Source organism: Zea mays, chromosome 5, assembly GCF_902167145.1.
Source record: "Zea mays cultivar B73 chromosome 5, Zm-B73-REFERENCE-NAM-5.0, whole genome shotgun sequence".
Classification (NCBI taxonomy): Eukaryota; Viridiplantae; Streptophyta; class Magnoliopsida; order Poales; family Poaceae; genus Zea; species Zea mays.
Window position 1 is genome coordinate 149,630,998 of NC_050100.1, and position 71,172 is coordinate 149,702,169.

General features: G+C 46.5%; 2 protein-coding genes and 1 non-coding gene across 3 annotated transcripts; 2 read left to right on the forward strand and 1 right to left on the reverse strand.

Annotated features, from left to right (window-relative positions):
• Nucleotides 1-27,446: 27,446 nt before the first annotated feature.
• Nucleotides 27,447-32,249, forward strand: LOC100285968 (BRASSINOSTEROID INSENSITIVE 1-associated receptor kinase 1). Its single transcript, NM_001158857.2, has 11 exons — nt 27,447-27,690; nt 27,808-27,940; nt 28,053-28,124; nt 29,349-29,492; nt 29,570-29,641; nt 29,737-29,796; nt 30,273-30,346; nt 30,425-30,574; nt 30,649-30,984; nt 31,167-31,558; nt 31,648-32,249. Exons 1-11 carry the CDS (start codon nt 27,564-27,566, stop codon nt 31,963-31,965), a joined length of 1,878 nt encoding a protein of 625 aa, NP_001152329.2. The 5' UTR covers nt 27,447-27,563; the 3' UTR covers nt 31,966-32,249.
• Nucleotides 32,250-32,821: 572 nt separating this feature from the next.
• On the forward strand, nt 32,822-33,017 carry LOC111589451 (U2 spliceosomal RNA). Its single transcript, XR_004849862.1, has one exon. It is a non-coding gene; the product is annotated as a U2 spliceosomal RNA (small nuclear RNA).
• A 358-nt stretch (nt 33,018-33,375) lies between these two features.
• On the reverse strand, nt 33,376-37,956 carry LOC100274119 (aspartate aminotransferase). The gene is made up of 10 exons (NM_001148497.1): nt 37,647-37,956; nt 37,416-37,501; nt 36,994-37,200; nt 36,710-36,815; nt 36,257-36,361; nt 35,993-36,165; nt 35,541-35,700; nt 35,334-35,429; nt 33,804-33,898; nt 33,376-33,713 (listed from the first exon to the last, which is right to left on the reverse strand). Exons 1-10 carry the CDS (start codon nt 37,836-37,838, stop codon nt 33,641-33,643), a joined length of 1,293 nt encoding a protein of 430 aa, NP_001141969.1. The 5' UTR covers nt 37,839-37,956; the 3' UTR covers nt 33,376-33,640.
• Nucleotides 37,957-71,172: the final 33,216 nt, after the last annotated feature.

Consider the following 71,172-nt stretch of genomic DNA (forward strand, 5'->3'; position numbering starts at 1 on the left):
TGGGATATGGTGTCCTCTGAAAGCTGCCTTGAACTCTCTCCAATCCACTTCGTGGTCAGCTGGTTGCGTAGCAAGATAGTGGTCCCACCATGTCCGCACGGGTCCGCAAAGCTGCTGGGTGGCGAACCTGACCTTTGTCACCTCGGAACAAACTCCATTGAGTAGTGGGAATTTAGATTCCACTACCCTCAGCCATACATCAGCATCAAGTGGGTCCTCTGCCCTGGTGAACAAGGGCGGCTGAGTACTGAGGAACTCCTGGTAAGTGGCTACTGCGGGGTGACGCTGATGATCTCCACCACCATAGTGCTGAGGTGGTGGCTGACGCTGAGCTAGCTGCCTCAAGATCTCATTCTGCTGAGCCATTAGCTCCTGCAGAGTGGGAGGCGGTGGCGGCGGTGGAGGAATGCGCTCATTCTGGCCACGACGTGCTCTCCCGGCCATCTGAAAAACCACATATATCCTCAATAACACATCTTCAAGTTTAAGGTTTAATCGCGGTGAAAGAGCCAAAGGCGAATTGATAAATCCCAACATAAACATAAAGGATTTCAAAAGGCATAAACTTTCCTTCCAAGTTTAAAACTAAAAGCATCCATCAACCATGCTCCCAAAAGAGTTTATCACGATTACATTAATGGCCCAAAAAGACTCAACTCTATCTAGCCTAGTACCCCAAGGGTGCAAAAGCTAAGCTAGCTGCGAGGAGTCCTAACGTTACCAACTTCTATTCCTACCCCTCATACCTAGTGAGCGAATGAGGCAACACTCGACTCGGGGGAAGGTGGCCTCCCTGAGCCAGCAGTGTCCACACTGGAAGCAGGCTCCTCCCCTCCCTCAATGTCGACGTCCTCGTTAGCCTCCACATCATGGATCTCCTGGTGATGCATATCCAGGTGCTCATTAGCCTCGACGAGCTACTGCTGGGTGTTGATGAGCTGATCCTCGAGAACCTCAATGGTATTCTCCCTTGTCCCTACTAATTCCTCCAGCTCGTGGATCTCATCTGACAACTGCTCCACTTGTAAGTCCTTTTCCACCATCTCCTGGGATAAGTCAACCACAAGCTCATCCCTGTTATCCAGGGTGATCTTAGTTGCTTCCAGCAACGCCATCAGATGGGACATCGCCTCACCCCGCATCACTTGCAGACGATACAGGGCATTCATGCACCGTGCTGTCAAGTGAGCAGTCTGACCTGGGTAGATAGCCCAGATATCCTTGGCATGCTCCACTCGATCCTTCCACATCAGGTCGTCCTCCTTCTCAGCGGGGAACAAGCCAATGGGGTGGGTGGAAAGCTCCAAGGGGTGAAATCCGCAGAAAGTAGTCAACCCCTGCAGAGCGATCGCCTCGATCATGTCCTCAGCCCGGTATCCAAAGGACTCAGAGTCCAGTGAACGCCAGCCTGGCTGCAGGGGATGAGGCTCTAAGGTCATCCTCACCCTACAGCGGGGCACCCGATGCTTCTCAAACTGCTGCACCGCGTACTGAGGAGGCGTCGTGTATCCGGCCCCCTGAAGTACCTCCCACAAAACGTGGGGAAAGCCCTCTCGTGCAAGCCCGTTAGTGTGGGACAGTGCATTTCCGTCGTCTGAGGATCCGTGGGAAGTCATCTGTGTACGGTTAAGCGTAAGTAAAAGAAGAAGAACAAGAAAAATAAAACTCAGCTTCTTTCCAATTATAAAAATGGTATTAGGATACTTAGTTGGTCATCATTTTGTTTTTAAGTCTTTACTCAATTATCCATTTGCTTAATTAAGAATGCATGCATGCTCGTCCTAAACGACCTCACATCAATGTAAAGGGGATAGGGAAGAACTCCCATCCTTTAAGGTGGCCTGTAGGGCCTAATCACTTAGCCACCTAACTACCCTTCTATCATCCTAAGGCTTCACGTCCTAGGTCTATCCTGCTCGTCCTACTATCTATCCAACATTGTTTCTATCAAGTTTTACTTTGGAAAGGATGGTATTTATATTTTATTGATTCCACTGTGGTGGTACAATCTCCGATACCAGCTGTGGTCGGAACTGCCCGGATTATTCCGACTTAAGCGCCTAAGTCCCGCCTTAGAGGCTAGACCACACTTAAATGGGAATAACCCGTCAATCCCTCGGATCTAGTCCGACAAGGCCACTGACAGGATCAAGTACCACAATCCCACTCGAAGGTGAGTCACAGAGCAAATACAATAAAGCATAAAACCATACATTAAGGAGTATTAAATTATTACATCACCATCGGGGTTTTGCAAAAGTAGTCATCATTGTTCGAAGTGTAGCGGAATAAAGCTAACGATAGATAAGTGGAGGGATGGGGAAGCCTGTCCCATCACTCCTCATGCTCCTCCTCAGCCGAGGCGGGGTCCCACTCGACAGTCCAACCCGGTGGCAAGGCGGACGGCCAAGTCACTCCAGCAACCATGTCCTCCAGGGAACCTGTAAATTATGCCACAAGCAAGGCTGAGTATACTAATACTCAGCTAGACTTACCCGGTGTGAGGAGTCTACTCCTCTACCTCTAGACATGCAGCTGTTTGGCTGTGGGGTTTGGTTGCCAAAAGCACTAGCTGAGTTTTCTAAATCAAGTTTTAACTTTGTCAAATGTAAGTGTGACTCTCTTAAGGCTAAAAGTGTACTATCTACTCATACATGGTATCAAACATTTTTTTAGCAATCAACATCTTGTATCACCTCACCACATTTCCACTTGTTACTCAATGTAGCAGCATGGGTCAAGCAGTCTCATTGGCTGCGAGAAGCAGACGATTCGAATCGAGTTTTTAAACCTTGCAAGGTAAACCTAAACACACGACGTGGCGAGGCACTCTGTCCCCACACACATCAACCGTCCCCATCGATTCCCCGTCAGAAGAGAGGGGCTCACCGCCTTGGCGTACAATGCCTCACTGACCCCGACTGCCGTCGTGCAGTGACCGCACTTGTACCCACCATAACCGGAATGGGAGACCTCGTCTCAGGTCGCGTGAGGAGGGCAAACTGCTGCCAGGTTCACTCAGGTACTAGGCTTACCGATTTACCATATTTCTCGGTATATGTTTAGTATGTTCAAACGCTTGACTCACAGTACCACACCTTAATCCTTATTCCAATTTTTCTCCCGTAGACAACAAATCCCCATGGATTGTTGTCCACAATCAATCATCATTATGATAAGAAAGTGGATACAACCAATTCCTGACCTCGCGCGAGGGCTAGAAAAATCACTCGACTTCTACCGAGATCCCTAATTAGTAAAGCAGCTACTCGACCTAGCATACTAGTATCCATCATAAAAGGATTCCTGAGATCATGCAACTAGGGTTTCAAACAACTCCTACACTTAAGTGCACATTCAATCCTACAATCATTAAGTGTAGTAAAATAGCATAATAAACAGGTTATGCATAAAACCGGGGCTTGCCTTCCAAAGCGGGGGCAGGCAGATCCTCTGGTGCAGGCTCTGGTGCTGGATCCGGAGCTACCTCCTGAGCAGCTCCTTGCTCCGGCACGAGGATGTACTCTCCATCAGCGAGGTTACAGTCTATCGAAATGCAATGAATATGTATGTCATGATTATGCAGGATTTAATAACATTATGCTAAGGAAGAAGAACTAAGTTAATCCGTAACTTAGGGTTTTCTTGGTCATACGTGGCTTTTAGCAGTTTATGCTTATCACTCTAGGTTTAGGTTTTGTTAAGGATAAGCATAGTGGATTTGTAATTCCCCTTATATACTCTAGGGGACAATTTACAAAGGGTTTTAGGGTCACACCAATTTCCATCATATCCTTTTCCCCTTCTTTATTTTCTATTTATGCATTTTAGTGTGGGTTTGAACTACAACAGTGATTTCAAAATTTTCAAAAATCTGGTAAAAATTACAGTGGCTTGTCATTGATCAACCTAGTCTGTTCTAGGTGTTTGAGGTTCAAAATAAAAAGGTTATGCTTTGGACAAAAATAACAAAAGTTGTATAAATGGGCCACTTTACACTACAACTCTTGACTAGGTGTAGGTTCTGCCCTAAGGGTTATTTTTGTTGGCATCTAACAGTAATACTAAGTTTCTGTGCCAAAAATCACAGAAAGTTTATTGGTGGTTATTTAGTTGTGATTTTCTAAAGTTTTATGTCAAAAAGGTGCTTATAACTAACTTGTTATTTGAAAAATATCAAACAACAGATTTTGTATTTTTCCTATGTTTATAATGACAGAACATTTGTTATCCTAAGGTTTGAGATGTTTTCACCTTAGGGTTATTTTTGTAGGGGTTTTCTAAGTTTTCCTTGTTTTCCTAAAATAAAAAGGTATCCTATTTATTTCATACTAAACCAGGGTATCCTAGATTTTTCTAGTGAACTACACTGAATAAGTGTCCTAACAAAAATAGGAGTGCCCTCTGGTTCGTTCTTTAAATCACCTTTTCTATTTTTCTTAACCTTAAGCATATTGTAAAATAAATGGCAAAAACTAACTTAATGGGCTTGACATAGAAGTTTAGCATTTTTAAACAGGTCAGTAGGTGGATATAAACTTCTCCAAATTTTTCTAACCCTAGTCAAATAGTGCAACTATTTTTATCCCTATTATTTAGCTTTTGGTCAAAACAACAATTAAATCAGAACCCTAAAGTTTTCTGTAGTATATAGGGGTTTTATATTTTTCCTAAGTAGTTTACATTATTTAGAGTCTGACAAAATTGGTTTGACTAAATTTGGATGAATAAAACAGAAGTTATGATTTAGTAAAGTTCTGTTCAAATTTAAAATCAGATTTAATAAAGGTTTTCTGGAAAAGCAGTTTACACCGAGGACCCTGGGTTATTTCCAAACTAACTCTCTCAGTTATGCCCCTGCGTTACTATTCATTTGAGTCTCTGACATCTCACAAAACCCCCCAGACTTCTTTTCTTCTCCCCCGCGGTCCTTCCCTAGGTTTAAACAGTGCCCTCAAGAAAGAAAAGGGTGGCGCGGCTTAACGACGGCGAGATAGGTCCGGCGAGGGGCGGGGTTGGCTCGCGGAGGCTCTGGCGGTCACAGTGATGTACGACTCGACGGCGGGGATGGCCGTAATCGCTCGGTCCACGTGCGCAGGCGGGTGTCCTCGTCGGCGGCGGGTGTGCCGGCCAAAACAAGGCGATCTGGTTCAATCCAATGGCACGGTGAGCTTCACGGGGTGACGTAGAGACTGTGTGCACAAGGAATCGGAGAATGGTTCAATGGATTACCCGGTCCACGCACTCCGGCGGGGTTGTGAACTCCGGCAACCGTGGACTGGCCTCTCCGGCGAAGCAGAGTTTGATTCCGCGCTCGGGGAGCTTCACCGAGGTGTGCTCACTCGTCTCCGAGGGTTGGACGGGGTTGGGAAAGGCTGGGCTGGCCGGTCTACGGCGGCAGGGGCTCTGGTGGCCGCGGACACGCCGTGCACGGGCAAACGACGGTGAGTTGAGCTCCGGTGAGGTTTGAGCGTGCGCGGAAGAGTGTGGTCGACGCCCAAGCGGGCTTTATAGGCGCGGGCGCGGGCCATGGTGTCGGCTGGCCTTTGGCGCGACGCGGGGCGCGCGCGGGCGTGCTCTGGCGTGCACAGAGCGCGTCGAACACGTGGAGCTTTTCTTCTGCCCGTGTTCCACAGCTCACCCAAGTCGCAAACGTGCGAATCTTGGCAAAAATCCGGCGTGAGTCTTTTCCTGGCACCTAGGGCTGTCTCTCATCCATGAGTTGCCATGGCAGATATGGCCTAGGTAGGGAGATCTTCGGTCACCAAATCAGGTATGCCACTCTGCCCACCTCACGACAAAAACCATGCTAAGGCATGTCAAACGTCAAGGTCTCGGGCTCAACTTTTTCCAGTGGGTGCCCTAGGTGGTATGCCACATTTTTGGTATAGAACATAGGTGGTTTTGGTGCCATCTCCAAGGTGAACACGGCTGATCTTTAGTGTAGGTGTAGTTTTTGACTTAGAGAGAGATAGAGAGCTCTAGCTCTCTATCCACTTAAGGAATGGATTTGGGGTTTCTCCAGGGGTCTTTTTGCAACATTTCCTTCCCACAATTGCTGGTTATAAAGCTACTCAAGGTTTGGTTAAAGATTAACTCATGGTTTGCACATTTGCTTATTCTTTCCCCCTCTCAACCATGGTTTTGGAAGATAGGGTTCAAGAGAGGTCTAGGGTGTTTCCCCCCTTTCTTGCCCAAGGTAGTAAGTGCACAAGGTTTGAGTGATACTTTTTAGGTCATTAGCAAATCTTGGTTAACACATGGTCTCCAAGGTTCTTATGTTCTCCTTAAGTTTTTACCACATGTGATCATAGTCCTTAGTACCAAGGTGTGCTCTAGCCATGGTAACACGTGAGGTGTTACATTATTGCCTTTTACTCTTAATTGAAGATTTTGGTGAGGCAATGGGGTTTAAGGGCCAAAAATGATCCCGTTTTGGTGCTTGATGCCAAAGGGGGAGAAATTAAGGCCAAAGTAAGAAATGGATCAGCTACCACTTGAGAATTTTGAAAATAGTAGAGTAGAGCTTTTGTTTTGTCAAAATACTCTTATAGTCTCTTATTGTCAAAAGTTTGTCTCTTGTGGGGAGAATGTTTGATTATGGGAAAAAGGGGGAGTTTTTGAATCTTTGATCAATTTCTCTTGGAATACCTCTCTCTATGCCTCAACAAGTGACTTTGACTTAGAGATAGGAAATTGAGTTTGATTTGCAAAAACAAACCAAGTGGTGACAAATAATGATCCAAATATGTCAAATTTGAAGCAAATACAAATTTTTGTTCTCATTTGCATTGGTGTTGCACTTCTTTAGTTGCTTTTTGTTGTGTTGGCATAAATCACCAAAAAGGGGGAGATTGATAGGGAAATGTGCCCTTGGGCCAATTCTATAAGATTTTGGTGATTTAGGGCTTCACACAAACATGCTTTGAGTTATATTTGTGCCAAAGATTCAAGAAGTACAAATCAAGATTAAAGGTATGTTTCTAGTCTTAGTCCATTGTTTTGAAGACTAATGTGTTGTGTCTAAGTGCTAGAAACAGGAGAAATCACTTTGGAGATTAGTTGGCTATGTTTAGCCAAAAGGTTGTTCGGTCTGGGTGCACCGGACTGTCCGGTGATGCAACGGACAGTGTCCGGTGGTGCACCGGACAGTGTCTGGTGTGCCAGGACCAGTCTCGGTGAACTGCCTGCTCTCGGGTCTCGACGGCGGCGTACGGCTATAAATCACCGGACTGTCGGGTGGTGCACCGGACTGTCCGGTGAGTCGTCTGCGGCGAAGTCGCTGCTCTCGGGAACCAAGTCAACAGCGTACGGCTATAATTCACCGGACTGTCCGGTGAGGCACCGAACTGTCCGGTGAGCCAACGGCGGGCGCGCCAACGGTCGGCCGCGCAATCCGCGCGTGACACGTGGCAGAGCCAACGGTCGGATGGGGGCACCGGACTGTCTGGTGTGCACCGAACAGTGTCCGGTGCGCCAACGGCTCCAAATCTTCAATGGTCGGCTGCACCAAATAAGGAAAGCAATCTGCACCGGACAGTGTCCGGTGGTGCACCGGACTGTCCGGTGCGCCACCCGACAGAAGGCAAGATTTGCCTTCCTGGATTGCTTCCAACGGCTCCTAGCTGCCTTGGGGCTATAAAATGGACCCCTAGGCGCATGGAGGAGTACACCAAGGATTCTTTGAGCATCCCTAAGCACCAAGACTTTATTTCCGCGCTTTTGATTCTTTGTGATAGCAACTAGAGCTCCATTTGAGTAGAGAACTCTTTGAGTTGTGTTGCGAGCTCAAGTTGTGACTTGTGTGCGTGTTGTTGCTCTGATTTTGTGTCTTGTGTGTGTTGCTCATCCCATCCTTACTTCCGTGCTTATTTGTGATAATCAAATTATAAGGGCGAGAGGCTCCAAGTTGTGGAGATTCCTCGCAAACGGGATATAGTGAAGGGAAGAGAAACACCGTGGTATTCAAGTGGGTCTTTGGACCGTTTGAAAGGGGTTGAGTGCAACCCTCGTCCGTTGGGACGCCACAACGTGGAGTAGGCAAGTGTTGGACTTGGCCGAACCACGGGATAAACCACTGTGCCTCTCTGTGTTGATTTCCTTGTGGTTATCATGTTTAGCAAGAACTCTTCTCTAGACACTTGGCTTTATTGTCCTAACACTTAATCAAGTTTGTGGCTTTGAGTTTTTAAGTTTTTACAGGATCACCTATTCACCCCCCCCTCTAGGTGCTCTCATTCGGCCTGGGCTGTGACAGCTTCGGCAACTTTCTTAATAGGAGCAGGGGTCAAGGTTTTTGTGGTCTCCATGATAGCATCTAGCACGCTGGCCATCCTCCTCATCTTGGGAGTTGCGGCAGGAGCCTTTGGCACCTTCGGCAATTCTGCCTCTGACGGTGTTGTCACTGTTTTTTCCAATTCTGGCTCTCTGGCCACATCATCTTTGGCTTCAGCTGGCCCGACTGTAGGCACCTTCGGTACCACAATCGATCCTTCAGCGCTCTGGGCGGTGGGAGCAGCTTGTTTTGCTTCGGCAGTAGAAGAGGTCCCTTCACCAAATTTAGGCACTACGGCCATTTCAATATATCGAGGCCGGTGGGTAAAAACCTTTATTTTCTTGCCCTTTGGCACAGCTGTGGTGGCTGAAGCAGCAATTTTCCTCTTTTTCCTTTTCTCAACGGGTAGCAGTAGTCAGGATATATAAAGCCAATTGCATCAAAAACCCTGTTCAATCTTTTCTTGCCCTGACCCCCGAAGGCTGCGGACAAGGCATCATCTTCAGCCCTGTAGTATGTCCCAAGCAGCTCGTCGCTAGTAGCTTCAATGCATTTCAACCAGTCATCATTTGGTCATCGAACTTCTCTCTGTATCTGAAGGTATATTTCAATCGAACTAGGCCACCTTCACTGGATTCAGCAGTAGTCTCTTTTGGCATTTCCCAGCTATCCACAAGTGGCCACACCCTATAGGCAATGTGCTCTTGGATTATATCTCTTGTGCTAATGAAAGCACAAACATTGCTAAAGGCCTTCTGGCATGCTTCGACGTCACTTTCAATAACCACCTTCGTCCTTCGGAGGCCAAAGCGAGACCAGATGGGGCGCTAGATTGTGGCGGAACCGCCCGAATTATTCCAGCTTAAGTGCCTAAGTCACGCCTCAGGGGCCGCAACACACTTAAATCGGAATAACCCATCAGTCTCTCAGATCTAGTCTGATAAAGCCACTTAACCAGGATCAAATACCACAATCTCACTCGAAGGTGAGTCACAGAAGAAATACAATAAAATAGAAAACCTCGAATTAAAGTACTGGAGTTATTACATGAATCGGAGTTCTTCAAGTAGTTGAAATAAGTTCACAAATAAATTGCAGCGGATAATTGATATCGTCGATAGCGAGGAAAGGGGCAAGGCCTAGCCTACTACTCCTCCTGCTCCTCTCCTGCTGGAGCAGCATCCCACTCGACCGTCCAACCCGCTGGCAGGGTGGTAGGCCAAGTCACACCATCAACCATATCCTGAAGCGTACCTGCAAGAATTATGCCAGAAGCAAGGCTGAGTATACTAATACTCAGCTAGACTTACCCGGTGTGAGGAAACTACTCCTCTACCTCTAGACCATGCAGTTGTTTGGCGGAGGGGTTTGGTTTGCCAAAAGCACTAGCTGTATCTAAAATCAAATTTTAGCTTTTCAAATTCTAGCATCATTATCTCAACTAAGTTTGCACCTTCTAAGCATACATGGTAACAAGCATTTAGTACATACAACATGTTATCTCATGTAACCTCATTTCACTTCTTACTCGATGTAGTACAACGGGTCAAGCAGTCTCATTAGCTGTGAGAAGCAGACGATTCGAATCGAGTTTTAACCTTGCAAGGTAAACCTAAACACACGACATGTAGGGGCACTCCGTCCCCACACACGTCAACCGTCCCCATTGATTCCCCGTTCGTGGCCAGGCCTCACTGCCTTGGCATACAATGCTCCACTAACCCCGGCCGTCGCCGTGCAGTGACCGCACTTGTACCCACCATAGCTAGCATGGGAGACCCAGTCTCAGGTCGCGTGAGAGATAAAGTCCGTGCCCGGCTTCACTCAGGTACTAGGTTTACCAGTTACCATATTTCCCGACATGTGTTTAGTACGTTCAAAAGCTTGACTCAGGTATCCACACATTAATCCTTAATTCCCTTTTCCCATCTCCTGGACAAGGCATCCTCCCTGGATCCAAATCCATAGACCATTATATATCCCGTTATCAAGATGAATACAATCAATTCCTGACCTCGCGCGAGTGCTAGAAAAATCACTCGACTTCTACCGAGATCTTGATTAGCAAAGCAGCTACTCGACCTAGCATACTAGTATCCATCTCAAAAAGGAATCCTAAGTTCATGCAACTAGAGGTTTCAGACAACTCCTACACTTAAGTGCACATTACAATCCTACAAACATTAAGAGTACTAAAGTAGTATATATAGATATGGTTATGCATAAAACTGGGGCTTGCCTTCAATTGCTGAGGCTGCACGGAGATCCTCGATGACAGTCTCGGAAGCTTGCTCCTGATCTTCCTCTTGGACAGTTCTTTGCTCAGGGATGAGCATGTACTCTCCGTCAGCGAGATTGCAATCTAATGAATGCAATGAGTAAGATATATGCATGGTATGATGTACAGTTTAGCAATTAAACTTTAATGGTGAATGATCAGTTTAATAAGGTAGAGCTTAATCTGCTACTGAAGATTCTTGTGGCATACTTAGCAACTTAGGGTCAAGCTTGGTTAAGCTAATTGGTAAGTTTATTTTGGTGTTCTACTAATTTCCCTCTAATGTCTTAGTGAGAGTTCATTAGGGTTTCTAGCTGAATCATTAGAGTGAGATTTATTATTCCCCTTCTCATTTCTTTTATACTTTTAAGGAGAGTTTGAACTACAAGATAAATTTCTAAAAATTCTGCAAAAATTACAGTGGCTTCTCACTGGTGTATAAGTTTCTGTCTCAAAATTTGGGGTTCAAAAAGTGAGGGGTTCTCTCTGTATAAAATTATCAAATATTAGGGCAGAGGGGGGTGTTCTGAACTACAACTCCTTTTTAACAAAGGGTTATTCTCTAAGAAATATTTTTGCTGGCATCTAGATGTTATAACATGACTTTGTATAATTTTTTGGCCATTAATATTTATTAGTTATGTTGCTACGATTTTCTAAAGTTTCTAGCCAAAGGGGTGCTTTCTACTACCATTATACTAGAAAAATATCAAACAACAGATTTCAAATTTTTCCTATCTTCTTCTTTGTGCAAGAGCAAACATTCTGAAGTTTGGCAACTTTTTGCTCAAAGGAAGGGTGGTAGGAATTATTTGGATGAAATGGCCTTTTTCATGAAGTATTGGCAATGGGTATTATTTTCCAGCTTTCAATTGGGTTTTGCATTTTTCTCTGGTGGCCTATTTCATTATTGATCTAGTAAAAATTTATTTTCCCATTATTGCACTCTTTTGGGCTTACTTATGATTTACTTGAAATATGGCTTAATATCAAGTTCTATTTGTTTACACTACTTAAAATGATGGACTGAGGTGTTTATCATTTTTGTAGTGGGGTTCTAGTGGTTACAAGTCCACTGGATTTTTATTAATAATTTTGAAATTGTTTTCATAATTCTAATAATTGTTTTTCTAGTTGGTTAGTGCTTAATAAAACATTTCACTTTGAATCTGTTCTGGACTAGGGATCCCTTTATTTTTCCTAGGTTCTCTGTTACTTAAGTAGATTGGGAAAAATAATTGCATTCACTGTTCATTATTTTCTAATGCCCTTCTGATTTTCTTAAGTTTTGGGCAAAAATGGCTTTTAATAGATATCCCTACTTAAATCATCAATACTGGGGTGTTCCATATTTTTAAACAGTGTCTAAATAGGGTTTGAATATCTACAAATTTTCTTAACTTCAGCATAGAAGCATAACTAATTTTCTTTAATTTAATAAGGTTTGGTCATTTTCCTTGATCAATTTCAAACTCTAAAATTTAAAACAGAAAGCATGGAGTTTAGTATTTTTAATTGATAGTCCATAATATTTTAAATCCACCAAAATTGGTTTGGTTAAATTTGGTTGAATATAACTCAAGATATAAATTTTCTAAGTTCTCTACTGAATTTAAAAAGGTTAAATAGAATTGGATAAAGGAAAACAGTTTTGCGCTGGGGTCCCTGGCGAAAGATCTTAAATGAATTACAGACAGGTCCCCGGTGCACTATTCACATGAGTTTACGGCTCTACAGAAAACCCCCTAGGGTTTCTGGAAATCGAACCCGCGGTCCTTCCCTAATGGAACAGTGGTCGCGGAGGAAGAAAGGGGCGGAGGGGCTTACCGGTGGCGAGACTGTTCTGGTGAGGTGGTCGAGGACGTAGGGGAGGTCCCGAGGGTCACGGCGATGTGCGGGTCGCCGTCGGGGATGGTCGGAGTCGGCCGGTCCACGTGCGCAGGCGGAGATGCTCGTCGGCGGCGAGGAATCCGGCCTAACCAGGGCGATACAGTTCAATCAAATGGGTCAGGGAGCTTCACTAGGGATCAAGGAAGGTGTGTGTGCGAGGAATTTGAGAATGACTCACCGGATTGCTCGGTCCACGCGCGCAGGCGGGCGACCGAAGCCCGGCGAGGATGAACTTGGGTCTCCGGTGAGGTCCTGTAGGGTCCGAGCGCTTGGAAAGCTTCACGGGCCACTGGCGAAGCTAACCGAGGGGCCGGCACATCTTGGACACGACTGGAGCGAGCTAGCCGCGGTGGCCGAGGCTTGGGCAGTGATGGCGGGTGGAGGAAAGGCTCGCCGGAGCTAAGGAGGGGCGTCTGGCCAGCGAGGGTGAGGCACGGGGTGAGGTGAGGCACGCCCGGGGGAGACTTTAAAGGCGCGGGCGAGCATGGCCGAGGGCGAGGGCACGCGGCGGACTTGACCAGACGCTGGGGCGAGCGCGCGCGGGTTGGGCAAACGTCGGCGTGCCGACCAGGGTCGAACACGTGTGCGCGTTCATTCTGCCCGAGTTCTGGCGTGTGTGGTCATTCATCCGAGCCTGCTCTTGCCTTGGTCAGTGCACAAAACCTCTTCTCCTCCCTATAAGCTACTGATCTTGTGTGGGGGTCATAGGATTTGGCCTACTGGTTTCAAAGATTTAGAGCTCTGAAGTCTGGTCTGTCTCCCAGCCCGAGCCTAAGGCAAATCTTTGGTTTTGTCATGTCTAGGGCTCGCATCCCAATGCCATCTTCTGGCATGTGATAGAGGGGTTAGTTAGACACGTTTTTGTCAATGGGAGCATTAGTATTAGAGTTAAGGATCAAGGTGAACGCGCTCGGTTTTGGTTCAAAGGCTGAAAATTCAGAAATCTGAATTTCAGATTTCCCCATTGAACCTCCACTTGAATGGCTGGTTTGGAGTTTTTAATAAACTATTTTGGACAAGCTTTCATAATCTTTATTGTAGATTATTTAGTGTATTTCAATTTTTATAATTAGCCTAAGCCATGATTTCATGTTCTTCATGGTCTTTCACCCATTTTCTTCTTTTCTACTTAAATAGCTTCATTAGGGTTGGCATTAGGGTTTCAACATTTTTCCTTCTTTTGAAAACCTCATTTGTTTTGAACATGATTCTTTAGATATAAACTTAGTGGATCTTTTATTCTTAATTTTATTTGGTGCTTCATGCTCACTTTGGCTTACATGAAATGATGGTTCTTGGGTTAGCACTGAGAAGAACCCTAGGTGACACTAGGGTGTCACATGGATAATTTCCTTAATATCCTTCCTTTCAATAAGATTATTTTTAACATAAAACCATTCCTCCATTCAGGCCCCGGGCCATCTTTTCCGGTATGTTGGCACCGGGTAGCTTGCATTAGAGCAAGCAATGAATCCGTAACAACCAAAGTTGTTGTGATACTGTTCTTTGTCGGTGGCCTTCGTCTCGTACAAAAGTTCATGCATACTGCAAAAACACTTCACGCTCGGTTCCAGCCCTTGGCTTCTTACAGCCCAAACAAACAAGCCCATCCTAATTATAGCTTCAGGGGTAAGCTGATGGAGAAAGATCTGGAATATCTTTAGCACTTCAACCACAAATTTGCTCAACGGGAACCGAAGGCCTGCCTTCAAAAAACTTCGGTAAACAACAACTTCATTTTCCTCAGGAGCAGGAGCCGTGCTGTCTCCTCCAACCCTCACAATAGACATGTCACAAAAGTATCTTCCTCTCATGGTGTCAATATGACTTTGTTTAATGGTCGATTTTACGAAGATGGTATGGCTTGGCCGCCAAGGCCGGTCCTCAGAATCTTCATCTCCACTTTCCACATCATAATCATCATTGTCATCAGAATCTTCAGACAAATCCTCCATTATCTCCTTGGTAATTTTCTCTGTATTCGTCTTTGCCATAGATTCATAAAAACCAGCAATAAAAGGATCCGCAACTTTTTTCTCTTCATATAGCTTCTTCTCCACGGTTATCTTCTTCTCCTCAGTCATCCTCTTCTCCTCAGACATGGAACAAGCACGTCTTTAAACCGAAGCTCGAAAATCAGGCAAGGGCTGATATCAAGAGTTAAAAATTTGAGAAAATAGCACAAACAACAGAAATGGCGTATCAAATGCTGCCGTTGTGGGTTCCTATTTATACGCCTAGCGCTTTGCAACTTGGCGGGCCCCATTTGTCATTGACTTTCGCTATTCTAGCAAAGGAAAGGTGTTTTTCCAGACCTTCGGCTTAAGGCCTTCGTTCACGTCGCAGTTTGAATTTGTTGTTACAACAATTAATACTGTGAGGGTCTACTATTAGGGGCCTTCATCTTTCGAAAGTCCTCAAAAACACGACTAACATGTTTTCCAAGTATAATACATTCACAGGGACCTTTGGCCTTGGGATGAAACTGTACACGATATGAAAAGCGTGGTCTGGGAGAAGGATGAACCAGTTCCGAAGATACGCGTGGAGAAGCTTCAGCTTAGCGGTGGAAAATCAAACCGACTTAAAGAGGAAAAGGCTATCTAGTCCTCGATAGATTGTCCTTAAGTCAATAGTAAATATCAAGAGCATGGATGTAATTTTACACAGGCTGCGTCCTATGCCTATAAATAGATGAATAGTAGCACCGTACTGTTCACGCTAACCGGTATTCACTCGCATGTCGCATTTGAATTCTTGCCTTCTGTCAAGCCGAAGGTACAAATGTAATTTACTATTATTAATATTTGCCCATGGTTGAATAATGAGAATACAAATAATCCAATGATTTAATGTGATTGTTCATGTTATTTGCTATGTTCCTTATGTTCCTACTTTCATTATTATATACTAAGATTATGAAGGTACGTTCTTCATGACCTTCGTCCGAAGATCGTTATATCCAAAAGGAAATAATGTTACAAAGGACGAAGGTCTTTAATCATTAATATTTGTGTTGCCTTGTTCTTGATTTATAGCTTTTGAGAACAAGTGACCAACATTTAGTGGCATATATTTTTTAATTAAATATTTGTTTTTTTAAAGATGGTGTTCACATGTGATGACAAATAGGTTCAACCCACACATATAAATAAAGGAAATATTTTTTTCTCCTTTATATTCCCTCTTACAAATTAGGTATTACAAGAGTCTCAATTGTCGTCATCCCTTGGTGAAGGAGAGGAGGTGTCGCTGTCGTAGTAGATGATCTTCTTGATGCGCCTCTTCTTCTTCCCGTCCCTCTTCTTGTGACTCGAGTCTGAGTCAGTGGGCTTGTCCTCTCTTGGCTCGTTGAGAAGGAACTCCTTTTCCTTGTCGTTGATCACCATCCCCTTGCCCTTAGGATCCATCTCTTTGGGTGGTTAGTCCCTTTAACAAAGAGTACGACTCCAATACCAATTGAGAGCACCTAAAGGGGGGTGAATAGGTGATCCTGTAAAATCAAATACTAAATAGCCAAAACTTGGTTATGAAATGTTAGTGCGATTAAAACCAAGTTGCTAAAGTGTGAACTTTAGAAGAAACCCAATCACAATGAAGATGGACACAAGACACGGTGATTTTTTATCTCATGGTTCGGCCAAGGCCTACTCCACGTTGTGGTGACCTTCTTCGGTCAAGGATTGCACTCAATCCCTCTCAAGTGATCCAATGATCAACTTTGAGTACCACAGTTTCCTTCCTTTGCAGTCTTTTCCCATTTGCGAGGAACCACCACAAATTGGAGCCTCTCGCCCTTACAATCTTTGATCATAAGAGAAGCATAAGAGTAAGGGAGGGAAAGCAACACACGCAAGACTCAATTCGCAGCAAACACATGCACACAAGCCAAGACGTGAGCACAAAACACGGTGCAGGGAGTTCACAACTCAAATGGTGCTCAAATCTCTAACACGGTGATCCGAATGCGTGGCGGTGGAGTCTAGGCATCTTAGAATGATCAGAGAATGCTTGGTGTAGTGCTCCATGCGCCTAGGGGTCCCTTTTATAGCCCCAAGGCAGCTAGGAGCCGTTGAAGTTCCAATTGGAAGGCAATTCTTGCCTTCTGTCGGGTGGCGCACCGGACAGTCCGGTGCACCATCGGACATGAACATTAGTTGTCCGGTGCCCAATCTCCTTTCTTATCGGGCGCACCCGACCGTTGGACCTTTGGTTCCGTTGGCGCACCAGACAATGTCTGGTGCACATTGGACAGTCCGGTGTGACCAACTGACCGTTGGCGTGGGCCACGTGTCGCCCGCTGATTGCGCTGCCGACCGTTGGCGCAGGCGGCTTTGGCTCACCGGACAGTCTGGTGCACACCGGATAGTCGGGTGAATTTTAGCCGTCGTGCCATTGCTTTTTCCCGAGAGCGACGAGTTCATTGTCGGGCCAGCCTAGGCACCGGACAGTCCGGTGCACCACAGGCTGGTGCTGGTTTGGCTGAACTCAGCTAATTTTTTTCCAATTCAATTCCTTTGGACTTGGCAAGATTCCTGGCACTTAGATAAATATATTAGTATCCAAAAGCAATTTTCTAAGGTCGGATACATACCTTGTTCTTTGTTTTGCATCTTAGCACTTACCATTGTATTTTGTGTTGGGTATCTAATCACCAACACATTTATAGAACTAGCCCAAGGGCACATTTTCCTTTCATGTATTCTGTTAATATTCGTACATGTTCAATAGAGTGCAAATATGAATGAATTAATGAGATGCCGTTACTATTTTCATCCTTTTGCATTCATGTTTACATATTAAATGATGAAGGTATGTCCTTATTGACCTTCGTCTGATGAGCATTATACCTATGTGGAGATAATGCTTCGGAAGACGAAGATCCATAACAATCAACAATTGTGTTGCCTTGTTCTTGATTCACAGTATTTGAGAACAAGTGACCAACATTGGCGCCCACCTCCGGTGAACTCAAACGACCACCTTCAGCAAGCATTCACCTTCGTCATGCCACCGAAGAAGACAACAGCGCCAGGGGCTACCCTGCAGCCACTGGATACAAATTAGGAGACACTCTCACTACAAGAAGCTAGGAGCTAGAAGAGAAAGGCTACTAGCCCAACACCTCAGGAGGAGGAGTTGGATCAGGAGATCAGGGACTTGGAGGCTATTCACCAACAAGTGCAAAGGAAGAGAGAAAAGATGCTTCGGCTAGCTGACCTTCAGAGGAAGATCGACGAATTTGGTGAAGAAATGCATCACATTACTCAGGATGACCAAGGCCAAAGGCCCCAACATAGGGAGCTTCGTCAAGAAAGCCCAATTAATGATGATGAATGGTATGATGACTTTCATCATGGTAACTTTGCTTTTGATGATGCTTCTCCTCTAACAGCAGAGTTGCAGGCTACCCCATGGCTATCATCTTACAAGCCACCTCAGCTCCCCATGTATGATGGGCACTCAGATCCGAAGCAGTTTTTGATGAGCTACAAAGCAACCATATCCTCATATGGGGGCAACACTGCTGTCATGGCGAAGTCCTTCGTCATGGCAGTCAGAAGTGTGGCTCAAACATGTAATTCTTCTCTTCGGCCAGGAACAATCACTTCGTGGCAGAAGCTGAAGGATATGCTAGTCACTAGCTTCCAAGGCTTCCAGACGAAGCCAGTGACTGCCCAAACACTGTTCCAATGTACGCAAGACCATGAGGAGTACTTGCATGCGTACGTCCAAAGGTTCTTGCGCCTTAGAGCTCAGGCGCCTACAGTGCCTAATGAGATTGTCATTGAAGCCATGATCAAGGGGCTCAAACCAGGACCAACGACACAATATTTTGCAAGGAAGCCACCATAGACCTTGGAGAAGCTCCTCCAGAAAATGGACGAGTACATCAGAGCCGACAATGACTTTCGATAGAGAAGGGAAGAAGCCTACAGATACTCCAAGATGACATGGGGCTTCAGAGGAAGACTCCACCCTAGGCATGTCAGGGCGATCCATAACCCCAGCTCAACTGATGACAGAGGGAACCACACTCAAGGGCATCAGCAGAGCTCCCAGACTTCAAGGATGCAACAAAGTTCTTACAGGCCACCAGCTCCAAGAGGTAGAGGAGGCAGAAGCTTCGGAGGAAGGTTCAGCTCCTAGCCCAAGAGGTTGTTCTGTTTATTCTGTAGGGAGGATAAAGGACATACAACAAGGATGTGCCAAGTCATAATCCAGAAGCAAAAAGAGATAACTGAAGCTGAAGTAAAGTAGAATCAGCCGAAGTAGGTCCTCCATACCGCTTCGTGTTATTCTCCATACATTCCCGAGTATGTGGGCAACCAATAGCCGACAACATCAGTCGCTTCGGCAAGCCACTCTCAAGCTGCATGGGTCCCATTACCGCCACCACCACCTATGGCACCAGCCCTGACCCACAATCAGCCGCTAGAAGGGCACCGCCAAACACAGCAACAGCATGACGCGCGTGAAGAATCTGAAGCTCGCACAGTCAACAGCATTGTGCCTGAGTCAAGGCACATTTACTGAAGTCACACGGGGGCTCCATTACAAAATTTTCATACCTAATGTACTATTTACCTTTTTGTCCTTATGTTGCTCCCCCTTGAAGACAATATAAGAAGGATTAACCTTCGATCTGTTGTAAAAAATATGTGGTTACACCATTGAGTGTAACAGGAAGAGTGATGAAGCTCCAAAGTCGTTCCTAAGGGAATGCAGAGCTAAAAGGTGAAGAAGCTCCAAAGTCATTCCTAAGGGGATGTCGAGCTTAAATGCCACCTAAGTCAAAGGTGAAGAAGCTCCAAAGTCGTTCCTAAGGGGATGCAGAGCTTAGCTCCAATGTCGTTCCTAAGGGAATGCAGAGCTGAAATACCACATAAGTAAAAGGTGAAGAGACTCCAAAGTTGTTCCTAAGGGGATGCAGAGTTTGGGTGTGTATTCATGTGGGTTTTTACCATCGGCATAAGCATCATTTTGCATCATACCATCATATCATATCGCATAGCATCGTATCATACATCATTTTTGCACCAGCAAAAAAGACGTGAAGAAGGAAAATTGATCCTTCGAAAATACATGTCAGATCATGAAAGAATGTGCTGCAGCACAAGATATGCCTTCGGAAGATATATTTTACACGGGAGGGGAATCTTCGTCAGCAGTATTACTACACAGCAGACATGGCATAATACCCAGTATCAAATCGATAGAAGGGGAATCTTTTTCTTCGTGAAGCATGAAAAGAAGGGAAGGTGTTTTTTTGCCAGCGGCTCAAAAACGATATGTACAAAGGTTTCATGCATCACAAAGAAATATATTACATTAATACACATGCAAATAGTTGATACTAGGTTCTTACAAAGGCGAAAACTATGTACAAAGACTAAACTCTCAAATATACAAAGCTTTAATCTTCATTTAAGACTTTCTCGGCAACTTCATCTAACAGTTTGTTGACAGCTTCGTCAACAGCTTCGTTGGCAATTTTAATTGTCTCGAGCGCTTCCTTCAGGGCAGGGTCGACTTCTGGGTCATATGGCTGCACCACAGTATGTTTATTAGTTTCGAAGCTAAAACAAATTACGAAGATAGACCACAATAAATGTACCTATGAGCCTGGCGCGCTCAGCAGCTTCTTTAGCTCTTTTGGCTTCTTCTTGAGCGTCGTGAGATTCTTTCTCATTTTTCCTAATAGCTTCATCAGGTACCTCACGACCGCCCTTCATCCATACTTTAGAGTAAAATTTCCCACCTAGTGTAGAAGCTTCGGCTGAAGGGTTTTTAATGTCGTCGGTTGAGAAAACAAATTCTGACTGAACGATAGCCTTGGCATGATCACAACCGACCTTTTCCAGAATTGTACAACACCGCAGGCGCCGGCAAAGGCACAAAAATCCCCCCTATCACTAAGAATTTCTTCAAAAGCTTCGGCCTCACCACTGATCCACTGGATAACTCCATCGGGGTCACCACGGATGAATTTCTGCTAGGAGGATAAGGCTCCAACATTAGAGAAGTTGTTCTTTAAATTTTTAGTGCACTCTATGGATATCTCATAGCATTTTTCTTTGCCTGCGCGAAGCCCATCAACATTCTTTTGTGCTCTTGATCTTTCAATCTCGTATATCTCATGCTTTACCACTTCGACTTCACAATTTTCAGTTGCTTCGACAACTTTCCTTTTCAACTCTTGCACTTTGACTTTGTGAGCTTCTGCTTGAGCAGACATCTTAGCTTCACTAGATTTCAGTCCCTTGACCAGAGATAGCAAGATCTTATCTTTAGCGAGAGCTTCATTTCTCAAAGTTATAACCTCTGATCGAAGATTACTAAGTGCCATTTGACAGCTCTCGTCGTCGGCATCCTTTTGGGCCTTCAAAGCTTTACTCAAGATCAGACCCTCCAAAATAAAACAAGTGAGTAAACAACATATGTAAGAACTACTGAAAAATAGTTCGAAAAGAACTAAAACACGAAGCCAAAATTTGCAAACCTTCAAGCTATTGAAAGCAAGGCTGTCCGCATGTTGATCCTTTGACATAGCAGATAAACCGAGCTCGAGCTTAGGAAATCCCATATTGTTCATCATCTCGTGGCAGATGTTGATTTCCTTATTGTCAGGGAGGCAATAGAGGAAGTCATCTTTGTCATCCCCTCTGTATACCAAGGACTCTCGAGGGTACTTTAGGTCCCTAGCATAATGTTCTACTTCGGCAATCTGCTCTGAAGATAGCTGCTTTCCTGAAGCATGTCGAATAATAAAGTCCAGCTCTTTATGAGGTACTTCGGGAGCAAGAGATTTAGCTGCTTTCCACTAGTGCTATCGGCGCAGTTTCCGAAGGTCCAGCTTCGGCAGGAGCGTTGACCACGCTCGCAGCAGCAGCTTCTCTTGCATCCTTAATTTGTTCACTAGGAGCTTCGGTAGAGGCAGGAGCCGATGTCTTTACAGATTCCAAAATAGCATCTAGCACGCTAGCCATTCTCCTTTTTCTTGGAGTCACTGCAGAAACGCTTAATGGCTTCGGTAGTCCTATTGCAACTGGTGGGCTCAACATCTTAAATTGATCTACTGCCTTCTCTAACTTCGACTCTTCGGCCGAGTCTGTGCTAGCTTCGATCGGCATAGCAGGACTTGATTCTAGGGCAGAAGGGATGACTTCTACACGTTCAATAAGCTTTGGCACATCGGCCAACTCAATGTGTTTCGATCTACATGTCAAGACCTTCACCTTCTTCGCCTTCGGCGCACTAGAAGATGCCGAAGCTGCAATTTTTCTTTTCCCCCTTTGTTTTCGAATAGGAAAGCAATAATCAGGATAAATAAACTCGATAACATCAAAAACCCTATTTAGCCTCTTCTTTCCTCGAGCGCCGAAGGCGACTATCATAGCTTCGTCTTCAGCCCTTGAGTAGGCCCCAAGCAGCTCATCACTTGTTGCCTCTATAGCATCTAACCAGTCATCATTTGTTTCATCAAATTGACTTCTGTATCGGAAGGTATACTTGAGATAGACCAGGTCATCTTGGCTGGAGCCAGCGGCAGCCTCCTTTGACATTTCCCATTCACTTGCAAGTGGCCATACTCTGTAGGCAATGTGCTCTTGAACCAAGTATCTTGTGCCAATATAGGTGCACACTGTGTTGAAAGTCGTCTGGCATGCTTGCACACCATTCCCAAGTGCAATGAGTGGCCTCCTAATGCCAAAGCGAGACCATATAGGGCATTGAATAATCCCTTTCACATCCTCCCTCTGACTCAAGTCATTCCTCACGTAAAACCATTCATGCATCCAAGAGCCTGGCCATTTTTTCTGAAATGTAGGCACAGGATAACTGCCCTTAGAGCGGGGCACGAAGCTATAGCAGCCAAAGTTGTTGTGGTATTGCTCTTTCCGAGTCGCTTTCATATGATAAGATAACTCATGAATATTGCAAAAGCATCTTGCATCTGGATCTAGTCCTTGGCTTCTCATGGCCCAAATAAAAACCCCTACTCTAATAAGAGCTTCGGGTCAGTTGATGAAGATATATTTCAAAAGTCTTCAAAACTTATACCGACATCTTAGGCAGTGGGAACCGAAGTCCAGCTTTCATGAAACTTCTGAAAACCACCACCTCATCAGCTTCAGGAAGAGGAACGGTATTCTCCCCCTGGCCCTCACAATAGAAATATCATGAAAGTATATGCCTTTCATCGCTTCGATCTGACTTTGTTTAACAGTTGACCTTCCAAAAACAACATGGCTCGGCCTCCATGGTCGGTCTTCGACATCTTCATTTTCACTCTCTACGTCAAAACTCTCACTATCGTTGGAGTTCCCAGATAACCCAGCCAGCATCTCATTGGTGATTTTCTCTATGTTGGTCTTCTCCATAACTTCGTAAAACCTAGTTAGTGCGGGGTCAGTGATCTTCTTCTTCTTAGCCATTCAGACGATGGTTGGGCAGATGCCAAAGCTCAAAAGTCAATCGAGCTCGAGAAAGCAAAGAAAGTTAAAATAACACACACAATACAAACAGCTAGATAGCACGAAAAATACTCACGACATAGGTCTCTATATATACACCCAGAGCCTCCACAGCTCGGTGGGCCTCACGGGTCAGAATGATTCGCTATTCTAGCGAAGGGAAAGTGTTTTTTCGAACCTTCAGCTAAAGGTCTTCATTCTCGTAGCAGTCTAAATTTGTTACAATAAAACAAATCAATACTGCGAGGGGCTACTGTTGGAGGCCTTCTCCTTCTGAAGGTCCTCAAAAACATAATTAACCATTTGCTTTCAGCATAAGCTATTACAGGAAGCTTCGTCTTCTGGATGCAAGCCTCTTCCTCATGACGAAGGCACACAAGATGAAGATAGATCTAAAGAGGATAAGAGTAAACGCCGAAGCTATCACCAGATGGACAGCTTCGGCTCACAACAGAGATGAAGTATAATGATGATGCTGACCGAAAGAGGAAAAGACTACTTAGTCCTCAATAACTTATATTATGATCATATGTGAATATTGGGAACATAAATATACTTTTACTAAGGTTGCGTCCCGTGCCTATAAATAGATTAACAGTAGCACCGTACTGTTCACGCTGAATTGTAATCACTCTCTCGCGTCTTCACCTTCGAGCAAGCCGAAGGTATCAATGTGATATGTATTCTGTTAATATTCGTACATGTTTAATGGAGTGCAAATATGAATGAATTAATGAGATTGTTACTATTTTCATCCTTTTGCATTTCTGTTTACATATAAAATGATGAAGGTATGTCTTTCTTGACCTTCGTCTGATGAGCATTATACCTATGTGGAGATAATGCTTTGAAAGACAAAGATCCATAACAATCAACAATTGTGTTGCCTTGTTCTTGATTCACAACATTTGAGAACAAGTGACCAACAGTGATAAACCGAGACTTCCACTATATCTCGATGGTTGCATTACAACAATTCTAAGGCTAACCACAACTCTTGGTAGCTCTCTGGTAGATGAATGCAAAACGAACACTTGCTCAAGATCACTCTAGCTCTTTCTCACAGTAGCACTATTGCACACACACCTGTCTCTATAACTAGAACACACTCTAATCACTTAATCTATCAAATAACGCACAAGAGAGAGCTAGGATATAAGAATACACTTGTATGCCACTTGCTTGCGACTATTGTGTACTGGTTGGGGGCATGGAGGGTTTCTTTTATAGCCCCCAAGCCCCAAATAACCATTGCACATAAAATGGGAAATCCTTTGTCCGCGGGTGCATCGGACCGATTCGGTGCACCACCGGACCTCCAACAGTACAGTCGTCTCTAGGATCCAATTGGAGACCTTCCTTCTTGAGCTAGCACCAGACTATTATGGTGTGCCACCAGACCAGGGGCCATGTCAGCTAGCCGTTAGCCGGTCATTGCTCTCTCTGGTAGCCATTGGACCTTAAGGTTTGGTGCACCACCGGACCATGGTCCGATGATTTTTAACTCTAAGGCCGAGACTGGCCTTTTCCCTATAGGTGATCTAGTGCACATGGACCCAAGGTCCGGTGCGTTTGGTCACTAAGACCTCTTCTGGCACATCTAGTAAACCAGTCTGGTGCACACCAGGCCGAGTCATGTAGAAGGTTTGATGCGCCTAGACTACCTAAAATGAAATCCTTTCTTCACCAAGTCTTTTTCATTCAACTTGGTCGACCATGAGGAATTTCCTATGGCTTAGACAAACATTATTAGAGTTTAATCTAATGGACTAAGTCATGGGTACACACCTTTAACTCCTTTTCTCCATTGCTTTCCTGTTTCCGCTCAAACTAGCACCAAAAGCAATGTTGCAACATATAAGGTTTCTATCCTATCCAAATGCTTAGAAATATTTATAAGGGTATTACAAACATGATCAAACCTATGAACTTGTCGAAGCTCACCTTTAACAAGTTTTACCCTTTTGTCTCGTTTGAGCTGAATGTTGGACTCCAAAATATCAAATCACTTGACCTAATTTCTTCTGTCATTTCTTGAGTTCCATCACCTTCCAATGGTCATCAAGAACTTTTCCACACTCTGACTTTGATACTCTTGACCTTGTGGCCATGGTCTTCACTTGAGCTAGGATTTTGAGCCTTATGACCTGAACCATCCAAATCATGTTAGTTACTCCTTATGGTTTCAAGTCACGTCCTTATGTTGTGGTCTTCAATGCAACATGTATTTTCTCAACTTGACTAACCTTGACCTTTGCAAGAACCTCTTCTTCACCTTAGCTTTAGGTACCTCGATCCTCTTAACCTTCTCCCTTGCTCCCATCAACTTGAAGTCCTTCTTGCTTTTGTCCTTGGTTCAACAAGTTGTCTCCAAGTCATGTACATTGAATCCCAACTTTGCAATGTCCATCCTTCAACTTCACTTGTGATATCCATAATCCATATTTAGACAACTTATATGGAATATCACATGACCACCTGTGTTGAACCTTATAATCTTTTCACTAAGTTCCTATTCAACACTTAACACCCTAGGCTATTCCTTTAATAGTGTTGTCATCCAAACACCATAACCCACAAGGGACTTTCAATCTCCCCCTTTTTGATGATTGATGACAACACTATTAAAGCTTACAAATGATGGAAGTAAAGCACAATTTTGGATCATATGGTATAGAATGTGCCTCCTAGATATGTGCTTTAACAAAAAAAAATATCAACTTTGGCCTTAGATGCCAATTTGCACATATTTAGGCTAAAGTGTAAACCATTTCTATACCATAGAATCTGTGGGGTGCATAGTGTCATAAAAATATCTGTGATGCTCATGGCATGAATATGCATACATTACACAATATTAAAGATTTGCATAATAATGAAGCATTTCACACATTATCAAAGCTTTGCACAACATTAAAGCATGATAAGCATTATACACCATATAAACATCTAGAATGCATTATCCCTTTAAGATTAAAGACACTTAAGGAACCTCCCCTTTAGACAAAGGGAGCTTATCCTCATCACAAGGACAAGCTTTATGCTCTTTACAAACAAGCCACTTCTCCCCTTAAGATAAGCTTTCCTCTCAAGCAGGTAAGCTTTAATGCATTACTTCTCCCCCTTTGACTACAACACCAAAATTACTAAACAAAATCTCACAATTAGAACAGAAGCATGATGTCAACCAGGATTCAATCAGGGCTTGAAGCAGGGATATGCATAACCAAAAATCACTATCTTCTCCCCCTAATACTCAAGATATGCAACACATATACAGGAGGGAAACTAGGTACAAATTTGAAGCATCAAGAAGTGACTCCAGTGTTTTATAATATAGTTTATAGTGTAAAATAGTGTTTTATATGGACAGATGTACCATCGGCTGGCCATAGCATTAGTGAGGAAAGAAAAACACCAAGTAAGAGTAACTCCAGTGGTTCTCTAAAAGACTTCCTAAGTTAATAATTTAGATAGTTAACAAAAAAACTTCTCTCCAACAGTTCTCTAAATGAACTTTCTAAATTTAGCAACTTCTCATCTAATCTTATTTTCTCTCTACATTTGACAACCATTTAGCAACTCACTAAACAAAAAATATTGACTGCGTTATATAGGTAATGAAGGTGATTGTTGACATTTGACTTATTGTTTTTTTTATGTAGATAGATACAAAATAAAACTACTATGGGGCTGTTTGGTTCAGCTTTTTTCTGACCAGCTTTTCTGAAAATCTGGCTGTGGGGAGAATCTGGCTGTAGGGAGAATCTGAGTATCATTACGATTACGTGTGGAGGAAGATAAAGTTGTTCATAGAGCTCAGGATCTAGAAAGTGACGGATTCCTACTATTACAACGACTCAACCGATTATGTGTTTATGTTGATTTTAGATGGTTTTTGCCCTAACGAATTTTATAAAAGCTGGCTGAAAAGCTGAGCGTTTGGCAGTCTGCAACAGCTTTTGGTGGCCAGAAGCTGGCAGAAGCTGAAACAAACAGGCACTATATATATACACACACGGAGAACTCACAATTTTGTACTCCTAAAATTATTTAGCAACTTCTTAAATATTTGGTCTAGAGAACTCAAATTTATATAAGTATTGGATTTGCTCTAACGAGCAGACAAACAAAAACAACAAAAGCGGTCAAGGAGAGCAGTTGGCGTAATTGGCAGACCGGAAGCGCCAATTCCCTGCCCAACTCTTCCCAAATTTCCATCCACCTCGAGGAATCTCTCTTTTTTCTACTCCTTCCCAGTCTTCTCTTCTGTACACTTGTCCCAGCAGAAACAAAACAAAACCGCGGCGACAAGAAAGAAGGGGAATCGAGGCCGGACGCCAAACACTGGGCACAATTCCCCACCTGTCCTCGGCAGCCACCCGTCTCCACTTCTCGCTCCTTAATCACCCGCCTGCCCTGCCTCTTAATTAACGTAATCTACTCCATCCGCGCGCCTTAATTAAAATCAACTCGCTAATCTACGCAGCGGTGTCCATCACTGGCTCACTGCGCTCGGCTCGATACGCTACGCCCCCAGCCGGGTAATATACCATGGCCACCACCACCACTACCCACGCCCTCGCCGCCGCCCCCGCTCGCGCTACACTTCGCTTCCCCAGTCTCCCCTCCCCCGCTCACTATGGCGTCCACACCGCGGCTCGCTCGCCTCGCCGCAGCCGTCGCGGCGTGGATGCTAGCCGCTGCTGCTTCTGCTGGTGTGGAGGCCGGGGATCCGCCGCTTTCGCCCAAGGGGCTCAACTACGAAGGTGCGCCGCGTGCCGTGACTGGGGTTTCCGTGTGGAAAGTTAGGGTTTGGTGACTTGGGGTTTCTGATGCTGTTCTTGGCGCGGTTTTGCTTCGCTTGTGCGGTTGTGCCCGTGCAGTGGCGGCGCTCATGGCGGTTAAGAGCCGGCTGCGGGACGAGAGGGGGGTCATGGCCCTCTGGGACATCAACTCCGTCGACCCCTGCACCTGGTCCATGGTCGCCTGCTCCCCGGACAAGTTCGTCGTCTCGCTGTGAGTGAGCTCTCTACCGTCTCTGATCCCGGCCCCTTATTCCCATCCGTGGCTGTTTGTTGCGGGTCAATGACAGTGTTTTGTCTCGTTTCGTTTCGCACCGGAGCTGCAGCCAGATGGCCAACAACGGCCTGTCCGGGACGCTGTCGCCGAGCATCGGGAGCCTCAGCCACCTCCAGACAATGTGAGCGTTTCAGGGTGACAACCCACCTTTCCATTACGGTTGCCTCTTGTTTGTTTCATTCCTATAACTTCACCACAGTAACATCGCTTGCCTCACGTTCACAAAACCGTAAAACAGACATGCATATGCATTCTATTTGAACTGGTTCAAGAATGGGATTGTCAATAACACTAGGGAAGATGAATGGCGATGTTTGGTCTGTTCAGTTGGCCCAGCTCCCATTTAGTCTAGTCCAACCGTGATAGATGTGTTGCCACCATGTCACTTGCAGTCTTGCAGAGCAGTGAAGGAACATTGCAATAACACTCTTGGTTTGTCATTAATTTGAATGAAAATCCTACAGATGGTCCGCGTACCACTTATAAGCCTAGACCATCAATCTTCCAGAGTCAGGACAACTTAGCAAAATATGATAGTCTACAATACTCTTATAAGAGACCATGGTCCATAGAAACCAAAAATCACAGCCTTTATTGAAAGCTCTTCTTTTTATAACTTTTTATTGCCAAAAAGGCAGGTTTGGGTGCCCCCAGTTCTAATCACACGGAAGCAAATAGAACCCACTTTCTTGCCATTGACATTTGACAATGTCAGGATGGCTAGAGTTTCCATCAGCGTGTTCTCGACTTTCTATGGCCTCTTGAAAACAGATTGTCCATTTGTATACAAATATTGATGCTGTGTTGCATAGCTCCTAACTATATATGTGTTGTTTTCTGATTTTCTGAATCCAGGCTGAGTTGTTTGTGCAATTGCCTGGCTGGATTTGTCATAATATGTAGGTTTCAAAGTTTTGCAGGGAAGATGATTTGTGTCTTCTTCTTTTTTGTTACCTAACATTAAGCGGTTGCTTGAATCAAGTTACATAAAGCTAGCTATTTTTCCTCTTTTCATGATAATTTCAATTATAGCATTCCTTTCTTATAACCTTATTTAACCATGAATCGTTGGTTTATTCTTTATAGCGTGCGCGCGCGCGCAGAAGTCTCTTCTTGGTTTTGCGTGATTAGTCATCCAACTCGAAAATAATGCTGCACCATTCATCCATCTTAAAAAGCTAACAGCATTGGCTACTGGATGATTTCCTAACTGTAATGAGTCTTCTCAATTCTGGACTTGTATCGTATTTCCTGTGGGATTTCACTAATTATGACTGCCATTCATTCTTGTGAAATGGGATGGTACCTGTGTTCAATAGCTGACCTTATTGTTGGTTTGATTCAGGTCACTACAGAATAACAGAATATCAGGTGAAATTCCTCCAGAGATAGGGAAGCTGATCAATCTGAATGCTCTTGACCTTTCCAGTAATGAGTTCATTGGTGATATCCCAAGTTCATTGGGGCACCTGACTCGACTAAATTATCTGTGAGTTGATTTCAGAAATGTTTCTAAGTTTACAACATGTATTTTGTATTAAAACTATTGCTTTGTCAATCTCTCAGACGCCTTGATAGGAATAACTTGTCTGGGCCGATCCCAACAGATGTTGCTAGGCTTCCAGGTCTCACATTCCTGTATGTTTCTTTTCTGATTTTCTTTCTGTTTTTCACATAAGTGAGCTGTAACTATTGTCTACTTGACTTTAAACTTACGAGGTGATATGTTTCAGTGACTTGTCATTCAACAATTTAAGTGGCCCAGTTCCAAAAATCTATGCACATGATTACAGGTAACTTTTGGGGTGTATGTATAAGCTCTTATTTCTCTTTTTAAGCATATTTTGGTGAAGCACCTAGATTAGCGAGACCATGAACACAGGACACTAGGAGATGACCGTTGTATCCATGTTGTTAATTTCTATAGGGAATAATGTATGGAATGATTTGTGGGTTGTTTATTAGAAGATGATGAAGAAAGGGAGTGAGAATAAATAAAGGAGAGAAAGGGTAATCTGCATATGTGTTGTATATGTCTAAGTAAGTTTACAAATTCTATAGGCCATGTGCTTTTGAAATGGATAGAGTACTGCTTTACTCCATTTTCTCATCCAAAATCCTTTGTCAGTTGCAATGAATGATTATTTGCTCCCCACCTTTCTGACAATGAAGTTTTCTTGTTGCATTGCTTAAGCTGAGACTGACCACACACATTTTTTTCTGATAGTTTTGACATTTCACTGAAGATAACTTCTTTTACTTTTTTCAGTCTTGCGGGAAATCGATTCCTTTGCAATTCCTCAGTTATACATGGTTGTTCAGATGTGACAGCAATGACTAATGGTAATTGCTTTCCCAGATGGCATATCTTTTACATATCTATTCTTTAGAAACCGGAACTTAACTTTACATTAATGGCAGGGACAATGTCGAGACAGGTCCAAAAGGCCAAGAACCACCATCAATTAGCTTTGGCAATTTCTCTAAGTGTCACCTGTTCCACAATATTAGTTTTGTTGTTCGTGTATTGGCTAAGTTATTGCAGATGGCGCTTGCCTTTTGCTTCAGCTGGTAATTATCCAAGCCTTTGCAGTATTAGCTCTTTACAAGTTAAATATACACGATCTGACTTTTTTTATCTGTAGATCAAGATCTAGAATTCGAATTGGGCCATGTGAAGCATTTTGCTTTTCACGATCTGCAAAGTGCAACGGACAATTTTAATTCCAAGAATATATTAGGTCAAGGAGGTTTTGGTATTGTGTATAAAGGCTGTTTGAGAAATGGAACTTTAGTGGCAGTGAAGAGATTAAAAGATCCTGATGTTACCGGTGAAGTCCAGTTTCAGACAGAAGTTGAGTTGATTGGCCTTGCTGTGCACAGGAATCTCTTGCGTTTGTATGGATTTTGCATGACCTCTAAAGAACGGTTGCTTGTATATCCATATATGCCAAATGGCAGTGTTGCTGACCGTTTGAGAGGTAACTCAATTGTCTACAACATTTTAATGTTAGTTAAGTTTACAATTGGCATTCCGCGCAAGTCTTTTTCATTCCTTGTAAATATATTGTTTAAGACTATGTGTTTTGGTTGGTTCTTTGCCACGTCATATTATCTGCTTATATCCTTATACCTTAGTAATATATGGGGTTGCAATTTTCAGATTATCGCAATGGAAAACCATCTCTTGATTGGAGTAAACGCATGCGGATTGCTCTTGGTGCTGCCAGGGGGTTACTCTACCTTCATGAACAATGCAATCCTAAGATCATCCACAGGGACGTCAAAGCTGCAAACATATTGCTCGATGGAAATTTCGAAGCAATCGTCGGGGATTTTGGATTGGCGAAACTTCTTGACCGTCAGGAATCGCATGTTACTACTGCAGTTCGGGGCACTATTGGGCATATTGCTCCCGAGTATCTCTCAACTGGACAGTCCTCGGAAAAGACTGATGTTTATGGGTTTGGCATTCTCCTGTTGGAACTGATTACTGGTCCTAAAACCTTGAGCAATGGACATGGCCAGTCTCAGAAAGGCATGATTCTAGACTGGGTAAGCTTCTGTGCACTTATTTACGTACTGTTTACTGTATTTCAGCCCCACGCTGGAGAGATTTAACACCTGCTTTCGTTCCTATTCAGGTTAGAGAGCTAAAGGAGGACAAGAGACCGGATAAGCTGGTCGACAGGGATCTCAGAGATTCATTTGATATTCTTGAGCTGGAGTGTTCAGTTGACGTGATCATCCAATGCACGCAGACGAACCCTATGCTGCGGCCTAAGATGTCCGAAATTCTGCACGCTCTTGAAGCCAATGTCACGCTGGCGGAAACCAGCGTCGAGTTGAACAGGGAACCTCTTCCTTATGGTGTGCCTCGCAGTTTCTCTGTGAGGCATGAGGACCCCCACGATTCGTCGTCCTTCATAATAGAGCCAATTGAGCTATCTGGTCCCAGATGACAGCTGTTGTCAGTGTGGTTGAGGCGAAAAGAAAAGAAAGCATGGAAACAATACAATTGTACAAAACATGTATATCGTGGATGTAGTTCAACTTAGCAAGAGTTTGCTGGGCGTGTTGCCATACCTTACATAATATTTTGAACGTGGAGCTGGAGCGAACCTTGTTGGCTATTTTTGTTGCTTACGTTTTCATCTGCCATCCATGAGGCACTGAGGCGGTCATGCATTTTTGCCGAAAATTTTCCGCCAGAAAATTGTTTGGAAAATGTTACACTCCGTACAAATGTGTTAGTTGTAAGTGCTCGTTGCCGGTTTTAGTACCTTCGCCGTGGTAATGAGCTATAAATCGTACACTATAAAGTTTAAGATCGGTCCCGATTTTAAATTGGACACTTTCTATTTAATTTGAATTAAAATTAATTAAGGATTTAAAGAAACTATGAAGAGAAATATTTAAATCATGATCTATTACTATGCTTAAACTTGATCTCGCTTTATAGGCTGTCAGTTTGAAAGAAGCTCTCCTACTTGTGAGAAAAAAAAAGTAGGATAAGAGCCCGTGAGCTAGTTAACCGTGAGAGACGAAGCCTGCTTGCGACGTCACCAGGCCTTGACCGAGAGAGAGAGCGGCCTTGCAACTTGTACGCCCCTTTCACAATACGGCCCATGAGGCTGCGAGCGGGAAACCAGCATTAGGCCCAAACAAGGAGCGCTTTCACGCGAACGGAGGGAGCGCCAGACCACGTGGAAGAAGAATAGACACGGTGCATCTGTTTATAGTACCACATCGCCAGCAGAGCTGCGGAGGGGGCGCGAGGCGCGCTACAAAGAAAATTGAGTGTGCCTGCTGCAACTCATACCTTTCTCGGCCTTTTGGCTAAGATCAAGTGTAGTATCTGTTCTTATCAGTTTAATATCTGATATGTAGACCATGTGTCTACTTCGATATTAAATTTATTTTTTGTGGGGAAGAGCTCGCAACAGTAGCTTGCTACTAGGGCTCTTGAGTGTCGCTTAGGCTTTGCACTACTGTCTAAGCTGGCGCACCCCAACCAAAGCTAAATTAAACATTCATTTGCCTACCTCGTTTTGGTGGCATTTATGCAGTGGGTTTTTCTTGTGCAAAGTGGGGTTTTCTTGTGCAAAGTTTCCAAGTTTCACCAGGCTTCTTTAATCGAGATTTGATCTAGATTTTTTTTTTGGGCTGATCAGTTTTCTGTACCATGCCCGACTAATCCACCTCTTTTTTGCGTTGCCGCTGTTCTTGCTGAAGATCGGCTTTCTTTACCATGCACACACTGACAACCTAACTGAAACACGCTTTGTGGCCACCAACAGGCTAGAGACCTGAGTCGTAATGGTCAGTTTTCTTCGATCAATTGTACAAACTCTAATCTGCGAAGTAACTGTGACGCTGGATCAAGATCAATTATTGTAATTATTTTGCAGCTGGTGTAACATTTGCCATGACAAGATGAAAAAAAAACAAAATTGTTTTTGATTAAATGAAACAGGATCACAGCTCTCAAAACTTGAGTGTCTACATCTGAGTCTGTGTCCATGTATATGGTAGCAGCAGGCTAAACTTATTTCTGTCAGGAACAGAGGGGGGGAAACGCCGCTTCACAGTCTCATTCCATCAGCTTCCATCGACCAAAGAAGGTAGGACCCTAACTCAATTTGGTTTGGTAACCTCATGAATTGCATTTGCTAGGTAACCAACATTTCCTGTCGTAACACCAGCCATGCTGAAATTGGGCAAGGGATGAAGTTAGATTCATTCTAATAAACTGTTCAATGAATCATCGTGATGTAAAAAAAATCAGTAATTGCTATACCTTATCCTCCCATTGCGGGTCATGTAAATGTGGTATTCATTTGTTAAACGGTCAACTTGTTCAGGTGTCATCCCACTGTAGCAGAACATTCCAATCTGTACAGAGATGTACCCTTTGTTCAGAGATACAAGTTCACCACATACTAATACGCACAAAACGTAAATCCGCACCGGAAAGGACATGTTTCAAGGACATCTTTTGCTATCCAACAAATGTATCAGTAAATTCAGCAACACAAGATGAGATTCGTCCTGGTTAGTAACTATACACACTTAAAAATTAAAATATGCAAGATGAGATACTAATTTTGCTGATTGGTGGGGACTTGTGACCATTCAGGTGCACAGAAGCAAGAGAAAGGGAGTCAACAGTGCCATTATTTTGGGAGCATGGTGCCTTTGGTTGCATAGAAACAGAGTTATTTTCGATGGAGATTTGCCAACCATTGGCAAGGTGCATAGAAGCTTCATCGACGAGCTATCCTTATGGGTGCTGGCTGGTGCCAAACACCTCGGAAGCCTTGGGCTTGCGGCTGCTCTAGGCGCAGCAGGCCCGACCTAATTTTTTTCCTTGGTCGCCTTTTTGTATCCTAGTCCTATGGATAGTTTTATTTATGCTTGTTGTTGGCCACCATAGTGTGGTTTTTTGTACTGGTCCTCTTGGACCTTAATTTCCTCTTCTTATTAATACAATGATGCGCAGCTCTCCTGCGTTTTTCGAGAAAAAAAAAATTAAAATATGCGTCAGCTTTTCATTTGGAACTTCAAAAGTTTGGGTACAGTCCTTCCATTGCACTTCATCCATTCCAAATTGTAAGACATTTTGGCTTCTTACAATACATAGCTTTTACTATATATTTAGATATACACTGTATCTAGCTGCGTAATAAAAGAAATATATCTAGAAAGCAAAAAATAAAGACACAGTGCCGGAGCTCCGACATGAGTGGAGTCTATAAAAGAGATAACTCAGTGAAACAACTTTCACCATGGTATTAGGGCTGCCCTTATTTAGAAAAGCAAATCGTCTTTATAATTTGGAATGAAGTACTTGTTTCCTAGAATGTAAAACTCAACATTTTGGTAGCCAACATGAATGAGCATTTTTTTGCTTCATGAAACTATCAGTAAATGATTCCTCTTAATTCTAAAAGATACTTATATATCATCACAATTACCACACCTACTGCTAAGATGTCACTACAAAAATCAACGATCGTGTATCTCATACTATCTATGTTCAAAGCATTAAGTAAATGAAACACTAGATACCCTTGTTTGTCAGTTCCTATTCCAGGCTGATAGTCCCAAGGTTGGCCAGCTCAACAGGGCTTTATATTTGTTAGTGATTTAACCACGCACGGAACTGAACTCAAAACAACATTACAATACAAACCAGGCAACCTCAGCCTTGGGGATAACCAGCTGGTCAATGTTGAAAACTAGTATAATATACACGTCATTCTAAATGTCAATAACTATATACAGATTTCAGAAACATGGAACCGATATTTCTCACAGTTGTATTTACCTGATTAGTGATATGATCCCATGACAAAGGTGAACCTAGCTTTTCAAGATTTTCCTTAAGTGCCTTCCGCATTCCAATGATACGATCAGCCATACCCTGAAACAATCAATAGCGTGTTGACCACATTCTTTCTTTATTCACTAACAATAGATTTAACCACCTAGCCATATAAGAACATTAAGTACTTATGTAGGATTCACGATTTACCTTGACTTCTTTTAACCACAAACTCTTCAATTCTGGATCACTGAGGATTATAGAAACAACCAGTGCACCATGAACAGGTGGGTTGCTGTACATTGGTCTTGCGATCTGTTGCAGTTGGCTCTTGACAGCAACTGCTTGCATCTCATCCTCACACAAAATACTGCAATATTGGTAACAAACACACATATAGTGATGAGCGCAGTACCATTATCTAAAAAGTAAAAGTGGTCACAGTATAGTTACTATTTGACCAAAAGTTCAAACAATGGAGCACATTATATTTAATATCATCCACTTAGATAGAGAGGGAATGCAGTAAGGTGCACTCAAATTGTAAAACAGGTTTTTCTTTAATTCAAGCCCCAAAAGATCACACATGTCAATTTACTAAGAAGTACAGCAGGTGACAACACTATATGTATACAATAGCAAGGCACTAGTCAACTGAATACCTCAGGCATCCTGCTCTTTGTCCATAAAGTCCCATGTTCTTTGCGTATGACTGAGCACATCCAATTTGGTGTCCATCTTCAAGGAAAATTCGGATTGCCTTGGCATCTCTCTCTGGATCACCACTGGCAAACCCTTGGTATGCCATGTCAAAGAATGGAAAATGTTTTTTCACCTATAGAGGAACAAGAGTGAAATCTGGTAGGTGTGGCTTGTAGGATCACAGGAAATACAACTTTTTTGTTCCCCAGTTCAGTTCCCATTACCTTGAACTGATGGGATATTTCTCTCCATTGTTCCTCCGTAGGATCTACACCGGTGGGATTATGAGCACATGCATGAAGCAAAAAGAATGAACCATCTGGAGCATTCTGCAGATGACAGAAAAGCATAAACAAAAGGAATTTCAGACAAATTGTCAGCACTCAGCAGACCAGATTCACTGAGCACAAAATAATCTCTCATGGTTCCATTTCCAAATTTTATCTGGCTGGTGGCTGGGTATCAAGAGAACTATAAATGCCCACAATAACTCTAAATTAGAAAGGCTGAATTGTTACCAAATTAACAAGTGAAGCTAAATTTGTAGGTGGTAGGCCATGACCATGAGATTTAGTAACAAATCCATCAAAAGTTTAATACATACAGGAAGCAGCAGGAATGGAAGAAGTCAAAAGAAACAAGACTGAACGTGTAAATATGTTAAAGAAATGAACCACCTTGATTTCATTCATCAATCCTGAGAAATCAAGCCCTCTTGACTCTGGATGGTAGTATGTGAATGTCTTCTGTGGCACTTGAGCATCCCTCCAAATATTGTGATGGCTGGAGAAGTCCCCACATTATAAACCAATATAAGGGTGTAAGTAAATAACACTGACAAGAAAGGTCAATGTTACATAAGTTGAGATTAACCGTCCCTCTCCCCCAAACGAACTTGAGGGTGGGGGCCGGGCGGTGCAGTGCCTGAATGAAATTTGGGGTCACAGCAAGATCGACTCACTTGGACCACGTTGGTGTTGGTATGTAGATCTGCGAATCCGGCAAAAAACGCTTTTGGAAATCAGCAAAGAGCCGGCAGGCACCAGTGCCTGAAAGCGCCTGCACCGCTGCTATCCTCTTATCTTTGATGAAGTCAGAATCTTCTCCGTACGCCAGCTTCAGTGACTCTTCAATCATCTTGACGCTGCCTCCCATCGGAAGGTACTCCCTGATTTGCAAATTTAGGGAATATATTAGTCCTCCAATCGTTGTACTAGTAAGCAAGGTGAAGCTAAGCAATGCGCTGGATCGAGCACACCGTTTGGGCAGAAACACGCAGCATCGTTCCAATTTCCAAATATGCCATTTTCGCCGGATCGCATGGAAAAGGGGAGAAGAAAGCAAGGCAGGGGACCGGTCGCAAAGGAGGAGGAGATGTCTCACATGTTGAGGTTGCCCGCGATCCGGCGCTCGGCCTCGCGCACGCAGCTGAGCACGACGGGCTGGCCGTTGTCGTCCCGGTAGGCGCCCTGCAACAAAAGCACCCGTCCCGTTCCATTTCATCAGGATTCGGGGACTGAGGACAAGCTAGAAAGCAAGATTCGCATGGTCGCGATCGCGCGGGGGGAGAAAAGAAAGAAGATCAGAGGTTCACGGAGCAGGCAAAGTACGCACGACGCCGACGTTCACTTTGTCGGACGAGGGGTCGGCGAGGAAAGCCTCGGTGACGCCGAGGATGGGGTCCTTGGGCGCCGGCTCGACGTGGCCGAAGAGCGACGACGCCATCGCCCTCACCGCCAGAAGCCTAGGCGGCGGCAGCAGCGGGCGCCGGGCCGCGGAGGAGGCTGCGCGGGATAGCATCGCCATGACGGGGCGGTACAGGCAGGAGCTAGCTTCTTGTGCGGTGGCGGCGGCAGAGAGCGAAACGGATGACGGAGGACTGGAGGAGTAGGGAGAAGAAGCTGTGGGCTTTTGTCACTGCGCCGCTGGTTTTTCTGCGCTGCAGGCTGCACTAGACGTCTAGACGAGCAGTAAATAAAGTGGACCGGCCTTTGGCTGCTGCTACGGTTCGCGGCTGCTGCGGCCACCCGGCACTGCCGCCCTCGCCACTTGCCTCAAAGTATAACAGACCAGGACGCCAGGTCGCATCGACCTCGAAGCGATAGAAATAGAGTCATTTGGCTCTTGCGCGGTTGTCCGCCCCCACCGCGCTCCTCGTTGGCTATGTGTGTCTCATTTTCTATTTTAAACTTTATTAAATAAATAATATAATTTATAGTGTAAAATCTTCTATTTATTTTCTATTTTAAACTTTATTAATAAATAATTTAAATTATAGTATAAAATCTTCTATTTTATATGATTTGTTACGGACAATCTAATCTAATATTTAGGACCGCTCCACTTCACTTTTTATAGCTCTACTTTACCAACTCTACCATGGGATAGCTCCACTATAGAGTTTGTAGAGTTTTAAAACTGTTTTGTTTGCACTAATTCTAGAAGATGATATTCTTTACAGGTATTTCATCGAACAAAAGGTGCTTCAGCTCCGTCATCCTTCACAAGAATCTTTGGGCCACAGCCGCCTCGTGACGAATAAGACGCATTGGGAGGATCAGAATAGAACTGAAACGCTATTTTCTCCGTAACGAGTGGCATTGGTAGCCGATTAACCATGAACTCCAAACTCCATGTTTGTGGCATTCATGGAGTACCCTTTTGCTGCTCCGCTAAAATCAGGGACGGATGAAATGCTCGTGGCTCATCTCGCTCGGTTCCGCTCGGATAAGCTCGTTTGATTTTTTTCACGAGCTGAACTGACATCCTAGCTCGGTTCATTAACAAGACAACTCGGTTTGTTAACGAGCCAGCTCTAAACGAGCTACTACATTTCAGCATAATGAAACTATACGTGTAATAATTGATGAATATGTTATATGTATGTGTAGTGTCTATGACATATGAGTTAAACTAATGATTGATGAATTATGTCTATGTGTTAAGTTGGTTTATGTGAATATAAATATGGGTTAAACTGATGAACATGTGTGTGAATTGTGAATTAATGAGTGATGAGTTGTGTTAATCTAGTGTTACATTGATGTGGTCTATGAAATTATAAGTATAATTACTATTTTCTATTGTTAAATTAGTTTGAAATTAAGTAAAAATTGATTATTATTATTATTATTATATATATATATATATAAGTGTGTGTTTTTTCTGCTCTGGCTCGCGAGCTAAACGAACCGAGCCGAGTGGACTCAGTGGCTCGTTCGCTTATTGAGCTAAGCCAGCTTGTTAGCTTAACGAGTCAGCTCGAACTCGGACGAGTCGGGCTGGCTCGATATCCAGCCCTAGCCAAAACACTAGAATTCACCCTAAACTTCGTATTTTCCAGGAAGCAGAGTTGGTGGGGTTTAAATTGTTTGGCAACCAAATCTTGGAGCAAAGTAGCAAAATGTGGAGTGTATTAGTCCCAAACAACCCATAAGGTTGGTGCTAGTGCACCACCCTCTCTCGCTCCTGCCACATCAGCTCTTAACTTCACTCTCGTCTCTGCTACTCTAGTGCACAGACTGTAGTAGGCTATAGCATGAGTCTACAACTACATCAATTTTTTATTTCAGAATTAAGTAATTCATGTAGATTTATTTCAAATCCTAGAAATAACACAATATAATATTATTTATTGAATTAAAAATTACAAAGTGAATAATCCATTAACTACAATAAAATCTATAATATAGGTGAACTAAAAGTATCAAAATTAAATAAATGAGAATTCACTCAAATTTTCCTCATCTGCAGTTGTCGGCGTTTCGAGACGGAGGGTCCCTAAGCCGACGAGTGAATGTCGCCGCGTGCCCCAGCCCAGATGGGTCGAGCGCGAGGCCGAGCGCGAAGGGGGGAAAGCGAGGTGGTCGGAGATGGGCGTGAGAGAGGTGGAAATCCCGCGACATTCGTGTTCGTCCCGCGCCCTGGTCGGGTGCGCTTGCAGTAGGGGGTTACAAGCGTCCACGCGGGAGAGGGAGCGAGCGGCTTCAAGCGAGCGCTTGTCTCGTCCTCGTCCCCGCGCGGCCAACCCTCTCTAAGAGGGCCCTGGTCCTTCCTTTTATAGGCGTAAGGAGAGGATCCAGGTGTACAATGGGGGGTGTGAAAGGGAAATGTGCCCTTGGGCCATTTCTAAGTATTTTGGTGATTTAGTGCCCAACACAAGTGCCTAAGTGTAAAAAGGTGGACAAAGTACAAATCAAGGATAAAGGTATGTTTCTCAGACTTAGTACATTGTTTTATGGACTAATGTTTTTGTGTCTAAGTGCTGGAAACAGGAAAAAACCAATTGGAATTGTCTTGGCTCGAGCAGCTAAGACTCTGCTGAGTCTGAGAGCACCGGACTGTCCGGTGGTGCACCGGACAGTGTCCGGTGCGCCAGGCTGGTTCGAGCGAAGTGGGCGCTCTCGGGAATTCACCGGCGACGTACGGCTATAATTCACCGGACTGTCCGGTGTGCACCGGACTGTCCGGTGAGCCAACGGTCGGCAGGGGCCAACGGTCGGCCGCGCGATCTGCGCGGGACACGTGGCCGAGCCAACGGCTAGAAGGGGGCACCGGACTGTCCGGTGTGCACCGGACATGTCCAGTGCGCCAACGGCTCTCTGGCTGCCAACGGTCGACTTCGCTGAAAAAGGAAAGAAATCGGGCACCGGACACTGTCCGGTGTGCACCGGACTGTCCGGTGCGCCAGTCGACAGAAGGCAAGATCAGCCTTCCTAGAATGCTCTCAACGGCTCCTAGCTGCCTTGGGGCTATAAAAGGGACCCCTAGGCGCATGGATGAGTACACCAAGCATTCCTACAACATTCATAAGCACCAAGACATTGATTTTGCGCATTCATTTCATTGTGATAGCATATAGAGCTCTAGTGGAGTTGTGAACTCATTGAGTTGTGTTGCGAGCTCTTGTTGCGACTTGTGTGCGTGTTGACACTCTGATTTTTGTGTCTTGTGTGCGTTGCTAATCCCTCCCTTGCTCCGTGCTTCTTCGTGAATTTCAAGTGTAAGGGCGAGAGGCTCCAAGTTGTGGAGATCCCTCGCAAACGGGATTGAGAAAAAGCAAGCAAAACATCGTGGTATTCAAGTGGGTCTTTGGACCGCTTGAGAGGGGTTGATTGCAACCCTCATCCGTCGGGACGCCACAACGTGGAGTAGGCAAGCGTTGGTCTTGGCCGAACCACGGGGTAACCACCGTGCCATCTCTGTGATTGATTTCTTGTGGTTATTGTGTTTTGACTCCTCTCTAGCCACTTGGCAATTATTGTGCTAACGGTTAACCAAGTTTTGTGGCTTAAGTTTTCAAGTTTTCACAGGATCACCTATTCACCCCCCCCTCTAGGTGCTCTCAATTGGTATCAGAGCCATACTCTTCAAGAAGGGACTAATCGCCCGAAGAGATGGATCCTAAGGGAAAGGGGATGGTGGTCAACAACGAGAAGGAGTCTATCTACAACGAGCCGAAGGATGACAAGCCTACCGACTCCGGCTCGGGCCATAGACGGAAAGATGGGAAGAAGAAGAAGACAAGGCGCATCAAGGAAATTGTCTACTACGACGACAGCGACAAGTCATCTTCCTCCCAAAAGGACAACGACTACGAGAGGAGGAAACCGGTTAATTCGAACTTTTCTTTTGACTACTCTTGTATTCCGCAAAGTTCAAATTCACATTTGCTCTCCATTCCTCTCGGCAAGCCTCCACACTTTGATGGGGAGGACTACGGATTTTGGAGCCACAAAATGCGTAGTCACCTATTCTCTCTCCATCCTAGTATATGGGAGATTGTAGAGAGTGGAATGCACTTTGATAGTTCAGATAGTCCCATGTTCATTAATGAACAAATTCATAAGAATGCACAAGCTACTACTGTTCTTCTAGCGTCATTGTGCAGGGATGAATACCACAAAGTGAGCGGCTTGGATAACGCCAAGCAGATCTGGGACACCCTCAAGATTTCTCATGAGGGGAACGACGTCACCTTGCTCACCAAGATGGAGTTGGTGGAGGGCGAGCTTGGGCGGTTCGCGATGATAAGGGGCGAGGAGACAACTCAAACATACAACCGGCTCAAGACCCTTATCAACAAAATAAGGAGCTACGGAAGCACGCGATGGATGGACCACGACGTCGTCCGACTGATGCTAAGGTCCTTTACCGTTCTTGATCCTCATTTGGTGAATAATATTCGTGAGAATCCCAGGTACACCAAAATGTCGCCCGAAGAAGTCCTTGGAAAATTCGTTAGCGGGCGAATGATGATCAAGGAGGCGAGGTACGTGGACGACGCCTTGAATGGTCCGATCAACGAGCCGCAACCCCTTGCTCTCAAGGCAACAAGAAGCAAGGAGGCGCTACCTAGCAAGGTGGCACAAATCGAGGCGGCTGGACTTAATGATGAAGAGATGGCCCTCATCATCAAGAGATTCAAGACGGCTCTTAAAGGTCGCAAGGGACAGCCAAGCAAGACCAAAGCCAAGGGGAAGCGCTCATGCTTCAAATGCGGTAAGCTTGGTCATTTTATTGCTAACTGTCCCGACAATGATAGTGATCAGGATCAAGGGAAAAAGAGGGAGAAGAAGAAAAACTATAAGAAGGCAAAGGGCGAGGCTCATCTTGGCAAGGAGTGGGATTCGGATTGCTCCTCGTCCGACTCCGACAATGAAGGACTCGCCGCCACCACCTTCAACAAGTCATCCCTCTTCCCCAACGAACGTCACACATGCCTTATGGCAAGGGAGAAGAAGGTATGTACTCAAGACTCTACTTATGCTTCTTCAAGTGAGGATGAATCTAGTGATGAGGATGAAATAGATTATTCATGTCTATTTAAGGGCCTAGATAGAACCAAGGTAGATAAAATTAATGAATTAATTGATGCCTTGAATGATAAGAATAGGCTGCTAGAAAAACAAGAAGATTTATTGTATGAAGAACATGACAAATTTATAGAAGCACAAAAATCTCATGCTTTAGAAGTCAAAAGAAATGAAATGCTTTCATGTGAATTATCTTCGTGCCATGAGACAATTTCTAGCTTAAGGAACATTAATGATGATTTGAATGCTAAGTTGAAAATAGCTAGTAAATCAACAACTTGTGTAGAAAATGTTGTTATTTGCAATAGATGTAAAGATTTTGATATTGATGCTTGTAGTGAACACATAGCTTCTATTGCAAAGTTAAACGATGAATTGGCTAGTCTTAACGCCCAACTTAAGACTAGCAAAAGTGATTTCGATAAACTAAAATTTGCAAGGGATGCCTACACGATTGGTAGACACCCCTCCATTAAGGATGGACTTGGCTTCAAGAGGGAAGCCAAGGACTTAACAAGCCATAAGGCTCCCATCTCCACCAAGGAGAAAGGGAAGGCCCCTATGGCAAGTAGCACTAAAAAGAACCATGCTTTTATGTACAACAATAGAAGACAGTCTCATAGGAGTTGCAATGCTTTTGACTCGTATGCTATGTTTGCTCCTAGTTCTTCCTATATGCATGATAGAGATATGCCTAGCAAAAATGTTCATCATGTGCCTAGAAAAAATTTTGTTCATGCTTTTAGGAAAGTTATGAATGGTCCCTCTACAATTTATCATGCTTTGAATGCTTCCTTTGCTATTTGTAGAAAGGATAGGAAAATAGTTGCTAGGAAATTAGGGGCAAAATGCAAGGGTGATAAAACTTGCATTTGGGTCCCTAAGGAAATTGTGACTAACCTTGTAGGACCCAACAAGAGTTGGGTACCTAAAACCCAAGCCTAAATTTGCCTTGCAGGTTTATGCATCCGGGGGTTCAAGCTGGATTATCGACAGCGGATGCACAAATCATATGACGGGGGAAAGGAAGATGTTCACCTCCTACGTCAAGAATAAGGATTCCCAAGATTCAATCATATTTGGTGATGGGAACCAAGGCAAGGTGAAAGGTTTAGGCAAGATTGCAATATCAAATGAGCATTCTATCTCTAATGTGTTTTTAGTGGAGAGTCTTGGATATAATTTACTATCTGTTAGTCAATTATGTAATATGGGATATAACTGTTTATTTACAAATATAGATGTGTCTTTCTTTAGAAGATGTGATGGTTCACTAGCTTTTAAGGGTATACTAGACGGCAAACTTTACTTAGTTGATTTTGCAAAAGAAGAGGCCGGTCTAGATGCATGCTTAATGGCTAAGACTTGCATGGGCTGGTTGTGGCATCGCCGCTTAGCACATGTGGGGATGAAGAACCTCCACAAGCTTCTAAAGGGAGAACACGTGATAGGTCTAACCAATGTTCATTTCGAAAAAGATAGACCTTGTGTAGCTTGTCAAGCAGGTAAACAAGTGGGAGGAGCACATCACAGCAAGAATGTGATGACCACGTCAAGACCTCTGGAGCTGCTGCATATGGACCTCTTCGGACCCGTCGCCTATCTGAGCATAGGAGGAAGTAAGTATGGTCTAGTTATTGTTGATGACTTTTCCCGCTTCACTTGGGTGTTCTTTTTGCAGGATAAGTCTGAAACCCAAGGGACCCTCAAGCGCTTCCTCAGGAGAGCTCAAAATGAGTTTGAGCTTAAGGTAAAGAAGATAAGGAGCGACAACGGGTCCGAATTCAAGAATCTTCAAGTGGAGGAGTTCCTTGAGGAGGAGGGGATCAAGCACGAGTTCTCCGCTCCATACACACCTCAGCAAAATGGTGTGGTAGAGAGAAAGAACAGGACACTCATTGATATGGCGAGAACGATGCTTGGAGAGTTCAAGACCCCCGAGTGCTTTTGGTCGGAAGCCATGAACACGACTTGCCACACCATCAACAGGGTCTACCTTCATCGCCTCCTCAAGAAGACGTCGTATGAACTGCTAACCGGTAACAAACCCAATGTATCGTACTTTCGTGTATTTGGGAGTAAATGCTACATTCTAGTGAAGAAGGGTAGGAATTCCAAATTTGCTCCCAAAGCAGTAGAAGGGTTTTTGTTAGGATATGACTCAAATACAAAGGCGTATAGAGTCTTCAACAAATCATAGGGTTTGGTTGAAGTCTCTAGCGACGTTGTATTTGATGAGACTAATGGCTCTCCAAGAGAGCAATTTGTTGATCTTGATGATGTAGATGAAGAAGATGTTCCGACGGCCGCTATACGAACCATGGCGATTGGTGATGTACGACCACAGGAACAAAAGGAGCAAGATCAACCTTCTTCCTCAACTATGGTGCATCCCCCAACTCAAGACGATGAATAGGTTCATCAACAGGAGGCGTGTGATCAAGGGGGAGCACAAGATGATCATGTGATAGAGGAAGAAGCGCAACCGGCACCTCCAACCCAAGTTCGAGCGATGATCCAAAGGGATCATCCCGTCGACCAAATTCTGGGTGATATTAGCAAAGGAGTAACTACTCGATCTCGATTAGTTAATTTTTGTGAGCATTACTCCTTTGTCTCTTCCATTGAGCCTTTCAGGGTAGAAGAGGCCTTGCTAGATCCGGACTGGGTGTTGGCCATGCAAGAGGAGCTCAATAACTTCAAGAGGAATGAAGTTTGGACGCTGGTGCCTCGTCCTAAGCAAAATGTTGTAGGAACCAAGTGGGTGTTCCGCAACAAACAAGACGAGCACGGGGTGGTGACAAGGAACAAGGCTCGACTTGTGGCAAAAGGTTATGCCCAAGTCGCAGGTTTGGACTTTGAGGAGACTTTTGCTCCTGTGGCTAGGCTAGAGTCCATTCGTATCCTGCTAGCATATGTCGCTCACCATTCTTTCAGGTTGTTCCAAATGGATGTGAAGAGCGCTTTCCTCAATGGGCCAATCAAGGAGGAGGTGTACGTGGAGCAACCCCCTGGCTTCGAGGATGAACGGTACCCCGACCACGTGTGTAAGCTCTCTAAGGCGCTCTATGGACTTAAGCAAGCCCCAAGAGCATGGTATGAATGCCTTAGAGACTTTCTAATTGCTAATGCTTTCAAGGTTGGGAAAGCCGATCCAACTCTCTTCACTAAGACCTGTGATGGTGATCTTTTTGTGTGCCAAATTTATGTCGATGACATAATATTTGGTTCTACTAATAAAAAGTCTTGTGAAGAGTTTAGCAGGGTGATGACGCAGAAATTCGAGATGTCGATGATGGGCGAGTTGAACTACTTCCTTGGGTTCCTAGTGAAGCAACTCAAGGATGGCACCTTCATCTCTCAAACCAAGTACACGCAAGACTTGCTGAAGCGGTTTGGGATGAAGGATGCCAAGCCCGCAAAGACTCCAATGGGGACCGACGGGCACACAGACCTCAACAAAGGAGGTAAGTCCGTTGATCAAAAGGCATACCGGTCAATGATAGGGTCATTACTTTACTTATGTGCTAGTCAACCGGATATTATGCTTAGCGTTTGCATGTGTGCTAGATTTCAATCCGATCCTAAGGAGTGTCACCTAGTGGCGGTGAAGCGAATTCTTAGATATTTAGTTGCAACGCCTTGCTTCAGGATCTGGTATCCAAAGGGGTCTACCTTTGACTTAATTGGATATTCAGATTCCGACTATGCTGGATGTAAGGTCGATAGGAAGAGCACATCGGGGACGTGCCAATTCTTAGGAAGGTCCCTGGTGTCATGGAACTCTAAGAAACAAACTTCTGTTGCCCTATCCACCGCTGAGGCCGAGTATGTTGCCGCAGGACAGTGTTGCGCACAACTACTTTGGATGAGGCAAACTCTCAGGGACTTTGGCTACAATCTGAGCAAAGTCCCACTCCTATGTGATAATGAGAGTGCTATCCGCATGGCGGAAAATCCTGTTGGACACAGCCGCACAAAGCACATAGACATCCGACATCACTTTTTGAGAGACCACCAGCAAAAGGGAGATATCGAAGTGTTTCATGTTAGCACCGAGAACCAGCTAGCGGATATCTTTACCAAGCCTCTAGATGAGAAGACCTTTTGCAGGTTGCGTAGTGAGCTAAATGTCTTAGATTCGCGGAACTTGGATTGATTTATAGCATACATGTGTTTATGCCTTTGATCATGTTCCTTATGCATATTGTTGCTTAATAATGGTGCTCAAGTTATACAAACACTCCCTGGACCTCACAAGTCCGTTGCAAAGTGATGCACATGTTTAGGGGGAGCTGTGCTACAACTTGACCCTTTGAGACTAACCATGTGCTTGAGTTTGCTTGTTTTAGTCTCAAAGGAGGTTTGAAAGGGAAAAGGTGGACTTGGACCATGAAAGACTTCCACTGCACTCCGATGAGAGGGTAACTTATTCCAAGTTCATCTCATGTACTCTTATTGCCCTTATATTCTTATTGAAGATTTTGGTGAGGCAATGGGGTTCTGGGGCCAAGATTGATCCCGTTTTGGTGCTTGATGCCAAAGGGGGAGAAAATAAAGGCCAAAGTGATAAATGGATCAGCTACCACTTGAGAGATTTTGAAAATAGTAGAGATTTTGAAAACAGTAGAATAGAGCTTTTGGTTTGCCAAAACTCTTTTATTGTCTCTCTTGTCAAAAGTTGGCTTCTTGTGGGGAGAAGTGTTGATTATGGGAAAAGGGGGAGTTTTTGAAATCCTTGATCAAATTTCTTTGGAATACCTCTCTTTATGTCTCTACAAGTGGATTTGACTTAGGGATAGGAATTTGAGTTTGATTTGCAAAAACAAACCAAGTGGTGGCATAAAGTGATCCATATATGTCAAATTGAATCAAAACAATTTTAAGTTCTCATTTGAATTGATTTTGTACTTGTTCTACTTGCTTTATGTTGTGTTGGCATAAATCACCAAAAAGGGGGAGATTGAAAGGGAAATGTGCCCTTGGGCCATTTCTAAGTATTTTGGTGATTTAGTGCCCAACACAAGTGCCTAAGTGTAAAAAGGTGGACAAAGTACAAATCAAGGATAAAGGTATGTTTCTCAGACTTAGTACATTGTTTTATGGACTAATGTTTTTGTGTCTAAGTGCTGGAAACAGGAAAAATCCAATTGGAATTGTCTTGGCTCGAGCAGCTAAGACTCTGCTGAGTCTGGGAGCACCGGACTGTCCGGTGGTGCACCGGACAGTGTCCGGTGCGCCAGGCTGGTTCGAGCGAAGTGGGCGCTCTCGGGAATTCACCGGCGACGTACGACTATAATTCACCGGATTGTCCGGTGTGCACCGGACTGTCCGGTGAGCCAACGGTCGGCAGGGGCCAACGGTCGGCCGCGCGATCTGCGCGGGACACGTGGCCGAGCCAACGGCTAGAAGGGGGCACCGGACTGTCCGGTGTGCACCGGACATGTCTGGTGCGCCAACGGCTCTCTGGCTGCCAACGATCGACTTCGCTGAAAAAGGAAAGAAATCGGGCACCGGACACTGTCCGGTGTGCACCGGACTGTCCAGTGCGCCAGTCGACAGAAGGCAAGATCAGCCTTCCTAGAATGCTCTCAACGGCTCCTAGCTGCCTTGGGGCTATAAAAGGGACCCCTAGGCGCATGGATGAGTACACCAAGCATTCCTACAACATTCATAAGCACCAAGACATTGATTTCGCGCATTCATTTCATTGTGATAGCATATAGAGCTCTAGTGGAGTTGTGAACTCATTGAGTTGTGTTCCGAGCTCTTGTTGCGACTTGTGTGCGTGTTGACACTCTGATTCTTATGTCTTGTGTGCGTTGCTAATCCCTCCCTTGCTCCGTGCTTCTTCGTGAATTTCAAGTGTAAGGGCGAGAGGCTCCAAGTTGTGGAGATTCCTCGCAAACGGGATTGAGAAAAAGCAAGCAAAACATCGTGGTATTCAAGTGGGTCTTTGGACCGCTTGAGAGGGGTTGATTGCAACCCTCGTCCGTCAGGACGCCACAACGTGGAGTAGGCAAGCGTTGGTCTTGGCCGAACCACGGGGTAACCACCGTGCCATCTCTGTGATTGATTTCTTGTGGTTATTGTGTTTTGACTCCTCTCTAGCCACTTGGCAATTATTGTGCTAACGGTTAACCAAGTTTTGTGGCTTAAGTTTTCAAGTTTTCACAGGATCACCTATTCACCCCCCCTCTAGGTGCTCTCAGGGTATAGCAGAGTGCTACGTGTCAAGCGGAGGAGAGCTAGCGCCCTAAGTACATGCCGTTGTGGCAGCCGGAGAGATTTTGGCACCCAGCCGGTGTGATGTCGTGGCCGTCAGAGGAGCGATGGAGCCTGGCGGAGGGACAGCTATCGGAGCGGTTGAGTCCTTGCTGACGTCCTCTTGCTTCCGTAAGGGGGCTGAGAGCTGCCGTCGTCACAGAGTATGCAGGGCGCCATCATTGCCTATCTTGCGGAGCGAGTCAGATGGGACGCCGGTCTTGTTCCCTGCGGCCCGAGTCAGCTCGGGGTAGGGTGATGATGGCGCCTCCTGTTGACGTGGCTGGTCTGCGCCCTAGGTTGGGTGATGTGGAAGCTCCTCCGAAGCCGAGGTCGAGTCTGTCTTCCGTGGCCGAGGTCGAGTCCGAGCCCCTGGGTCGGGCGAGGCGGAGGCTGTCGGCTGAGGCAAGGGCGGAGTCTGAGCCCTGGGGTCGGACGGAGCGGAGTTCGCCGTCTTCCGGGACTTAGCCCGAGTCCGAGCCCTGGGTCGGGCGGAGCGGAGTTCGTCGTCTTCTAGGGCTGAGCCCGAGTCCGAGCCCTGGGTCGGGTGGAGCGGAGTTTGCCATCTTCCGGGACTTAGCCCATGTCCGAGCCCTGGGTCGGGCGGAGCGGAGTTCGTCGTCTTCCGGGACTTAGCCCGAGTCCGAGCCCTGGGTCGGGCGAAGCAGAGCTTCCTATGGTGCCTTCGGCAGGGCCTGACTGCCTGTCAGTCTCACTCTGTCAAGTGGCACCACAGTCGGAGTGGCGCAGACGGCGCTGTCCTTCTGTCAGGCCGGTCAGTGGAGCGGCGAAGTGACGGTGGTCACTTCGGCTCTGCCGGCTGGGGGCGCGCGTCAGGATAAAGGTGTCAGGCCACCTTTGCATTAAATGCTCCTGCGATTTGGTCGGTCGGTGCGACGATTTGGTCAGGGTTGCTTCTTGGCGAAGGCAGGGCCTCGGGCGAGCCGGAAATATGTTCACCGCTGGAGGGGGGCCTCGGGCGAGACGGAAATCCTCCGGGGTCGGCTGCCCTTGTCCGAGGCCAGGCTCGGGCGAGGCGTGATCGAGTCCCTCGAATGGACTGATCCCTGACTTAATCGCACCCATCAGGCCTTTGCAGCTTTATGCTGATGGGGGTTACCAGCTGAGAATTAGGAGCCTTGAGGGTACCCCTAATTATGGTCCCCGACAGTAGCCCCGAGCCTCGAAGGGAGTGTTAGCACTCGCTTGGAGGCTTTCGTCGCACTTTTTTGCAAGGGGACCAGCCTTTCTCGGTTGCGTTTTGTTCCGGTGGGTGCGCGCGAGCGCACCCGCCGGGTGTAGCCCCCGAGGCTTCGGAGGAGTGGTTTCACTCCTTCGAGGTCTTAATGCCTCGCGTAATGCTTCGGCTGGTCTGGTTGTTCCCTCATGCGAGCTGGCCGTAGCCCGGGTGTACAGTCGGGTCCAAAGTTCTCGGGCTGGTATGTTGACGCTGTCAACGGTTCGGCCGGAGCCGGGTTTGTGAGAGCAGCCCCCGAGCCTCTGCACAGGGCGAGAGGGCGATCAGGGACAGACTCGGCTTTTTTACATACGCCCCTGCGTCGCCTTTCCGCAAGGAGGAGGGGGAAAGCGCCATGTTGCCCTCGATGGGCGCCGAACATGGTGTCTCCGGTGAGCTGCAAGCGGGTAATCCGAGTGGACGTTCGTGCCCCGTTCGTTAGGGGTCGGCTAGGGGCCCAGAGGCACGCCCAAAAGTACCTGTGGGTGATCTGTCGGACCCGGTCCCCTGGCGACGGGGTCCGAGGGCTCGATGCCTCCCTCTGATGGGATTCCGTTACAAGATCGTTCCCACTGGTCTCGGAAATGTCCTAGGGTACCTCGGGAGCGCAGCCCGAGCCTTGGTTATGTATCGAACGTACCCATGGTCATCCCTCGCTCTGTGTCTGAGGCGGTTGTGAACCCTTCGGGGGCCAGCCTTCGAACCCCTGATCAGTAGTGGGCGCGGAGCCCGAGTAGCCTGAGGCGGTCATTGAACCCTTCCAAGGGGCCGGCCTTCGAACCTCTGACCAGTAGTGGGTGTAGGGCCCACATGATCTGAGGCGGCTGTCGAACCCTTCCAAGGGGCCAGCCTTCGAACCTCTGATCAGTAGGGAGGCTCGGAGCCTGGTTCCTTCACGGGGAAGGATCCTTTTCGGGGTTTCCCCCTTTCCCGATCCCTGTTGCAAGAGAGAGAAAGAGGAAAAAAGGAAAAGGATACGAAATCGAACGACGCGGCGTACCTTTACTGACGCGGTCATTATGGCGAAGGCGAAGCGTCGCCCGCTTCTCCTGCCAGAGGCGCCGCCTGTCCCGCCGCGGAGTTAGTGCGACGGGGCGAGTGGTTGGCGGGGCGGCCGTTGCGCGCGTGAGAGCCGTTCGAGGAACGGAACACGGGCGCGTTGTCTTCACGCCGTGAGAGAGGGTTCTCTCGCTGCCCCCGGATGGGACGTGAGTTTGGCTGACGACGTGACCGCTGCTCCTGCCCGCCTGCCACCGTCATTACTACCGGCCCATTTTCGGCCGCACTGATCGTCGCGCCAGGCTGGCGCTGCTGGGTCGTGCGCTGAGTCGCCTCGAGTCGCGGTATTGGTTCCGCAGTCGAGGAGGCGCGGTGGTGGCGCAAGTGGCGGTGCAGTTGCATGCACGAAGCATTCGGCGCGCCGGTTGCATGACGCGTGGGCCTGGGCCTCCATGCTGGGCGCGTTGGGAGTCGGAGAAGCGCGCCCACTTGGCGCGGTTCCATGCCGCCTGCATGGCTGCCCGCCCCTTTCGCCCGTTGGTCTGGGCAAAAGGAGAGTCACTTGTAACCGCTGGCGGTTGTGCGCACCGCGCACGGCGGTTTGGCTTCTTCTGCTCTGAGCCGGCTTGCATGACGTGTGGGACCCAGCCCCCGCGCCGCGGGGGAGGACCTTGGAGCGTGTTGGAGAAGACTCAGCCCGCGACGGCTGGGGATGCAAGTAGGGAGAGTCGCCTTTAAAAGGAGGGTGGCCCCCTTGGAAGGCGACCATGTCTTCGTGCTCCCTTATGCATCGTGTCTTTCCACCTTCCAAGCCCCCGGATGGGGGATACCCGCCGTCTTTCTGCCTTGTCATCGGGGGAACGCAACTCCGTGGGAGTTGGTACCTTTCGGCCATCATTCGGCTTCAAGGATTTTCATCATGCAGCCCGGCTGCACCCCTCCGCTGGCGGTCACCCAAGACGGTGACCTCCAGTTTGATGGTGGGGGAAAGCGAGCCGGACTGCGGCCTCTGCCCCTCCCTCAGCCTCAAGGATTTTCATCACCAGGGCTGGGGAGGGGAGTGTGCCGAGTTGGGGCCGGCCCCTGCATGGGCGGTGGACCGCTCCTTCCCTCAGTGATCGGGGGGAAGGGCGGTTGTTGTCTGTGGCACCGGCAGCTGCCACGTGCCTGGCTCTCGGACGGGAGTGGCTCCGGAGCCGCTCCCGGCGCCGGCGTCTGCCACGACAGCTGGAAGAGATTCTTCCGCCGGCGAGATAGCCAGGGCCGCCCACGGACCGACCTCCAACTCTACGGCCTTCTGCCCGTCCTTGCCTCACGAGTTTGGGCATGGGCGGGGGCCTCCTGGCAGCAGCATCCGCCCTGAGGTCATCGTTGCCGCTGTTCGGCCCCCCGGAGCAGAAGTCGTCGTCGTCGCCGCTGCTGGAGCAGGCGACGGCGTGCCGTTCGTCGGTCTTCTGTTGCTCCACAGGCCCCCCCATCGAGTGGGGTTGTTCGTACCTGCGGAGGTGGAACCGGAGTTCTGTTTGTAATGGCATTTCGAATGCCAGTATTTTTGTTCATTGTGGCTGTCAAGGCCCGAACATGTATGTAATTCCGGCACGGAGCCGTGTTTTTCCTCATTTTCGAGCACTAAGACTCGCCTGTTGGTTGTCTGAACTGCTTCACCAAGCGTGAGTCGCCCCGTGTAAAAGGTGACGAGTGAGGTATCCGTATCCCGGAGGCGTAGGAGTCCCTCGGCTCGGTCGGCCTTGTTGTCCGAGGCTTCTCCAGCTTAGTTAAAGGAACCCCTCGACCGCTCTCCGATGAGCCGAGGCCAGGGGTAGCGGTGTCAGCATGAATAGAGGCAGAGTTGGCTCGAAAAGAAAACCTGGTTGGCCGGAGCCTAGCCGGGTCGTCCGTTAGCGGGACCGACGCCGGAGTTGACCAGCCGAGGCCTCGGGTCGGGCTGACGTCCTTGGAGGACAGCTGGCCGAGGCCCCGGGGTGACCGGCCGAGCCGCCTGCTCGGTCCGGATTCCCGGAGAAGACCCTGGCAGCGATGGCCCGGGCTTGGTGATGACGTCGTCCTTCAGGGCGGAGATCCTCGGACCGCGTCGCCGTCCGAGGCTAGGTCGGACCTCGCCGAAGGTGTTGTCGATGCCGAGGGTGCTACTACTCCCTTCCAGCGTCAAGACCCGAGCTTGCAGGATCGGATTGTCTTGTAGTGTGTGTTTCCTGCGGTCGCTGAGGCCAAAACACACCCTCGCCGTGTTGTAAAGCTGCGTTTCTTTTCCTCTTGTTTCGAGTATCTGACTTTTTTGTCGGTAACAGAAATGTTTGTGCGAGCGAGAGTTGCTTCTCGCGGAAGGTGATGAGTGAGGTATCTGTATCCCGGAGGTGTAGGAGTCTCTCGGCTCGGTCGGCCTTGCCGCTTACGCGCACTCTTACCCGTCCATGGGGCTCTGTCACCGACGCAGTCAAGAAGGCTCGAAGGATCGCTTTGGCAGAAGAGCTTCCGAACGTGAGGACTTGTTCGGTCCGCGGAATCACTTATCCGAACGTGAGTTACTTATCGCAGAAGGTGATGAGTAAGGTATCCGTATCCCGGAGGCGTAGGAGTCCCTCGGCTCGGTCAGCCTTTGCTGCTTACGTGTACTCCGTCATTTTCAGGATCCACTTTCGAAGTAGTCAAAAAGCATGAAAGACATTCTGGCAGAAAAGATCTTTTTTCGAGGAAAATTTCGACGCAGAGGGGGTTCCCCCCTTTTAGCCCCCGAGGGAGGGTCGGCTTTGCCGAGGCGAGGCCGACCCTTCCTTGATGACTAAACTTTGCGTGGGTGCGAGGTATATGAACAACTTGAAAACATCTTAAGGGTAGAAGTGACGTAGCTGTTGGATGTTCCAAGCATTGTCGTAGACCTCGCCTTGACTGTTGGCCAGCTTGTATGTTCCGGGCTTCAGAACTTTGGCGATGACGAAGGGCCCCTCCCAGGGGGGCGTGAGCTTGTGCCGCTGATAGTCGCCTAGAGGGGGGGTGAATAGGGCGAAACTGAAATTTACAAATAAAAACACAACTACAAGCCGGGTTAGCGTTAGAAATATAAAATCGAGTCCGCGAGAGAGGGTGGGAAAACAAATCGCAAGCAAATGAAGAGTGAGACACATGGATTTGTTTTACCGAGGTTCGGTTCTTGCAAACCTACTCCCCGTTGAGGAGGCCACAAAGGCCGGGTCTCTTTCAACCCTTCCCTCTCTCAAACGATCCCCCGGATCGAGTGAGCTTTCTCTTCTCAAATCAACCGGGAGCAAAACCTCCCCGCAAGGACCACCACACAATTGGTGTCTCTTGCCTCAATTACAAGTGTGCTTGATCACAATGGAAGAATCAAGAAGAAAGAAAGCAATCCAAGCGCAAGAGCTCGAAAGAACACAAGCAAATCACTCTCTCTAATCACTATGGCGTTGTGTGGAATTTGGAGAGGATTTGATCTATTTGGTGTGTCTTGAATTGAATGCTAGAGCTCTTGTAGTAGTTGGGAAGTGGAAAACTTGGATACAATGAATGGTGGGGTGGTGGGGGTATTTATAGCCCCAACCACCAAATGTGGCCGTTGGGAGGCTGTCTGCTCGATGGCGCACCGGACAGTCCGGTGCACACCGGACAGTCCGGTGCCCCTTGCCACGTCATCACTGCCGTTGGATTCTGTAACGCCCCGAATTTTGCAGTTGAATTTTTTCTTTTCTTTACTCGCCAAAATTCGGGCGTTACCTTTTCTTTTTCTTTTTCCCCTCGCTAAACCTTGACCTTTTCCAAAGTTTTAGCGGGATTCGGTTTGGAATTCCCGTGTAATGAAAAACCCTAAATACTTTATGTTGTTTGATGCACCATGCCGAACCTTGCATTTCTTTTGATTGCTTTGAAAGTGCAAATGCATTCATGTAGAAAGATCGGATTTCGAAAATGAGGAGAAGATCGTTTCTTTCTTTTTCTCTCTCTTTCTCTCTCTCCCGCGCCGTGGGCCGACCCCGGCCGGCCCAGCCGCCCCTGGCGCCCCCTCTTGGGCCTTGGCAGGCCCAGCCGCCCCCCCCATCCCCTTTTCTTTTTTTCCCAAAACCCTCTCCCTCTCCCTCTCATTTTCCCTCTCTCTCTCCCTAGCGCCGCCCCTACCCCCTGCCCAACCGCCGCCCCTACCCCCTGCCCAACCGCCACCCTGCCCTAGCGCTCGGCCGCCGCTCCCCGCCGTCGGCCGCCCCCGCCGGTGAGCCCCCCTCCTCCCTCTCTCCCTCCTCCCTCCCTCTCCCCTCTCCCCTCCTCTCTCCTCGGCAGCCCGCGCCCGGCAGCGCCGTGGCCGCTGGCCGCGCCCCCAGCCGGCCGCTGCCGCGCCGCCCTGGCCCCGGCCAGCCCCAGCCGGCCCCGGCTCGCCCCCTGGCCAACCCCGGCCCGCGCCCCGGCCGCGCGCCTGGCCGACTCGGCCGCCTGCCAGCCCGACCCCCCCCCCCCCCGCGCGCCCGCGCCAGCCCCCAGCTCGGCCGCCCAGCCTAGGGCCGGTTCAACCGCCCTAGGGCCGGTTCAACCGCCCCCCCCCCCCCCTCTGTTTTTCTTTTTTTATTTTATTTTTTTTATTTTATTTTATTTACTTTCTGTGATCCTAGTTACTTTATTTTAGGTAGGTTAATCATTGTTCATGCCATTGAAATAGGGAGTTTAATTTAAAATTCCGTTACGCTAGTTGATTCACGTGATTAATTGTTTACCTCATTCAATGTTGATCAACTTAAAATGACTAGGTTTCCATTAGTGCATATAACAGAATTCTTTTGTTAAGAACCAATTGTAATTGATCATTAGTGCATAAACTTTAACCCCCTGCGAGACCCTTTCCCGTTTCTTTCTAACCATGACAAATGCGATATCGAATGTCATACTTGATGCATATTCACTTTATTTGTTCCCTTGTATGGTGTACTGTTCTTTTGTATTAAATATATGGATGTATGTATGTTTGCGCTCGCATAGAGAACGATCCGGTCGAAGAGCCCGAGGAATTTGCAGGAGAAGCCCCTGAGCAGCAATCGTTTGGTGGAGGCAAGTGTCCTTTGACCTATCTCTGTCCTATTCATTATTTAATTCACCTCCCGCTTTACACATTTATGCCTAAGGACTGACTAGCTGTTGTTATCCATATCCTTGTTTACCTATGTGGGTTGGATTATTATTAGTTAGCTTTATGCTATTGCTCAACTCTAATCAATGAACATGATGAGATTATCTATGATACGTTGTTTTCCCCTTTCTTATGTTGATGTTATATTTGTGGTCTTCAAGGGGGCTCGAGCGGTTTCTCGAGTGCCTCTCCGTAAGGACCTGTTCTATGGATGACCGCCCGGGAAAACAGTGCAACCATGAGGGTGGAATGGGGTGCCCTTAGCTGAATAATTAGAGGATCCAGGGTGTAGTTCGCTTCGCCGTCGTGCCGTCAATGGGGCTCGGTGTATGCGGCTCGCTCTGCCAAGGTTGATTTGTCCCTTAGGGAGGAGTGCGGTACATTTAGGAAACCTAACGGGCGGCTACAGCCCCGGGGAATCTTTGTAAAGGCTACGTAGTGAAACCCTGCCTATTCACCTTGGTAGTGTTTAAGGGTTTGATCGGCCCGAGGCAAGAGGGAATCACGGCTTGTGGGTAAAGTGCACAGCCTCTGCAGAGTGTTTGAAAAACTGATATATCAGCCGTGCTCACGGTTATGAGCGGCCAAGGGAGCTCCAGTGATTAGTGGTACTTGATCAGAGACATTTTGGTACAGGTGGCTATGAGATCGATGGTTTTGATTATGACTATGGTGCTGGTAAGTGGTACTCTTTCCGTTTGGAAAGGAGTACGTTTGGGTTAATAACGTGGGTTAAATCTAAAACTTGGCTTCCTCCACTAGTAATAATAATCTGACCAACTAAAAGCAACTGCTTGACTTACCCCCACATAAAGCTAGTCCACTACAGCCAAACAGGATACTTGCTGAGTATGTTGATGTGTACTCACCCTTGCTCTACACACCAAACCCCCCCATCCCCAGGTTGTCAGCATTGCAACCACTGCTCAGGCGAAGATGAAGCTGTGGAAGGAGACTTCCAGGAGTTTCAAGACTACGACGAGTTCTAGGTGTGGGTTAGCGGCAACCCCCAGTCGGCTGCCTGTGAAGGCCGCGGTTATCTACGTTTCTTTTCCGCACTTTGATTTATTGTAAGAACTATATGGACGTCTCAGACGTATGATGTAATCGACTATTTCCCTTATTAATGCTATTTTGAGCACTGTGTGATGATGTCCATGTTATGTAACTGCTGTGTACGTGAATAACTGATCCTGGCACGTACATGGTTCGCATTCGGTTTGCCTTCTAAAACCGGGTGTGACATAAGTGGTATCAAAGCCGTGCTGACTGTAGGACCGCTAACCTAGAGTAGAATGGTCGTTCTAAGGACTATAGACCTCTGTCCCTGCCTTGACCTTGATATCTCTTCAAAAGTTGGTCATACCGACCAAACCTATGTTCTACTATATATTATACCTTGCTAAAAATCATGTTTTATTCTAATCCTTCATTTACTTATGATTTATTACTTGCTGGTCATATTGATTCTGTTCTCACCCTTTTGCTTGCGATGTTTTTTGTAGATGGCTCGACTTAGACACACTGCACGAAAGTCGGTCATCCCCTTCTTACCCTCCCGCCTTGCTGAGCGTCCGCTTCGCTGTCCCGTGGCCGGACAGTCCAGCCACTTGGAGAGGCTGCACCACCACCTGCATGAGGAGCAGGAACGTCGACGACAGGAGCAGCAGGGCTCTTCCTTCTCGCTCCAGCAGGAGATAGAGTCTGTGAGGAGCTGCTCCCCTGTGCTTCCCCTGGAGGCGCCCCCTGCACCACCACAGGGCGCCCCAGCCTCTGGAGTAGCTGCTGGAGGAGACCCAGACGACGAAGATGGCAATGACAGCTCGAGCCACGACACCGACCTCTCTGCTAACCATGAGCTGGAAGGATGGTTTGCTCGATCCATCACTCGCGACGCTGCTCGCGGGTGTCACTTCCACGATGCGCTCGATACCCTGCTACGTCGGTCATTTAACCGGCATACTTGGTCCATCGAGTATCGCTGTGTGGTCTACCAGCATAGTCGCGGGGTCTACCCGGACCGCTGGGAGGCAACCTGCTTGGTGCGCCGTCCGGAGAACAGTCTCCAGGGTGCGGAGGCCTGCTCAGAGCACTATTCTATCTCTGAGCGGGACTCAGCTGAGGCAGCCATGCAAGATGCTGCACGGCGTGCGCTTTCGCACTACTGCTCGGTTTTCGGTGAGGTAGCTGATGGTCTTGACCTGAAGTATTACCCCCGTCGTCCATCTGGCAGCACAGGAGGCGTGATTGTCTCACCTGTCGGTGAGGGCAATCCTAGGTTGAGCAGCACAGTCAACCTAGCCGCCGTGCTAAACACGGAGCTGGACCATGCATTAGATGAGCTGAGTAGGGCTCGTGCTGAGATCGCCCTGTTGCGGGCTGAGCGCGCGGAACGTCGTCACCTGGATGGTGGTTCCCCCGCTCCCCTCGGCGTGGACACCAGTCTTATGGCAACCCCGACTGCAAGACCAAGATAAATCTAGAACCATAGATCGTTAGAGTTGGATCTTGTAATTAATACGAAATATATATACATAGAAGTTTCAGTCTTAGCATTAGTCTCGATCTTAGTTAGTCTTAGTTAGACAGGGTAGTTTGCTATATCCTGTGCATTTATGTTTGTCATGATGAACTATGTTTGGTTTGGATCTTTGTAATGACTGTCACCGGAGTGTGGGTATCCCCTGCATTTTGGTTTACTTATTATATGCTAATGGAGTTAGTTATATAGTGGGGAAACCTTTTATTCCACTTTCCTTTCTATCTGAGAAGCTGTGTGGTCTGTATTGGAGATCAGTGAAGATGCTCATCTGTTCAGTGCTGTTGAAGAACTCTATTCTCTTTTCTTATGCTGCAAGATTTGCCAGATCAGTTCTGATGTGTGGTTGCATTCTGCAGATGTCAGAGAACAGGCGCAGAGGAGGAAGGCGTGCTCAGCAGGAGCGAGCCGCTCAACAGGAGGAGGTGCCTCAGCAGCAGCACCTGCCGCCCCCGCCCCCAATGTCCATCGAGCAGATGTTTCTGATGCAGACTCAGGCAGTTCAAGCCATCGGTCAGACTTTGGCCGCCATTCAGCAGCAGCAGCAGCAGCAACAGGCCCCACCTCAGCCTCAGATGCCTCAGATGCCCAGAGACAAGCGTGCTGAATTCATGAGAGGTCATCCACCCACGTTCGCTCATTCTTCTGACCCCATGGATGCTGAAGACTGGCTGCGCACTGTGGAGCGGGAGTTGCATACCGCTCAGTGCGATGACAGGGAGAAGGTTCTGTATGGTCCCCGTCTGTTGAGAGGAGCAGCCCAATCATGGTGGGAGTCTTATCTCGCCACCCATGCCAACCCCGATGCCATCACCTGGGAAGAGTTCAGAGGTAGCTTTCGTCAGTACCATGTTCCTGCAGGTCTGATGACAGTGAAGAAGGAGGAGTTCCTGGCCCTCAAGCAAGGGTCATCGTCTGTCAGTGAGTACCGGGACAGGTTCCTACAATTGTCTCGCTATGCTCCTGAAGATGTCAACACCGACGCCAAGCGACAGTACCGTTTCCTGAGAGGCTTGGTTGACCCTCTGCAATATCAGCTGATGAATCACACCTTTCCGACATTCCAGCACCTGATTGACAGAGCAATCATGACAGAGAGAAAGCGTAAGGAGATGGAAGATCGTAAGCGCAAGATCAGTGGACCCCAGCCTGGAAGCAGCAATCGTCCTCGTTTCTCAGGCAATCAACCCCAGCAGTTTAGGCAGAACCAGCGTCCACCTCAGCATCAGCAATTCCAAAGGCAGTATCCTCAGCATCAGTATCAGAACCGTCAGAGCAATCAGTCAGGAGGTCAGTTTCAAAGGCAGAATCAGCAGGCACCTCGTCTTCCTGCCCCAGCAAACCAGCAGAACAGTCAGGCAGCACCAGCTCAGGTTGGAAACAGAGCATGTTTCCATTGTGGAGAGCAAGGCCACTGGGTGATGCAATGTCCGAAGAAGGCAGCCCAGCAGCAGTCAGGCCCCAATGCCCCAGCGAAGCAGAATGTGCCTCAGCCTGGAGCAGGCAATCGCCCTCAGCCGCGCTATAATCATGGAAGGCTGAACCACTTGGAGGCTGAAGCAGTTCAGGAGACCCCCGGCATGATAGTAGGTATGTTCCCAGTCAACTCCCATATTGCAGAAGTGTTATTTGATACTGGAGCAACGCATTCTTTCATTACTGCATCATGGGTAGAAGCACATAATCTTCCAATTACTACCATGTCAACCCCTATTCAAATTGACTCAGCCGGTGGTAGAATTCGAGCTGATAGCATTTGTTTGAATATAAGTGTGGAAATAAGGGGGATAGCATTTCCCGCTAACCTTATAGTAATGGGTACTCAGGGAATAGATGTCATCCTAGGGATGAATTGGCTAGATAAGTATCAGACAATTATCAGTTGTGACAAAAGAACCATCAAGTTGGTGTCCCCACTAGGAGAGGAAGTGGTGACCGAGTTAGTCCCGCCTGAGCCAAAGAAAGGAAGTTGTTATCAGATAGCTGTTGATAGCAGTGAAGCAGACCCAATTGAGAGGATCAAGGTTGTGTCCGAGTTCCCAGATGTGTTTCCAAAGGACTTACCGGGTATGCCACCAGAGCGGAAAGTTGAGTTTGCCATAGAGCTTCTTCCTGGAACCGCCCCTATCTTTAAGAGAGCCTACAGAATATCCGGACCAGAGTTGGTTGAACTTAAGAAGCAAATTGATGAGCTGTCAGAGAAAGGTTACATTCGGCCAAGCACCTCGCCTTGGGCCGCCCCTGTCCTATTTGTGGAGAAGAAAGATGGTACCAAAAGGATGTGTATCGATTACCGAGCTTTGAATGAAGTCACGATCAAGAACAAGTATCCCTTGCCCAGAATAGAAGATCTGTTCGACCAGTTGAGAGGAGCCAGTGTGTTCTCCAAGATTGATCTGAGGTCAGGTTATCATCAGCTCAGGATCCGACCTTCGGACATTCCGAAGACGGCATTCATTACCAAGTATGGGTTGTATGAGTTCACAGTGATGTCTTTTGGTTTGACCAATGCGCCAGCGTTCTTTATGAACTTGATGAACAGCGTATTCATGGATTACCTTGACAAGTTTGTGGTGGTATTCATTGATGACATTCTGGTTTATTCTCAAAGCGAAGAAGAGCATGCAGATCATTTGAGGATGGTATTGCAAAGGTTGCGAGAGCACCAGTTGTATGCAAAGTTGAGCAAGTGTGAGTTCTGGATCAGTGAGGTCCTGTTCTTGGGTCACATAATCAATAAAGAAGGATTGGCTGTGGATCCGAAGAAAGTGGCAGACATTTTGAACTGGAAAGTGCCAACAGATGCTAGAGGAATCAAGAGCTTCATTGGAATGGCCGGATATTATCGGCGATTCATCGAAGGGTTTTCGAAGATTGCGAAACCAATGACAGCGTTGCTAGGCAACAAAGTTGAGTTCAAGTGGACCCAGAAATGTCAAGAGGCCTTTGAAGCGCTGAAAGAGAAGTTGACTACAGCGCCTGTCCTGGTCTTGCCTGATGTGCACAAGCCCTTCTCGGTGTATTGCGATGCTTGTTACACGGGTTTGGGATGTGTGTTGATGCAAGAGGGAAGAGTTGTGGCTTACTCGTCCCGACAGTTGAAGGTTCATGAGAAGAATTACCCAATCCATGATCTAGAGTTGGCAGCAGTGGTTCACGCACTGAAGACATGGAGGCACTATTTGTATGGACAGAAATGCGATGTTTACACAGATCACAAGAGTCTGAAGTACATATTCACTCAGTCCGAGTTGAATATGAGGCAGCGAAGATGGTTAGAGTTGATCAAAGATTATGAGTTGGAGATTCATTACCATCCAGGCAAAGCAAACGTAGTGGCAGATGCTTTGAGCAGAAAGAGTCAAGTCAATCTGATGGTCGCTCGCCCGATGCCTTATGAGTTGGCCAAGGAGTTTGACAGGTTGAGTCTCGAATTTCTGAACAATTCGCGAGGAGTCACAGTTGAATTGGAACCTACCTTGGAGCGAGAAATCAAAGAAGCGCAGAAGAATGATGAAAAGATCAGTGAGATTCGGCGATTGATTCTAGATGGCAGAGGCAAAGATTTTCGAGAAGATGTTGAAGGCGTGATATGGTTCAAAGACCGCTTGTGTGTTCCCAATGTCCAGTCTATTCGGGAGTTGATTCTCAAGGAAGCTCATGAGACAGCTTATTCGATTCACCCTGGCAGTGAGAAGATGTATCAAGATCTGAAGAAGAAATTCTGGTGGTACGGAATGAAGAGGGAAATCGCAGAGCATGTGGCTATGTGTGATAGTTGTCGGCGGATTAAGGCAGAACATCAGAGACCTGCTGGATTGTTGCAACCGTTGCAGATCCCTCAGTGGAAATGGGATGAAATCGGTATGGATTTCATAGTCGGATTGCCTCGCACTCGAGCCGGCTACGATTCTATTTGGGTAGTGGTGGACCGTTTGACCAAGTCAGCCCACTTCATACCTATCAAGACCAGCTACAACAGTGCAGTACTGGCAGAGTTGTACATGTCTCGGATCGTTTGTCTTCATGGTGTGCCAAAGAAGATAGTGTCAGACAGAGGAACGCAGTTCACCTCTCATTTCTGGCAGCAGTTGCATGAAGCTTTGGGCACGCATCTGAATTTTAGTTCAGCTTATCATCCGCAGACAGATGGTCAGACCGAAAGGACCAATCAAATTCTTGAAGACATGTTGAGAGCCTGTGCGTTGCAAGATCAGTCCGGATGGGACAAGAGATTGCCTTATGCAGAGTTTTCCTATAACAACAGTTACCAGGCCAGTTTGAAGATGTCACCATTCCAAGCGCTCTATGGAAGGAGTTGCAGAACTCCGTTGCAATGGGATCAGCCCGGAGAAAAGCAAGTGTTTGGGCCAGACATTTTGCTTGAAGCCGAAGAGAACATCAAGATGGTCCGAGAAAATCTGAAGATAGCGCAATCAAGACAGCGAAGCTATGCAGACACAAGAAGAAGAGAGCTGAGTTTCGAAGTTGGAGACTTTGTCTATCTGAAAGTGTCACCGATCAGAGGAGTCAAGAGGTTCAGAGTCAAAGGCAAGCTAGCACCCCGCTACATTGGTCCGTATCAAATTCTCTCAAGACGTGGAGAAGTGGCCTATCAGCTCAGCCTGCCAGAGAATTTGTCTGCTGTGCATGATGTCTTTCATGTGTCTCAGTTGAAGAAGTGTTTGCGTGTGCCAGAAGAGCAGTTGCCAGTGGAAGGTCTGGAAGTCCAGGAGGACTTGACCTATGTGGAGAAGCCAGTGCAAATCCTTGAGGTCGCAGACAGAGTCACCCGAAGGAAGACCATCAGAATGTGCAAAGTCAGATGGGATCACCACTCTGAGGAAGAAGCAACCTGGGAGCGTGAAGATGATTTGATGGCCAAGTACCCAGAGCTCTTTGCTAGCCAGCCCTGAATCTCGAGGGCGAGATTCTTTTAAGGGGGATAGGTTTGTAACGCCCCGAATTTTGCAGTTGAATTTTTTCTTTTCTTTACTCGCCAAAATTCGGGCGTTACCTTTTCTTTTTCTTTTTCCCCTCGCTAAACCTTGACCTTTTCCAAAGTTTTAGCGGGATTCGGTTTGGAATTCCCGTGTAATGAAAAACCTAAATACTTTATGTTGTTTGATGCACCATGCCGAACCTTGCATTTCTTTTGATTGCTTTGAAAGTGCAAATGCATTCATGTAGAAAGATCGGATTTCGAAAATGAGGAGAAGATCTTTTCTTTCTTTTTCTCTCTCTTTCTCTCTCTCCCGCGCCGTGGGCCGACCCCGGCCGGCCCAGCCGCCCCTGGCGCCCCCTCTTGGGCCTTGGCAGGCCCAGCCGCCCCCCCATCCCCTTTTCTTTTTTTCCCAAAACCCTCTCCCTCTCCCTCTCATTTTCCCTCTCTCTCTCCCTAGCGCCGCCCCTACCCCCTGCCCAACCGCCGCCCTGCCCTAGCGCTCGGTCGCCGCTCCCCGCCGTCGGCCGCCCCCGCCGGTGAGCCCCCCCTCCTCCCTCTCTCCCTCCTCCCTCCCTCTCCCCTCTCCCCTCCTCTCTCCTCGGCAGCCCGCGCCCGGCCGCGCCGTGGCCGCTGGCCGCCCTGGCCGCGCCCCCAGCCGGCCGCTGCCGCGCCGCCCTGGCCCCGGCCAGCCTCAGCCGGCCCCGGCTCGCCCCCTGGCCAACCCCGGCCCGCGCCCCGGCCGCGCGCCTGGCCGACTCGGCCGCCTGCCAGCCCGACCCCCCCCCCCCCCCGCGCGCCCGCGCCAGCCCCCAGCTCGGCCGCCCAGCCTAGGGCCGGTTCAACCGCCCTAGGGCCGGTTCAACCGCCCCCCCTCTGTTTTTCTTTTTTTATTTTATTTTTTTTTATTTTATTTTATTTACTTTCTATGATCCTAGTTACTTTATTTTAGGTAGGTTAATCATTGTTCATGCCATTGAAATAGGGAGTTTAATTTAAAATTCCGTTACGCTAGTTGATTCACGTGATTAATTGTTTACCTCATTCAATGTTGATCAACTTAAAATGACTAGGTTTCCATTAGTGCATATAACAGAATTCTTTTGTTAAGAACCAATTGTAATTGATCATTAGTGCATAAACTTTAACCCCCTGCGAGACCCTTTCCCGTTTCTTTCTAACCATGACAAATGCGATATCGAATGTCATACTTGATGCATATTCACTTTATTTGTTCCCTTGTATGGTGTACTGTTCTTTTGTATTAAATATATGGATGTATGTATGTTTGCGCTCGCATAGAGAACGATCCGGTCGAAGAGCCCGAGGAATTCGCAGGAGAAGCCCCTGAGCAGCAATCGTTTGGTGGAGGCAAGTGTCCTTTGACCTATCTCTGTCCTATTCATTATTTAATTCACCTCCCGCTTTAGACATTTATGCCTAAGGACTGACTAGCTGTTGTTATCCATATCCTTGTTTACCTATGTGGGTTGGATTATTATTAGTTAGCTTTATGCTATTGCTCAACTCTAATCAATGAACATGATGAGATTATCTATGATACGTTGTTTCCCCTTTCTTATGTTGATGTTATATTTGTGGTCTTCAAGGGGGCTCGAGCGGTTTCTCGAGTGCCTCTCCGTAAGGACCTGTTCTATGGATGACCGCCCGGGAAAACAGTGCAACCATGAGGGTGGAATGGGGTGCCCTTAGCTGAATAATTAGAGGATCCGGGGTGTAGTTCGCTTCGCCGTCGTGCCGTCAATGGGGCTCGGTGTATGCGGCTCGCTCTACCAAGGTTGATTTGTCCCTTGGGGAGGAGTGCGGTACATTTAGGAAACCTAACGGGCGGCTACAGCCCCGGGGAATCTTTGTAAAGGCTACGTAGTGAAACCCTGCCTATTCACCTTGGTAGTGTTTAAGGGTTTGATCGGCCCGAGGCAAGAGGGAATCACGGCTTGTGGGTAAAGTGCACAGCCTCTGCAGAGTGTTTGAAAAACTGATATATCAGCCGTGCTCACGGTTATGAGCGGCCAAGGGAGCTCCAGTGATTAGTGGTACTTGATCAGAGACATTTTGGTACAGGTGGCTATGAGATCGATGGTTTTGATTATGACTATGGTGCTGGTAAGTGGTACTCTTTCCGTTTGGAAAGGAGTACGTTTGGGTTAATAACGTGGGTTAAATCTAAAACTTGGCTTCCTCCACTAGTAATAATAATCTGACCAACTAAAAGCAACTGCTTGACTTACCCCCACATAAAGCTAGTCCACTACAGCCAAACAGGATACTTGCTGAGTATGTTGATGTGTACTCACCCTTGCTCTACACACCAAACCCCCCCCATCCCCAGGTTGTCAGCATTGCAACCACTGCTCAGGCGAAGATGAAGCTGTGGAAGGAGACTTCCAGGAGTTTCAAGACTACGACGAGTTCTAGGTGTGGGTTAGCGGCAACCCCCAGTCGGCTGCCTGTGAAGGCCGCGGTTATCTACGTTTCTTTTCCGCACTTTGATTTATTGTAAGAACTATATGGACGTCTCAGACGTATGATGTAATCGACTATTTCCCTTATTAATGCTATTTTGAGCACTGTGTGATGATGTCCATGTTATGTAACTGCTGTGTACGTGAATAACTGATCCTGGCACGTACATGGTTCGCATTCGGTTTGCCTTCTAAAACCGGGTGTGACAGATTCTGACCGTTGGAAATCCTGACTTGTGGGCCCGCCTGGGTGTCCGGTGCACACCGGACATCTACTGTTTGCTGTCCGGTGTGCCAGTATGGGCACGCCTGCCATCTGTGCGCGCAGAGCGCGCATTAAATGCGCGGCAGAGAGCCGTTGGCGTGGAGGTAGCCGTTGCTCCAGAGTTGCACCGGACAGTCCGGTGCACACCGGACATGTCCGGTGAATTATAGCGGAGCAGCCTTCTGGAATTCCCGAGGCTGGCGAGTTTGGAGCCGCGTCCCGTTGGAGCACCGGACACTGTCCGGTGTACACCGGACAGTCCGGTGAATTATAGCGCGGTGTCTCCTGAAAAATCCCGAGGCCGAGGAGTTCAGCGTGAGTCCCCCTGGTGCACCGGACACTGTCCGGTGCGCCACCGGACAGTCCGGTGCGCCAGACCAGGGAGGCTCCCAGGCAGCCTTTAGCTCTTCATTTTGAACCCAACTTTGGTCTTTTTATTGGCTTGTTGTGAACCTTTGACACCTGTACAACTTATACACTAGAGCAAACTAGTTAGTCCAAAGATTCGTGTTGGGCAATTCAACCACCAAAATTATATAGGAACTAGGTGTAAGCCTAATTCCCTTTCAATCTCCCCCTTTTTGGTGATTGATGCCAACACAAACCAAAGCAAATATAGAAGTGCATAATTGAATTAGTTTGCATAATGTAAGTGCAAAGGTTGCTTAGAATTTAAGCCAATATAAATACTTTACAAGATATGCATGGATCGTTTCTTACTTATAACATTTTGGACCACGCTTGCACCACATGTTTTGTTTTTGCAAAATCTTTTGTAAAGTCTTTTCAAAGTTCTTTTGCAAATAGTCAAAGGTAAATGAATAAGAGTTTGCAAGGCATTCAAGATTTGAAAGTTTCTTCCCTTGTTTCAAATGCTTTTCCTTTGACTAAACAAAACTCCCCCTAAATGGGATCCTCCTCTTAGTGTTCAAGAGGGTTTTGATATACCATTTTCGAAATACTACTTTCTCCCCCTTTTTGAACACAATAGGATACCAATTGAAAATATTCAACACTAAGTTTTTGAAATTTGGTGGTGGTGCGGTCCTTTTGCTTTGGGCTCTTACTTTCTCCCCCTTTGGCATGAATCGCCAAAAACGGAATCATTAGAGCCCTCGAAGTGCTATCTTCCCCTTTGGTCATAAATAAATGAGTTAAGATTATACCAAAGACGAAGTCCTTGTGCTTTGCTCTCTCCCCTAGAGAGCGGCTTGGAGTGACGGCGAATGGGTAGTTACGGAGTGGAAGCCTTTGTTTTCGCCGAAGACTCCAATTCCCTTTCAATACACCTATGACTTGGTTTGAGATAGACTTGAAAACACATTAGTCATAGCATATGAAAGAGACATGATCAAAGGTATATTCATGAGCTATGTGTGCAAGTTAGCAAAAGAAATTTCTAGAATCAAGAATATTGAGCTCATGCCTAAGTTTGGTAAAAGATTGTTCATCAAGAGGCTTGGTAAAGATATCGGCTAATTGATCTTTAGTGTTAATGTAAGAAATCTCGATATCTCCCTTTTGTTGGTGATCCCTAAGAAAATGATACCGAATGGCTATGTGCTTAGTGCGGCTATGCTCGACAGGATTGTCGGCCATTTTGATTGCACTCTCATTATCACATAGCAAAGGGACTTTGGTTAATTTGTAACCGTAGTCCCGCAGGGTTTGCCTCATCCAAAGCAATTTCTAGTGAAGTTGTTGAGCTCCTCTTGCATCGCCACCACCCAATCCGAATCTTGAAGTGCTTCCTCTACCCTGTGCGGCTCAATAGAGGAAACAAACGAGTAATGTTCACAAAAATGTGCAACACGAGATCTAGTGGTTACCCCCTTATGAATGTCGCCGAGGATGGTGTCGACGGGGTGATCTCGTTGGATTGCTTGGTGGACTCTTGGGTGTGGCGGCCTTTGCTCTTCATCCTCCTTGTCTTCCTCATTTGCATCTCCCCCTTGATCATTGCCATCATCTTGAGGTGGCTCATTTGCTTGATCTTCTACTTCATCAACTTGAGCTTCATCCTCATTTTGAGTCGGTGGAGATGCTTGCATGGAGGAGGATGGTTGATCTTGTGCATTTGGAAGCTCTTTGGATTCCTTAGGACACACATCCCCAATGGACATGTTCCTTAGCGCTATGCACGGAGCTTCTTCATCACCTATCTCATCAAGATCAACTTGCTCTACTTGAGAGCCGTTAGTTTCATCAAACACAACGTCACATGAGACTTCGACTAGTCCAGTGGACTTGTTAAAGACCCTATATGCCCTTGTGTTTGAGTCATAACCAAGTAAAAAGCCTTCTACAGTTTTAGGAGCAAATTTAGATTTTCTACCTCTTTTAACAAGAATAAAGCATTTGCTACCAAAAACTCTAAAGTATGAAATGTTGGGCTTTTTACCGGTTAGGAGTTCATATGATGTCTTCTTGAGGATTCGGTGTAGATACAACCGGTTGATGGCGTAGCAAGCGGTGTTGACCGCCTCGGCCCAAAACCGATCCGAAGTCTTGTACTCATCAAGCATGGTTCTTGCCATGTCCAATAGGGTTCGATTCTTCCTCTCCACTATACCATTTTGTTGTGGGGTGTAGGGAGAAGAGAACTCATGCTTGATGCCCTCCTCCTCAAGAAAGCCTTCAATTTGTGAGTTCTTGAACTCCGTCCCGTTGTCACTTCTTATTTTCTTGATCCTTAAGCCGAACTCATTTTGAGCCCGTCTCAAGAATCCCTTTAAGGTCTCTTGGGTTTGAGATTTTTCCTGTAAAAAGAATACCCAAGTGAAGCGAGAATAATCATCCACAATTACTAGACAGTACTTACTCCCGCCGATGCTTATGTAAGCAATCGGGCCGAATAGATCCATGTGTAGGAGCTCTAGTGGTCTGTCGGTCGTCATGATGTTCTTGTGTGGATGATGAGCTCCAACTTGCTTCCCTGCCTGGCATGCGCTACAAATCCTGTCTTTCTCAAAATGAACATTTGTTAATCCTAAAATGTGTTCTCCCTTTAGAAGCTTATGAAGATTCTTCATCCCAACATGAGCTAGTCGGCGGTGCCAGAGCCAGCCCATGTTAGTCTTAGCAATTAAGCATGTGTCGAGTTCAGCTCTGTCAAAGTCTACTAAGTATAGCTGACCCTCTAACACACCCTTAAATGCTATTGAATCATCACTTCTTCTAAAGACAGTGACACCTACATCAGTAAATAGACAGTTGTAGCCCATTTGACATAATTGAGAAACAGAAAGCAAGTTGTAATCTAATGAATCTACAAGAAAAACATTGGAAATAGAATGGTCAGGAGATATAGCAATTTTACCAAGACCTTTGACCAAACCTTGATTTCCATCCCCGAATGTAATAGCTCGTTGGGGATCTTGGTTTTTCTCATAGGAGGAGAACATCTTTTTCTCCCCTGTCATGTGGTTTGTGCACCCGCTGTCGAGTATCCAACTTGAGCCCCCGGATGCATAAACCTACAAAACAAGTTTAGTTCTTGACTTTAGGTACCCAAATGGTTTTGGGTCCTTTGGCATTAGACACAAGAACTTTGGGTACCCAAACACAAGTCTTTGACCCCTTGTGCTTGCCCCCAACATATTTGGCAACTACTTTGCCGGATTTGTTAGTCAACACATAAGATGCATCAAAAGTTTTAAATGAAATGTTATGCTCATTTGATGCATTGGGAGTTTTCTTTCTAGGCAACTTAGCACGGGTTGGTTGCCTAGAGCTAGATGTCTCACTCTTATACATAAAAGCATGGTTAGAACCAGAGTGAGACTTCCTAGAATGAATTCTCCTAATTTTATCCTCGGGATAACCGGCAGGGTATAAAATGTAACCCTCGTTATCCTGAGGCATGGGAGCCTTGCCTTTAACAAAGTTGGATAATCTTTTAGGAGGGGCACTAATTTTGACATTGTCTCCCCTTTGGAAGCCAATGCCATCCTTAATGCCAGGGCGTCTCCCATTATAAAGCATGCTACGAGCAAATTTAAATTTCTCATTTTCTAAGTTGTGCTCGGCAATTTTAGCATCTAGTTTTGCTATATGATCATTTTGTTGTTTAATTAAAACCATATGATCATGAATAGCATTAACATCAATATCTCTACATCTAGTACAAATAGTGACATGCTCAATGGTAGATGTAGATGGTTTGCAAGAATTAAGTTCAACAATCTTAGCATGAAGTATATCATTCTTATCTCTAAGATCGGAGATTGTAACTTTGCAAACATCAAAATTTTTAGCCTTAGCAAGCAATTTTTCATTTTCATCTCTAAGGCTAGCAAGAGAGATGTTCAATTCTTCAATCCTAGCAAGCAAATCAACATTATCATCTCTAGGATTGGAAGTTGAAGCAATACTAATATGAGAATCAACCTTAGCTATCAAATTAGCATTTTCACTTCTAAGGTTGTCTATTATTTCATGGCAAGAGCTT

Bases quoted from the DNA above. Each gene is read 5' to 3' on its own strand.
- LOC100285968 (NM_001158857.2), top strand. From the start codon at position 27,564: ATGGCGTCCACACCGCGGCTCGCTCGCCTCGCCGCAGCCGTCGCGGCG. The intron at 30,575-30,648 runs GTAATTATCCAA...TTTTATCTGTAG, and splicing joins CTTGCCTTTTGCTTCAGCTG to ATCAAGATCTAGAATTCGAA. The intron at 30,985-31,166 runs GTAACTCAATTG...TGCAATTTTCAG, and splicing joins TGTTGCTGACCGTTTGAGAG to ATTATCGCAATGGAAAACCA.
- LOC100274119 (NM_001148497.1), bottom strand. From the start codon at position 37,838: ATGGCGATGCTATCCCGCGCAGCCTCCTCCGCGGCCCGGCGCCCGCTG. The intron at 37,502-37,646 runs GTGCGTACTTTG...CTTTTGTTGCAG, and splicing joins ACAAAGTGAACGTCGGCGTC to GGCGCCTACCGGGACGACAA. The intron at 37,201-37,415 runs GTGAGACATCTC...TTTGCAAATCAG, and splicing joins ATCGCGGGCAACCTCAACAT to GGAGTACCTTCCGATGGGAG.